This window comes from Grammomys surdaster, unplaced genomic scaffold, assembly GCF_004785775.1.
Source record: "Grammomys surdaster isolate TR1022 unplaced genomic scaffold, NIH_TR_1.0 64, whole genome shotgun sequence".
In the NCBI taxonomy this organism is placed as follows: Eukaryota; Metazoa; Chordata; class Mammalia; order Rodentia; family Muridae; genus Grammomys; species Grammomys surdaster.
In genome coordinates this window covers 6339739-6411827 of record NW_021604566.1, presented here as the reverse complement: position 1 = coordinate 6411827, position 72089 = coordinate 6339739, and the positions used below count along the sequence as shown (strand labels likewise).

Below are 72089 nucleotides of genomic sequence, written 5' to 3'. Positions count from 1 at the left end.
CAACAAGAAGCTGAAGTCTAGTGCTACTGCCCTGAGAGAGAGTCAGACTATAGTGCCTGCCTGAGAAATCTAAGTTCCACACTAGAAGCCCTGTCTCTGGTTAGTGCAAATCACATTTGCACCATCATGAACTTGAAGTAGCATAAGTAGAACAATCTCTTGAAGCCTTCTGCATATGACATTAAAACTAAAAGTCAATTAAAAACTACAACCTGGAAGATCTCTTAGGTCTAACCTAACGCATGTGCCATTGTTAGGAATGAAACATTGTGGGGGTTTTGGGAAACCCCAAAGGCACATAATTGTCTCAAGTCTTGCTTCTCAGAACAAGCTTTTTGGATAAGCAGCACACAGGTGGCCACTGGAAGCCCCTTGCAAATGTGATCTCTGGGTCCAAGCTCAGACCCACAAACCCAGACTCGGCAAGCAAGAAGATGCCTGCTGCAGTTCACACACGTCAATGTTGAAGAAACACTGAGTAGGAAATTGAGACACCCAAGAAAGGATGTGATCCCAGAAAACCAGCAGGGTTGAAATGTGAGTTCAAAAGAGACAGAGACAGGCAGGTGATGCTTACACAGCTAACCTCCCAGGCACAATGTGTAACATTCATACACATTGTAGAAGCAGGGACTTGGGATGACTGAGTCATGTGTCTAGTCCTAGATTAGTCAGCACGGTAGAATTTGTCACAGGAATAATAACAAGGAGCACAGTAGAGACACTAGTCATCTAGTAGTCACTTACACTATGGGGCTCTATGCTTAGAGTTTCATGTGCATTACTTAAGGAGACTTTGGGAACCACATCAAGGTAATAAAACAAGAATGTAGTGATATTAATACTGTGGCTCCAAAGGCATTCATTGGAACATTTATTTACATGTTTCTTTATGCATTTATTTCACATTTTTTGTTTTTGTGGTACTGGAGATTGAACCCAGGGCCTCCAGAATGGCTTTGGACTCACTGTGTAGCTCAGACTGACCTTCAAATTGCCTCACCCTCCTGAGTTGCTGTAATTATGGGAACCTATCCCTGTGCCTGACAAGAATACAGAATTTGAAACCAGAAATTGCAGAAATTGGTCTAAATGGCTAAAGCAAACTTGTACCAGACATTTATTAAATCAACAAAGCAATTCTCAGACATCAGAGTACGTGCAACATATACTGAAGGCTTTGTTAAAATGCAGAATCTCACACCTGTCACCAATACTAAACTTTCTAAAGGGAGTCTTTAATGATGGTCCATGAATAATTTAAGATGTGTGCGGCGCGCATGTAGTGTCTCGCCGGCAAGAACACACACACACACACACCAGAATCCTTCCGTATGAACACGTTTATTCCCAAAAACCAAAATGGTGGAAGAAGACCCCCAGCCCTGGGAAAGCACTCCTATATACCCTAGAGCGGTGTATTCACCTCTGATTGGCTGCTTACTCGTTGCGCGCCAAACGCCGTGGGATGGGCTTTAACTTTGGCGGGCTTTTAACATGGCACATGCGCAATTTACTTGTTTACTAGGAAGAATTATGGCTGATAGCGCCACCTAGCGATGGCGGACTTTGCCAGCACCCGCCGCGGCTCCCAACATCTGCCCCTTTTTTGTTTTAAAAACAGAGGGTGGTAGAGGTCCCTGGGAAGGTTACGTAACTCCCATATTTGGGGGCCTCACGGCGGGTCTGAGTCTCTTTAGAGGGTGGTGCTCAAATGTTTGAGGCTTTACAGGGTGTCTTTACCAGAAGCCTTTGGGTACAGCGGCTCAGGAATCTGTCTATTGGCTATCTATTTTGTTTTGTTAAACAGGCACTGGTCAATGTCCCAGTCAATGTCCCCAGGCTAGCTGACGTTTCTCTACGCCCAGCACCAATAGGGCTAACACCAAGGAAAGGCAAGCCACCCTGTCTTAGGCTACGAGGGATATACCCGCGCCCGGGTCATTGCCACTCGCTAATCCCGTCATGGGGTTGGCTTGTCATCAATTCCTCAGTTGTCTTCATGGTGTAAATCTGGCATGTGGCGTCAGCCTAATTCTCATCATTGGGACCAATGGCAGCTGTCCTGGAGACAAAAAGATGGAGCTGTCTATCTGGCTGTTCGTGGTACCAGTACGACTCAAACTCAAGGCCGATCAAGCAAATTCCATCTTGGGGGAATAAGCGATCAAGAACTGATAGTTTAAGACGGTCTCCCTTACCCTACCAGGTGCAATGGAAACAAGTCCTCTGGGTGCAAGGGCTAAGGGGAACAGAAAGAGACGCAAACACCCATCCCTGTGCAATGGAGTCATCTCCTAGGGGTGCAAGGGCTGTTTGTCTCAAAATTCAGGTACCACAGCTACACAGACAAGGATCAGCCAGGCCAAGACTCCTCACTGACCCAGTGTAATGGGCAAATCCTCTGGGGTGCAACGCTGATGGCCTAACATTTAGCACCACCACTCGTGAGGGGGAGACTGCTTATAATTGAGGCAGTGATAACCACACTGCAGGGGAAGCCCCTAGTACTTTGGTCACAAGCGCCTGGCCAATAATAGCCTTGTCAAGATTTTGTTGAGCTCTGAGTTTGCAAACCAACCAAAAGATGAATACTAATCTGCAACATAGGGCATACCAAACAGGCCTACTCCCACCCACTTAAAAAGAAAGGAAAGAAGAAAAAGAAAAGAAAAAGAAAGCTGGAGAATTCCAGGAGGACAGTCCCTCAGTCAGGGACAGATCCACGCGTGTCGAGTTGATGTTCACCACAGCTGCTCTCAATTTTCTGAGTGTCTCACTGAAGTTTTCTGACCAATTTCCTGTAAGATACTGAAACAATTTTCTGGACAGATTAGTTACACGAGTAAAGTTTTTATACTGTACACTGGTGATGTAAAGTGTACCCAGTTTTTTCTCACATCTCAATTGGGCTAATTGAAAGAGGATATCTAATCTCTCTCTCACTAAATCAAGGCGTTGATTAAGGATAATTAGCCCGCCTTTTAGTTGGGCGCTGGTGGAGGTTTGAAGGTTAACAGCCTCTACCACCATGGCTGACAATAGGTTGACGGTAGTGCCCATCTGAACAGAAGTTGACATAGCAATCCCAGTGGCAGTGGCGGTAATGGCACTAACTGATATTGCCGCCACTATGGCTGCAGTTATACCAAATCTCTTTTTTGTCTAAATAATGACAAAGTGGAAGGAGTCTCCACGGGGATGGGAACCCATTGTGACTCTGGCAACCATAGCTCGAGTGAATCTTTCAGAATTTTAACGCTGGGACATCTAGCAGGTTTTATTGGTACAATTCTTAAAGGTGAAATTTGATAAAATAAACAAAAATACTAGGAACCTGTATCCCTTGGATCAGCACAAGGGCTATCATCAGAGCCTGGAGGGTCTGCCTGGGTATCACCTTCCAGTATCGCGAGTCGCCGCGTCAGCCGCTCTGGTAGCCAAAACGGATTGTCTTCTTTCTGTGGAAAGACAAAGTGCTCCCCTGGCTTTTATTAAAATAGAATCTGGACCTTTTCATTGTCCGGTCAAGATGTCTTTTTATTTGACCATTTCTTTTGGCCTGTCAGGCTCTAAAATATTGAGGATAAAAGTGTTTATCTACTCCTCATCAGTTAATTGTCAAGGGGAATTAGGACTTGTATCTCCCTTGAGAATATCCAACAGAGGTTTACGTTCTTCTATGGTAAGCTGAAAATGAGGTTTTAGCCAATTAATATCTGTTAACAACTTTTGAGAATCACTTTTCTGGAGCAACAAGTACTCTAAAATCTTAAAGCTCATTGTACTAGAGCAAGGGCTTGTAGAAAAACTCCTTTAGAGAGATCAGCCAATAAAATATACAACGAATAATATATACTGAGAGATTCAAACGCTTTAACCTTTTGTATTAAAGCAACAACAAATTTTTTAAGGCCATTAATCATTCTTTGAGGCAAGCTTTTTTAATGAATGGCTTCATGGGCTCTCAAAAATCACAAGCAATTTCACTTAATGTAAACCTCTCATCTTTACCAGGAGGTAAAGGAACTGTATAGAACAATCTTTTAAATCTATAATAATTTTATATGCATTTACTTGAATGGCAGCTGGAGTAGGCAAGTCAGGCTGTAGTGCCCCATTAGTTTTATAAATCTTAAATTTGAACTTTCTCTGTGTAGCCCTGGCTGTCTTGGAACTCACTCTGTAGATCAGGCTGGCCTCGAACTCAGAAATCTGCCTGCCTCTGTCTCCCAAGAGCTAGGATTAAAGGCGTGTGCCACCACCGCCCGGCTGGTGTTTTTTGATTAAATGAATAACCAACTCTTTTTAGCTGAGTGAAGTATCAGATAAAGCCAAGCTGAAGGCAATCTTGTCCTCTAATAATTGTTAAATAGTCCCAGTATCTATCAATCTTTTAAAATCCTTTTTCTTTTAATTATTAATTTAAGATTAGGTTTTTTGTTACTGATAAGACCTAATACACATCAGAGGAACCAAAGCCGTTTTGTCTTCTGTCACACTCAACAATTTTGGCCTGGCCCAAAAGCTGTTTTGAATTTCTTTTGAGTCTGAGGCTGACACCTCCCTAAGGAACAAGCAAGGCAATAAACAAATTCTAGAGAACACCCTTTTTGAGGCGGGACAGGACAAAAGGAATGTCTGAAATCCAAGCTCCTGCCTCATCTGCTCTGTTATAGTCTTAATTTAAATGTAAATGTTTTTAATCTGTAGCAGGCCAGCATTGTATCACAACCCGTTTTAAATATTTTTATTTAACTCTACCTGCTGTCCCCCCCCTTTCTATCACATGGGCGAATCAAAAAATTTTAAACTCAAGATTACAACTGCCAACTGTAGCCAATGGAATACTGGCAGTTTAACTAAACTTTTAAATTTCTTTTGTAACATTAGAGTATAACCATTAATTTTGAGAAGCAAAAGCAAAACCAATTTAAACAATCTACCTTTTCTAAAATCAACACCAAGTAGACTACCCCTATGTTACAAAGTTTTGCTGTCAATTTTTACATATAAATGTATGAAGCAGCTTTTAATCTCATTGAAGAGATATTGGTTTAAAATTTTACTCTTTATACACCTGGTTTCTGAATGACTCTAACACTGAGTTAGTTTTACGCCACCTTTCGTTACCAAAGTTGTAAATTTCTAATCACACCCAATAATTTAAGCCAATAGTCTATAACCAAGACATGTAGAACATTTTTATATTTTTAAAACCAATTAGAAACAACAATGAAATGGCTATATATCTTATTTTTAGATCAAACAAAATTTTTTGTCTTTCTAGCTGTAATTTCAAGAGAAAAGCACCTTGTCACAGAGGTTTTTCTAGGACAAAACAACTCTTAGCTTCTTTATAAAACCCAAAATGCTGCTGGTCTCTTTTAAAAGCAGCTTATGCCAACCTCAATTCCTGAAAAGACTTTTTTAGCTCCCAAAGGTTGGATCAAGCAGTTTTAACGATCTTTCTTTTTGAACACGTAACAAACACAGAACATTTAGACAATGAAACAAAAGGCAAACACAAACACGTGGACATTGGCGCGCCAAGGACAAACAACAAGGAAGGACCTCTAAGAACTACAGAGGAGTTCTGGACGTCTCCCGAATTCTCTGTTTCTAGATGAACTTTGAAATAGCCTTTTCATTCTTTTTGTTGACACAGCTCAGAGAGAGGGCACCCGTATTTTTAAAACTCTTTCTCTCTCTCTCATATTTAAGATGTAACTTTTCATCTCGTTCATTGGAGATGTAGCGGGCAGCTAATTTAACACTTCAATACCCTGCTTTCTAATTCTTTTTAACCCTGCTCTTCCCGCCTGAAGCGGCTTTTAGGCTGCAGGCAATGTCTGTTTAGAATTCTCTTGACCTATGTTTCACTATCACCTCTTAGGCAAGATCGGCACTGGGTCAATATCTCATTCACCTAGACTGTCTCCCCCAAACCACTCTTCTTGCAAACACAGCCTCCAATTAACCATCACTAACGCAAGCACTCGATCTCGTGGCGGCGGCTGTCCATCCGGCTGGCATCCCCTCTCCTCATCTATCTCTTCATCTGAGTCCTCTGACTCGGAGGAAGTTAGCCCCTCCGACTCAGAGCTATCACGTCGTAAAAACCCCAGCTCCTTTACCAGATAAAGAGGTTTCTTTCTGAGGCTTCCTGTTCTCCCGTCTCTCCCAAGAGTGTTCTTCCTCTCATCTCTCATCCCCGTGAATTGGTTCTTGGGGAGGCTTGATTTCCTTAATATATCTCTTTTCTCTTTTCCTTTCTGAATTTCTAAGCGCTTCCATTCCTTCTCTGTTTCTGACATGCTGACTTGTAATCCATCTACCACTCCCCGAGCCGCTACGAGAACCAGAAGGGAGAAAACTAACGCTACTAACACCATAGCGAGAGCCTCTAAGGTTCCTGCCAATTGGGGAGGGAGACGAAATAAATCAAGTCGAAACTTGTCTCTCAGAGAACATTACCTCGTTCTACGGTTCTGGATTCACTCCACGCGTGGAGGGCCTTCTTAAACAGTGCCGGCAATGGTAAATTCTCCCGGGTTTCTCAGCACCAAATGTGACGCGCGCGTGTAGTGTCTCGCCGGCAAGAACACACACGCACACACACACACACACCAGAATCCTTCCGTATGAACACGTTTATTCCCAAAAACCAAAATGGTGGAAGAAGACCCCCAGCCCTGGGAAAGCACTCCTATATACCCTAGAGCGGTGTATTCACCTCTGATTGGCTGCTTACTCGTTGCGTGCCAAACGCCGTGGGATGGGCTTTAACTTTGGCGGGCTTTTAACATGGCACATGCGCAATTTACTTGTTTACTAGGAAGAATTATGGCTGATAGCACCACCTAGCGATGGCGGACTTTGCCAGCACCCGCCGCGGCTCCCAACAAAGATGTACATCTTAAACAATTATATCCAGACTGTTTTGAGACAATGGGCCCAAGGATAGAAAGACTGCCTTGGTTTCAGTGGGTAGAAACTTTTCCCTCACAGTGCTCAGAAAGAGCATTCTGTCCACACCTTGAGGCTTCTGGCCTCCATAATCATGATGGAACACTTGCACTATTATTTGAGCCTCCTAGACTGTCGTATTTTGTGAGGGAAGTAATTCAAGTGAATTTAATCCAGAAAAGCCTGGGTTAAGCCAAACCAACTAGGCCATCAGGTACTGATGAATAATTGATAACTGAGACCATGGAACTGAAAGAAACATTCACTTCTAAGAAACAGAGGATAAACAGTACTTGCCTGGGTGTTTGAACTATAATTATGAAACTGATTTTGACTGGATTTGGGAAGCATAGAGCCTTAAAAAGTACTGATGGAGAAGGTAAGCAAACTTGCATCTATATTTAAATGGCTTTATTTGCTCTTTAGAGGATTCTTAGATAGTTTTTTTTAAACCAATTTGTTTAAATGACAAATTTACCAATTTGTAAGCACCAACAACTCTTTATAAGTCTTTACTCGTTAATAATTTCAAGGAGTGTATAATTTGTCCCTTTTACTTTGTGGGTGGCTTCTCTCAAGAGCATTATTTTGACATTCGCAAAAAAAGCTTTACATGGATTCTAGCCCTGTGAGGAGGAGCTGAATAAACTCCTGTTATTTTGGTTTTTGTTTGTTTGTTTTTCTTTGTTTGCTTATCAAATTCTTACCAAGTTCTTTCATTGTTAAAGTTTTTCTATAAATTAAAAATCCCCAAATTTGTCTGACAAATTAACAAATTTTATTATAATTCCAATTTTCTAAATTAGTTCCACTTATTTTGAAAGCTGTACATTCCTTCCAGAGCCAAACACAGGCCATAGATTTATTCCTTGAGAGGCCAAGTCAGGGTCAGCACAACCCACATCTTTGGCTTATTGACATTATTGAAATAAATTCATTTCTTCTCATCCTAGATCAAGACCCTAATACTGACCAGCATGAAAAAGAACTAGTGGTCCCTCATTCTATTCTTCTCAGGGTAGAGCTAACACTAAGGATAAGTAACAAAAACCTTGAACCTAGACACCCTGGGACCAGCACTCATCACACAGAAACCTGTGTGCTCTTGTTAAATTCAGACAGATTGGCAGACACCACTCAGCACCCAGCAGTATTAGCTATTGCTGTGGAGAACAGAGTTCCACAGAAGAATCCAGAATCTGATAGGGATAAAAGTTTTGTAGCCTTTAGTCCACTATTGGAGGAAAGATTTTTATACCTACCCAAGCCCAAAGGGTCACAGACTGTGAGATACATGTAAGAAGCCTGTATGATCAAGGCAAAGGAGGAGAAAATCTGTGGTAGCTTGGGAGTGTGGTTGAGTCCCAGTGTAAAGGTCCGGGAGACGGTAGTAGTCAGAAGTTCCTCGTAGGTTATCCCTGACCGGACAGAGGTGATTGGGGTGGGGGTGGGGAGTCTCTTATTTCATCATCATGGATGGTCATGAATTATTCAGCTTTCTATCTCTATGAGAAAATACCAAGATAATGAACTTTAAAAGAGAAAACTTCTATTTTGGCTCAAAGTTTCAGTCCATGGTAAACCGCCCAGGCTTTTGGGCCTGTAGTGGGGTTCTGCATCATGGCAAGAGACATGTGGTTCCTAAGAGCATGCCAGACCAGAAATAAAGGGACAGAAAATGCTGCCATCTCATACTGCCTTTTGAACTATGCCCTCAAAGATCAAAATTTATCCCACTACACTCCACACCCTGAAGGTTCCACAACAGCCTGGAGACCAAGCCTTTAGCCTAAGGTTTGGGTGATATTTCAGCCCCAGCTATAAACTGTAGCAGTCCCTAACTAATAATGGAAAGGGACCTTACCTTATGCTCAGGGAAATCAAAGTATTGACAGCCTCTAGTCTCTCCACTCACTTCCTTTTTTCTTTAACAGACCTTGCCTGCCCCCCTTTGGCAGCTTTGAGCAACTGATCTAATCAAACTGGAATACTTTCCAGGACTTTCCTATGAAGTCCTGTAGAAGACTGTTTTATACATGGGAAGTCCACTGAAAGAATGTGGACCTGGATTCACTAATAGGTTATGTTTGCCACAGAGTGAAGAAAAATTCTGTAGAAAGTGTGAGAGAGACAGGTCAGTTGGTAGAGAGCTTATCAAATAAGCAAGACACCTGAGCTTGGATTCCCAGCATGAATATAAAAAGCCAATCACGGTGGAACAAGCCTGTTACTCTAACACAGAGAGGCAGAGACAGATGGATTCCTGCAGCGTGCTGGCCAGCCACTTCAGCCAATAGATCGGGTTCAGTGAGAGATCTTGTTTCAAAAAATAATGTGGAGAGGCTTGTATACATCTGTACACACACACATGCAGAAGATATATGTACACTTTAAAAATTCTAAAGGAGCGAATAAAACCAGGGCAGTGTTGAAAGGACAGAGTCAAATGCAGGAGACACTGGAGGAAAGACCAACAAGTTCAATCATTTTTTCCTTAAGTGTTCACCTACGCTCACTTCTACTGTTCCATAGCAGGGTGGAGAGGGAGACCACTTGCTAGATGAAAACTGTTGGCTTCACTAAGCATAAACAAAGGCTCAGGAGGAGGCAAACATGTAACTTTTATACCTATGTGACTTTAAAAATGGCTGAACATTTCATACTTTATCCTCACCATAACTAATTCAAGGGCCCATACTACTGTAGCATGTTTACAGCAGAGGAGCTTGCCAACCAAGAGCCACTCATATGAGGCAGACCAGTGGGCCTTGCTCTGATCCAGCTGGAGGCACCTGCATGTAACTTTTATACTCATTTCTGGAAGCTTCTAACTCCTAATGCTGGCAAAACATGCTAATGAGCCTTTCTTTGAAGGACCAAACCAGACCCTTCGAAGGCTATAGCTTCCACAGTTCCTCCCATCCCCTGTAGGGTCTAGGGCTGACCGAGTCCATCACCACTTCCTGTCAGCTGCAGTATCATTCTGTTGTCTGACAGAATTCACTGCTTTAAATACTTTCTTTCTTGAGATACATAATCTTCTGAGGTTTCCAGGATGTATTTGGCTCAAGGTCCCAAACAACTGTTTGACACATTGCAGAATGTTTGATTGCTCCTCAAGAGAATAAAAAGTGTATTCAGTAAAGACTATTTCCCTCCTGCTCCATGCCACCCCAATGGCTGCTTTAGGCAGAATGTCAGCCCTCTTTAAAAATATTTTTCATGACAACATTCTCTTTAAAAAATTACATCTGGTCCTTGGCCAGTTGGAGATTTGATATAACCAAAGATCTTAATCCAAGTAGATATCTAACTTCACCGAAAACAGAGGGCAAAGCAGGGGCAAGGATGCTGTTTGTATTCCTACTGTGACATAAAGTCGCACTGTATACATGTGGACTGGCTTCCACAAGAGCTGTGGAACTAGTGTAGCACAATAGAAAACCTGGTTTGAAGAAGAAACAGCTAAACTTTTGGCCTTACAAGATGGAATCCTTCATTTCTGGTATTCTCATGTTTAGCCCCAAAGCAGGATTGGCTGACAAATAATGAGGCAGGAGGAAGGGGAGCAAGCTCTGAGAGGAAATGGAGGCTGTGTCTGGCCTCCGACAGTGAGTTCACTGTGAGTCATGTTTTGTCTCCATTTGCTCCAAGCTCCAAACTGCTCCAACAAAACAAATTAAACTTGGGGAAATTACAAACTATAGAAAAATCAGATACTGTCTCCAAAATACCAGGCTGTATTTGGAATTCTTTTAGTAAAACTTGAATCTGTGTGGAAGCTGTTTGGACATTTCAGAATGGTACTCCTGATAAAGGCTACAAAATAGAGTCAAAATGGGGAACAAAATAATCCTTGAAAATATGACAGAGCCAACCCACAAATATGCTTGTGCTTTCAAAGAACTAAACTTTGGGAAGTAACATTAAAAGTAATAGTCTGTATATTAATGCTTTATTAAAATGTAAATTTTCTTATTTGTTTGAAAAATGTAGAACGATTTTTTTTAATTTAGTATTGAATTTGTTTAATATCCTTGACTTCTGCATTTGCGATTCCTATGTACATGTGAGTCGTGTAGCTGTCCAAACACATGAGCACCCAGAGTAGACCCTACTGGTCACAATGAAGAGTTCCAGATTAAATACTACATGTTCCATGCATTTACTTTGGTGTTGGTACTAATAACATTCAAAAGGACCTAAAATTCTAATTTTTTCCAAGGACAAAAGTCATCAAATTAGAAACTTCATGCTTTTCCTTTTGGTCTTGGAAAACAATTCAGGGAACAAATAATTGCCTAATCACTGGATATTTTACACAAAGAGAAGAATATGCTTGCTCTATAGACTTTAGCATAAAACCTAAATGAATAAATGAGTGTGTATCAGCTGATGTATGTTGTAGATCCACAGAAAGAAATCCTATGGGGCAGAAAGATTCACGTTAGAATATGGGTGGATCATGAAAACATCTTACTAAGTAGAAAAGTCTACTCACAAAGGTTCACATATAGATTGTAAATCATAAGAAATACTCAGAGTAGGTAAATACACAAAGAAAGTAAACAGATTAGTGACTATCCGGAGCTGAAGGGTGCAGTCTGGGAAGAAATTAGAGTTACTGTTACTGGGTATAGATTCTCTACAATAATGATCATGCTTTAGAGGCAGGTGTGAAAATAGTTACACAACTTTGGAATATTCTAGTAGTCTATGGATTTGTTCATTCTAATGTAGTAATTTCTCTGGCATGTGGTCATAGCTCAATATAGCTTCTATGTTCAAACAAAACACCTGGGAATAATACTTAACTTTGGCTATAAAGCCTATGGTCCTCAAAGAAGAGTGAGCCCCAGCACTACCTGGATGGGTGCAAATTCAGGCTGCTACATCTCACCATTTTCATCTCTTTATTTCCTAGTCAGACATTTGAGAGTGGCACTGAAGATTTGTATATTGAATGCAGCCACATTTTCCAACTATTGTTAAAAAGCCATCTCCTTCCCTCCCTCCCTCCCTCCCTCCCTCCCTCCCTCCCTCCCTCCCTCCTCTCTCTTTGTCTTTCTCTTATTCTTTTATTCCACCTGTTTGTGTGTATGTGTGTGTGTGTGTGTCTGTGTGTGTGTATAAGGATGGATGGGAGGCCAAAAACAATCTTGATTTCTCAGGACCTACTTTCCTTGTGTTTTAAGACAAAAATCTCTGTTGGATGGGGTTCACCTAAAGGGTGAGGCTGGCTGGTAAAGAATGTCCAGAGCTAAGTGTGAAGTGGAAACTTAAGGGTTCTTTGGAAAGTCGTTTGGATGGTGTTTTGCTGTGGCAAAGAAGTGAAGGAATGTTTTGCTGAAGCATACAGAGGAGAGAGGATGTTCTGTTAAAACAAACACGTGATGAAGGATTCTTTGCTAATGACACACATATATTGGTCTTCCTTGCATAGTTAACCTACATTTGTTGGGACACCATAAAGAAACACACCAAAACTTCTGGTGGTGTGCTGCAGTTTCCTGACATTCCATTCACTCAAGCTGATTGGATGCACATGCTGAGGTAATACCCATGCTGAGGCAAGACACATGGAGGACATGTAGTGTTTGGAGGGTATAAATAGGACTCCACAGAGTGACAGAGACAGAGCTTGGCTTGCTAGTACAGCTAGCTATGTAAAACTTGTGGTTGTCACATCTTCACTGATCTTTGCTTCCCTGAGAAAGGTACAGCTGAGAACTTTTCCTGGTGTCCCTGTTGGTCCCACCTGTTGACTTGAGCCAAGGCTGAGGTCTGGCTGTCTCTGCTAGGTCAATTATATCACTGCTGTTGCTAACCCTACTCTTCCGAACTGGACTGCTGGTGTATCCATGAAGTGTTTGTGAGTGGGTCAAATGGCTGCTCCTAACCTGTGAACTGAACTGCTAATTTCCAGACAACACAGATGGGAGTTGCTCCAAATAACCTTTCTAAACAGGTCCACTTCCCCATATCCTCCTTTCTTTTCCACTGCAAATGGGCTACAAGGAAGGCTAAAGCATTTAAGAACCACAATTAAAAATAGAATTTGAAAAATTAAAGTTATATAAGTGTGTCTGTACCATTCTACCACTGGAATTATAAGTATAGCCTTGGCTTCTCCTGTGTCTAACTTCAAGTGTCTTATCACTACAGTGAAAATATGTTTGTTGTCTTGAGCTTACAACAGCACAAGTCACATAGCAAGCACTCAGTGTTGTGGGTCCTGGGAATAGGTTTTCCAACAAGTCCCCAAGTTGGGGAGTCAGTCTACACCCACACCCTGAATGCTTGTCCAAATGTCCAGTATGTAGTTCTGAGTATCTGAGGAGGTCATACGTGCTCTCTAACTCTTTTCTGATTGTCAAACACCATTGTTGCTCTAGACCAAAAAAATGTGTTTTAGCCAGTTCCTAGTATCTCTTGCTTAAGGTACTCATCTCCATAGGGAGCTAGAGGATTGGTTCTCCATGACATGATCTACATACTAGAGTCATGGGGTCAGGATGTTTCAGGCATGGATGCAAGAACAAAGACTGTGGCATGAACTGCCTCAGCAGAAGTGGGCCAAGACTGGGAAGGACATCTGGCACTGTCTTAGTCAGTGCTCTATTGCTATGAAGAGATTCAGTGACAAGGCAACTATTATGAAATAGACCATTTAATTACAGTTTCAGAGGTTCAGTCCATTATCATCATGGTGGGAAGCATGGTGACATGTAGGCAGACATGGTTCTGGAAAAGGAGCTGAGAGTTCTACATCTGAATCTGCAGGCAGCAAAGAGAGAGAGGCACTAGTCCTAGCCTGAGCAATTGAAACCTAAAAGCTCACCCCCAGTGTTATATATCATCTATCAAGGGAACACCTACACATAGTGCCAATCCCTTGTAACCAAGCATTCAACTATAAGAGCCTATGGGGGTGGACCATTCTTATTGAAGCCATCACAGGCCTCAAACCAGACTTTTTTCTTCAATAGCAAGATGGTCACAGATGTCTCTGGGTATTTGAACCACCACCACTATAAAGAAAAATGCAGACAGCATGGGCTAGTTGAACATAAAAACCTGTAGGCCCCACCAAGCCTGGTCTTTGTCCTAAGTCAGAGTTTTATTACTTGGATTGACACATGTGGAAATAAATATTGAACAAATGAGAAGAGGAAAATCTGTTCATCCACGGCTGTCATAGGAAGGTGGTTAGTTACCATGCCCTCATATGTATCAAGATTCAAAGGTGAACAGAGAAACAGAAACAGTTTATAGAGGAGAAAAGAGGAAGGTTCCAGATGGAGACTCTTTGGCATGGGAAAACAACCAACCAACAAACAAACAAACATGGGCATCCTTTATGATGGACAGGCTTGCTCTGAATGGTATTAAGTTCAAAGGTAAAACAAAAATTGAGGAATTTGTCACTTATTGATCAAATTTTGGCCATTTGGGACTGATAGTTAACAGAACTTACTATGTAGCAACAGATATTTTCACAGGAGACAGGCCAGTCAACTTGACTTAGAAGACGCCACCTTTCAAAGTTATTTATTATAGATAAAGGCTCAGTTCCCTGGGCAAGGGACTACAAGGTTGAGATACAAGTTGTTTTCATATATGGCTTCACCATTGTCTATAATTCAGCCTCTCACAGGCTTAACTTCTCTTTCATTAATAGAAAATGATGTGCTAAATTGAGCTCAGTTATAAGTAAATCTTCATTCTTACATACTAGACTTACGGTTACAAATTCTACATCTACGGGTTGATATTATTGATACTCTCTGCCACTTCCTAGCATGTGAAATGTCTTTGAGGTCTTAAAAGTTTAGAGCTCCCTGCCCCTAAAGGCATTGCAGGTGTGACTGTTATTTCACATGTGTGTCAGTAGATGGCAGAGGAGAGAGTGGCTATGTCTATGCTCAGTATTCTGATCTATGAACTTCTAAATGTTTCTTAGCCTAACACTCTCAGAAAAAGAAGAAAAAGGAGGGGGGAGCCTGAAACAACCACCACTCCAAGTTCCTCCATGCTCTGACTGACTCCCAGGGCAAGGAATGAGTCACAAGTCAAAACCAAAACAAAACAAAACAAAAAGAAAAACAAAAGACAAACAAAAACACAAAACCCACCTTTGATCAAGGGCCCCAGGCAAGAGTGAGCCTAAAATCATCAGCCCACTGCCAGTCTAGCTCCATGGGTCCTGGACAGGGAAGAAGGCTGGGAGGACCACCAGCTGGGTGCCACACAGGCCTGCAGGCACAGACCATGCCTGAGATGATCCCTGCCTAGTGCCGTTGACAGATTCCCTTAAAAAAAAACAAACAAAAACAAAAAACAAAAAAACAAACAAACAAAAAAACCGAAAACCTTAAAATAAAAAAAAGTTTCAGTTTCCCAGAAAAGCAGAATGGGGTTCTCAGAGGAGTTGACAATTGGCTGTTAATCACTGATGGTTCTGTAAGTTTGGAGCTCAGTGAGTTCCTAAAATTTCCCCAAGGTCTCACCAAATATAGTAAAACTAACAAAGCAGCCAATCAGAAACCAAACCATGTAGCTTCCCCAGCGCCAAGCAATGAAGTTTCAGATTACCTAACTCTAGCTAAAATTCCCCTAGTTTTCTATAAAAGGTTTACCTGCCTTTGTCTGGGTCACCATTGGGTTTTCCTTCAGTGATTCTTGGACCCTAGCACCATAATGTACAGGTGGACTCCTGAGATGATCTCAGACACTCAGAGACACCAGGCTCCACTAAGAGAAGAAAGTAAATAGTAGAGAAATGGAAAAGAAAGAGAAAAAGAAGGATGTGGGCACAAGCAGGAGATGCAGAACTGAATAATTAAGAGTAGACAGGAACAGCCTGATATGAGTAACTGGTGATACCACTTGGGTCCATGATGGATTCCTGCACTGTGCTCTTACCAGGAGCCATGTCTAAGTTCCTGGCCCTGCAGCAACAGGGGTCTATCACCACCAAAGACCAGGCAAAAAAAGAAGAAGAAAATACCACCAAAGACCCTGAGCTGCTACCTGGGACATGATCTCTGAGGGTTGTATGGAACAAGCCCCACACATCACCTGAACATCATGGAAGAGCTTGGCCTGGGGGATTGACATCAGGAGAGCTGACTCCACCCCTAGCTGTTGTCTGAAGACCCTGGTTTGTCTGCCCCTAGCTGTAACAATCTTCTCTGTGTAACCTGCTTCCTGAGCACTGCTGGTAATTCCCACTACATACTTCTATCACTTCATTCTAGACACAATTCCTCAAAGAACCCAAGGGATAAAGTATATAATGAGAGATATGCAATTCATAAATAGAGTAATTTGTCCACTTATAATGACTTAATCTTGGGAAATGCATTAGAGGTTTGAACTTAAGATTGTAGCATCAGGGTGGAGGGAATACTAGGTTTAATTTGCTTGAAGTTCCTAACTTACTCCACAAAGCAGGAATGTCAAGGTTATTGTGTTAGTTTGAAGGTCTGGATTTGGCTCTACTAATTTGATTGGTCAACTGAAATATTAAGCCTCAAGGGACCTATATTAAATAGGGTGTTTGAAATATCAGAACTTCTTTAATATACCCTAAGAAAGTTGGCTGTTGGCTTAAAGATCTTAAAAGATAAGAGTGGATATCTCTCCTAGGAAGTATTGGTCCACTCCTTTGCTGTGTGGCAATGAGAGTGAACAGGAAATTCTTTTCTCTGCTATTTTGAGAAATAAATTTCTGGAGAAGTCCAAGCATCTTGGGTGGGTTAGTGGATCTTTTTTGTGGGTCTGGAATCATCAGACCTGTAAAGGATGAGTCAGCTGGAAGATGAAGTGGCCAAATCTTCATGGCCTTGGTCCTACTTTATCTTTTCTTTCTCAGCCCATAGCCATATCTTTATGAGAATTTCTTATGACTTTTTCAGGAAAGAAAAAAAAACTGGCTTCAACATATGCATGGTCCTATGTGACATGTAGGCACCACCCAAAGGCTTAGCTGTGTCACACAGTCCTATACTAGAGGTCTCTAAATAGAGGCAAGAGAAATCTCCACTTACGAACAGAGCTTTAAGAAGTGCATTTGCAGAAGCAGTGGTGCTAGCAATTAATGTAATTAAAGCTGTTATACTAGCAACAATCAAGCCCACTACCCTCTTGCTTCTGCTTAAAGCCTACCTCACTTCTGCCAGCACTTGCAAGCTTTTTTCAGAAAACCAATGTTCTGTAATACTCAGGGCAATAAAACAAAACCTGATTGGTAGACCCTCATAACAGCCATGCCAGGTTTCAACACAGTAACACAATTAGAAAGTCAATACAACTAACATTAAATTCCATAGAAGAAACAAAAGTAATTTTAACTTGACAATTAAAATAGCCTTAACACATGTACTAACACGTGTTTGAAATACAGATCCTGTCCCAATTTTATCTCTTGCTAACATAATATCATAGAGAACTGCAGCTAACTTCCAAATATGTCTCTGAAAATGTCCAGAACTAGCCTTCCAAATGAAGACTGTTCTTTTCAGTATTGGATTGATTTCTAGACCAGTCCATGTTTGAGTCTGAATAACTGGTCACATTTAAGAAAAAATACAAGAGTCATTATGATTTCTCTTTTTGATTCTCTTTTGCACAAGGTATTTGATACAAGAAGTTAAGACAGCTACTTTTGTTAATCATTTAGCAAAAATCTTACTAATGTGTTGAGTATATAAGAGGATTTAGATAGTTGTTTGAAACAATGGATTGATGCTCTTTATCCTATTCAAACTATTGGAAGGAGGTTCAGAGTTTAAGAGTCAGGAGTCATCTAGAGTGTCATGCCAAATACCAATGGAATTGTTTTACTTCTAAAATTTACAGTGATAGTCATTATAATTAGGATAAAGTTTAAAGACACTTGCAGGGTATTTGGCACAATTCTAATACCTCTCTGGATGTTTTAACTTTGCATAGTAAGCTTATGAATTTAAAGAATGCTGCTCTGCTGGGCGTCGATGTGGCAGATGCTGGTGATAAAATTACCCATGGCCTCAGGTCGGTATTTCCATTTTGGTCTAGCTTCAGAAATGGCACATATAGCTGGATCGTGCTAACCCTTTTTGTACTGGGAATACTTTTATCCCTGCACATCATGTTAAAGCTTGTCTTTAACAACATCAACATGTTGGCAGCCAAAGTACATGGCTTGAACCTGAAAATGAACCCCCAGACAGAATTATTAAATTAACAGGCTGGCAAGCCAAGAACGGATAAGATTCTGCATAGAGCCTTTTTAACCTAAGACATAAGTGCATTGCTTTTGATAATGCATGTTCCATGACAGATAAAGAAGGCATTTTTGTCAGAACAACCTAAGACAGGCTCAGTCTTGTTTATGAAATGAAAAAGGGGGAGAGGTGGAGAACCTTTGGGGCTGCTTGGTAAGAATCTGACACAGGTCAAGGACAAGGAAATGGTCTGCTTGGCAGGAATCTGCCATTGGCCAAGGACAAGGAAGTGGGCTTCAGGCAAGAAGCTGACATTAGGCTAGAACAAAGAAGTGACTTCAGGCAGGAATCTAAACATTGGGCTAGAACAAAGAAGTAGGCTTCAGACATGAAAATGACTTTGGGCTAGAACGAGGAAGTAGGTTCAGATATTTTGGTCATTCTGATAAGCCCTTAGAAATAGTGATCACTGAACTTTGTTTATTGCCTTGCTTGTTCTTTGACTATTTCTGTTTATTGTCTTGCTTGTTCCTTGACTATTTGCATCTCTTGTGCTGCTAGTTCCTCAACCTAGAACTGACCTTAAAACTTGCATGTAATTAAAATGGTATAAAAGAAAAAAGGAGGAGGGGGATGGGATAGGGGGTTTCTGTGGGGGGATGGGGAAAGGGGATGACATCTGAAATGTAAATACATACAATATCCAATAATAAAAAAATGGAATAAAATTTTATTGTATTTTTTTAAAAAAGAAGTTCATTTGACAGTTCATTCTGACTGAGAGAAAACATGACCACAGACATGGGTCTGTACTGGCTACCAGGCTTGGAATAATAGTGGAATCAGTGCCTTAGAAATAACCCAATTGGAAAATCTGGGGCAAGGAGCTGGGAAGGAGTATGAAAATGGAGCATATGTCCAAATGCATATGGTGTATGATGAAATTTGCATCTGCTGTGAATGCTTACTAATGGATTAGGTTTTACAAGTACAACGAGCTCCTTAAATTTTAGCCAAATTCCTTGTTTACTTGTCCTTCCTTGTCCCATATGACAAGAAAAAAATAGCCAGGTCAGCAGTGGTAGAAATTACAATATACTCAGAAATATAAGCCCTTGCTTGGTTATAGCTGCCACTGAGTGCACACTCTTACTGTAGGGGTCAGACATGGAACTGTTCCCTGAAGAAATCAGCACTATTCTAGTTTACAGAGGATGAATCTGGAAAATACAGGGTTTGGTTGTCATTAAAATGATCATATATTCTAAATGCATACATATCCTGCCTGTCCAGAATGACTTTACTGAAATTATCACCCATGAATTTGTAGAGTGTCTCGTGTACAGCCAGAAAGAAGCATTGATTTTGATAGAGGAACTTGTTTGATAGCAATGGAAGCACAGAGTGAGCCCAGATTCACAGAAGTCACTGATCTTACCCTGTTTCCTTCTCCATGTAGCATCTGCCTTAGAGGAGCATTTTAAAGACTGTTATGGCATTGGTTAGGTGTCAGTGCCTTGAGATCATGAGACTAGAATACTCTGCCAGGCAAAGTAGTTTCTTGAAATTAATATTTATTAATATGCATCATAAAACTTATACAGACTTTACCTGTCTGGGAGTCAGGCTGTAGAAATGAGAGGAGCATCACCCACTGCAGCCTGGTATTCACTAAAACAATTTTGCTTCTCATTTCCCATAGTTCTAATGCATAGCAGCTTTATTTCTTCTCAGTGCTTTTACCATGTAAGATAAGATATGGGACAATGACTCTGCTGACACCTTGGTCATGTACTGCTAAATTTCTAGAACTGGAGCATAAAGGTCTTTAATCTATAAATGACATGATCCAAGGGATAGTGAATAGAGATATTTCCCTTCTCCCATTTCTCTACTGCTAAATATAAAATGTATTAGTAAAAATATATTTTATATCACAAAACTTATTCTACAGAATCTCAAAGTCATATGAGATTGTGGATTTATATAAGCTGTGAAAAGAATAATGTGTATTACCTTAAAATATAGAAGGCATGGTTCATTTTTTGTGTGGATACACTGTCCACTTTAATTACATAGGGATTGATTATGTCTTTAGGCAAGACCATAACTTCATGATATTGCTGATAGGAAACTAGTCTACAGAGGTGTATGTGTTGCCAAGGTGTCAAGAATGCACTCTGATATCCTTGCTGTGTCAAAAGGACTAGAGAGAACTGTTTTCTCCTCTCTGTATTGTTTGGAAAGTGACAGTCATTTTTCTTATTACTTTCAGAAGGGCTCCAAAACATCATTGTCCTCGATCAACTATTGAATCTACAACTGCTATTCCCTCCCAGGGTCTCCTGTAGATTCTTTGGCTCTTATGTCCTTTGAAATCAGACAGAAAATTAAAAGCATCAAATACACATGACAAATAAACATGGCAGCACAATTTGGCAAATATAAGAGAAAGTCTTAAACGAAAGAGTGTTTTCATTTAAAAGAGATCCTAAAGATTTTATTTTTAATTCTATATATGAGTATATGTCTGGGTGGAGATGTGTATACATGAGTATGCTTTCCCACGGAGGCCAGAAGAGAATCTTGGATCCTCTAGAACTGGAATTACAGGCAGTTGGAAGTCACTCAATATGGATGCTATGAATTTGGTCCTCTTTAAGAGCAGCAAGAAATCCTAGCTGCTGATCCATATCTTTAACCTGGAAAAAAGTTCTCTACTAAGTAATTTATTTATTTACCACAAAGCTTATGAACAAAAAATTTAAATTGAAAAGTAGTAGATAGAAATAAGTAAACAAGATCAGAGAAGAAATTGGTAGTGACTAAAAGAACAATAAACAGGCTTTATGGAACAAAGAACTGTTTTTGTTAGAAAAAAAAATACACACCAAGAAAATCTGCAGTCAAACTAAAAACCCAAAGAGAGAAATGGATAAAATTAACAAAACAAAAAATGAAAAACAAGTTATTCTACCAGTTTTAACCAGTAAAATCCAGAGGGGCGTTAAACCCTACTTTGATAACATGCTCTTTGAACTGGAAACACTAGAAAAAAAGAAGTAAGTTTCTGAACAAATGTTACCACCTCCAAAATAGTATTTAGTATTTTCTAAGACTTACTTTCTTATTCTGAATATTATATTTTAAAAATAGTTCCATAGACCAATAAAAAGAATGTCTGTTGGATGGAATAATTCTGTAGATATTTGTTAAGTCCATTTGGTTTATAATATAGTTTAACTCTGAGGTGTCTTTGTTGAGTTTCTTAGTTTTGATATTCTACATAAAGATTAATGGAGTATTGAAACTACTCAATATACTATCTGAATCTATCTGACCAAGTCCAGTAGTGTTTCCTTTATAAAATTAACAGAGATTATTGTTTTGCTAAACTGTTTTTTTTATTAATATATGGTGGCATTTGCTATCTCTTAATATTTTGGTTTTGAAATCTACTTCATGTGACATCCACAGAGCTATGCTAGCTTGTTACTGGCTTCTGTTAGCTTAATAACTAAGTTTTCTTGAGCTGTATTGTTGCCAACGAGAGGTTTCTTGAAGAAAATATATAGTTGGGTCTTGTTTTTTAATCCAATAACCCAGTTTTTTTATTGGATATTTTATTTACATTTCAGATGTAATCCCCTTTCCCCATTCACCCCCAGGAACCCCTATACTATCCCCCCTCCTCCTGCTTCTATGAGGATATGCCCCGACCCACCTTCCCATTCCCACCTCCCCACCCACGATTTCCCCCACACTGGGGCATCCAGCCTTCACTGGACCAAGGACTTCCTCACTCACCTATGCCTGACACTGTCATCCTCCCCTACATATACAGCTGGAGTCATGGGTCCTTCCCTATGTGTTCCCAGGCTGGTGGTTTAGACCCTGGGAGCTCTGGTTGGTTGGTATTGCTGCTCTCCTCATAGGGCTGCAAACCCTTTCAGTTCCTTCAGTCTTCTCTCTCACTTCTCCATTGGAAAACCCATGATCAGTTCAATGGTTAGCTGTGAGCATCCGTCTCTGTATATTTCAGGCTCTGGCAGACCTCTAAGAGACAGCTATATCAGGCTCCCATCAGCATGTACTTCCTGGCATCCACATCAGCGTCTACCTTTGGTGACTGCACAAGGGATGGATACCCAGGTGGAATACTCTCCAGACAACCCCTCCTTCAGTTTCTGTCCCACTTTGTGTCCATATTTGCACCTATGAGTATTTTGTTACTCCTTCTACGAAGGGCCAAAGCACCCACACTTTGTTCTTCCTTGTTTATGAGATTCATGAGGTCTGTGAGTTGTATCTTGGGTATTGCGAGCTTTTGCGCTAATATCCAATTATCAGTGAGTGTATACCATGTGTGTTCTTTTATGATTGGATTACCTCACTCAGGATGACATTTTCTAGTTCCATCCATTTGTTCAAGAATTTCTCAAATTCATTGTTTTTAATAGCTGAGTAATATTCCATTGTGTAAATGTACCACATGTTCTGTATCCATTCCTCTGTTGAAGAACATCTGGGTTCTTTCCAGCTTCTGGCTATTATAAATAAGGCTGTTATGAACATAGTGGAGCATATGTTCTACTTATATGTTGGAGTATCTTCTTGGTATATGCCCAGGAGTGGTATAGCTGGGTCCTCAGCTAATGCTATGTCCAATTTTCTAAGGAACCGCCAGACTGGGTTTCAGAGTGATTGTATCACCTTGCAATCCCACCAACAGTGGAGGAGTGTTCTTTCTCCATATCCTTGCCAGCATCTGCTATCACCTGAGTTTTTGATCTTGGTCATTTTGACTGGTGTGAAGTGAAATCTCAGGGTTGTTTTGATTTGCATTTCCCTGATGACTAAGGATGCTGAACATTTCTTTAGGTGCTTCTCGGCCATTCGAGTTTCCTCAGTTGAGAATTCTTTGTTTAGCTCTATACTCTATTTTTAAATAGGGTTATTTGGTTGTCTGGAATCTAAGTTCTTGAGTTCTTTGTATAGTTTGCATATTAGCCCTTTATCAGATGTAGGATTGATAAAGATCTTTTCCCAGTCTGTTGGTTGCCATTTTGTCCTACTGACAGTGTCCTTTGCCTTACAGAAACTTTGCAATTTTATGAAGTCCCATTTGTCAATTCTTGATCTTAGAACATAAGCCATTGGTGTTCTGTTCAGAAACTTTTCCCCTGTGCCTAGTTATTTGAGGGTCTTCCAGACTTTCTCTTCTATTAGTTTCAGTGTATCTGGTTTTATGTGGAGGTCCTTTATCCACTTGGACTTCAGCTTTGTACAAGGAGATAAGAATGGATCGATTTGCATTCTTCTACATGCTTACCTCCAGTTGAGCCAGCACCATCTATTGAAAATGCTGTCTTTTTTCCACTGGATGGTTTTAGCTCCTTTGTCAAAGATCAAATGACCATAGGTGTGTGGGTCTGTTTCTGGATCTTCAGTTCTATTCCATTGATCTTCCTGCTTGTCTCTGTACCAATTCCATTCAGTTTTTATCACTATTGCTCTGTAGTAAAATTTGAGGTTGGGGATGGTGATTCCTTCAGAAGTTCATTTAATGTTGAGGATAGTTCTTGCTATCCTGGACTTTTGTTATTCCAAATGAATTTGCAAATTGCTCTTTCTATCTCTAAGAAGAATTGAGTTGGAATTATGATGGGGATTGCATTGAATCTGTAGATTGCTTTTGGCAAGATGGCCATTTTTACTATATTAATCCTGCCAATCCACAAGCATGGGAGATCTTTCCATGTTCTGAGATTTTCTTGGATTTCTTTCTTCAGGGACTTGAAGTTCTTGTCATACAGACCTTTTACTTGCTTGGTTAGATTTACACCAAGGTATTTTATATTATCTGTGACTTTTGTGAAGGCTGATGTCATTTCCCTAATTTCTTTCTCAGCCTGTTCATCCTTTGAGTAGAGGAAGGCTACTAATTTGTTTGAGATGATTTTACATCTAGCCACTTTGCTGAAGTTGTTTATCAGGTTTAGGAGTTCTCTGGTGGAAGTTTTAGGGTCACTTAAGTATACTATCACATCATCTGCAAATAGTGAAATTTTTATTTCTTCCTTTCCAATTTGTATCCGTTTGACTTCCTTTTGTTGTCTGATTGCTCTGGCTAGGACTTCCAGTACTATATTGAATAGGTAGGCTGAAAGTTAGCTTCCTTGTCTGTTCCCTGATTTTAGTGGGATTGCTTCAAGTTTCTCTCCATTTGGTTTGATGTTGGCTACTGGTTTGCTGTAAATTGCTTTTACTATGTTTAGGTATGGGCCTTGAATCTCTGATCTTTCCAATACTTTTACCATGAAGGGATGTTGAATTTTGTCACATGCTTTCTCAGCATCTAGTGAGATGATCATGTGGGGTTTTTTTCTTTGAGTTTGTTTATATAGTGGATTATGTTGATGGATTTCTGAATATTGAATAATCCTTGTATTCCTGGGATAAAGCCTACTTGATCATGATGGATAATTTTTTTTTTTTTGGATTCAGTGTGCGAGAATTTTATTGAGTATTTTTGCATCGATATTCATAAGGTAGATTGGTCTGAATTTTTCTTTGTTTGTTGTTTCTTTGTGTGGTTTAGGAATGAGTGCAACTGTGGCTTCATAGAACGAATTGGGTAGTGTTTCTTCTGTTTCTATCTTGTGGAATAGTTTGAAGAGAATTAGTGTTAGGTCTTCTTGGAAAGGTCTGATCGAATTCTGCACTAAAACCATCTGGTCCTGGGATTTTTTTGGCAGGGAGACTGTTAATGACTGCTGCTATTTTTTTTTTATGGCTTATGGGCCTGTTTAGATGGTTTATTTGCTCCTGATTTAACTTTGGTACATGATATCTGTCTAGAAAGTTGTCCATTTCATTCAGATCTTCCAGTTTTGTTGAGTATAGGCTTTTGTAGTAGGATCTGGTGATTTTTTTGAATTTCCTCAGTTTCTGTTGTTTTGTTTCCCTTTTCAGTTCTGATTTTTATTAATTTGGATACTGTCTCTGTGCCCTCTGCTTATTCTGTCTAATTTTTTATCTATCTTGTTGATTTTCTCAAATAACCAGCTCTTTCTTTTGTTGATTCTTTTATAGTTCTTTTTGTTTCTATTTGGTTGATTTCAGCCCCGAGTTTGATTATTTCCTGCTATCTATTCCTCTTGGGAGTATTTACTTCTTTTTGTTCTAGAGCTTTCCGTGTGCTGTCAAGTTGTTAATGTATGCTCTCTCCAGGTTTTTGTTATTCATTTTTTTTTTTTGTAGGCACTTAGAGCTATGAATTTTCCTCTTAGCACTGCTTTCATGGAGTCTCACAAGTTTTGGAATGATGTGTCCTCATTTTAATTAAATTCTAAAAAGTCTTTAATTTCTTTATTTCTTCTTTGACCAAGTCATCATTGTGTACAGTGTAGAGCATTGTTCAGTTTCCATGTATATGTGGGCTTGCCATTGCTTTTATCATTATTGAAGACCAGCCTTAGTCTGTGGTGATCTGATAGGATGCTAGGGATTATTTCAATCCTTTTGTATCTGTTGAGGCCTGTTTTGTGACCAATTATATGGCATATTTTGGAGAAGGTACCATAAAGTTTGAAGAAAAGATATATTCTTTTGTTTTAGGATGAAATGGTCTATAGATATCTGTTAAATCCACTTGGTTCATAACTTCTGTTAATTTCACTGTGTCTCTGTTTAGTTTCTCTTTCCATGATCTGTCCATTGCTGAGAGTGGGGTGTTGAAATCCCCCACTATTATAGCGCAAGGTGCAATGTGTGCTTTGAACTTTAGTAAAGTTACTTTTATGAACGTGGGTGCACTTGTGTTTGGAGCATAGATGTTCAGAATTGAGAGTTCATCTTGGTAGAATTTTCCTTTGATAAGTATAAAGTGTCATTCTTTATCTTTTCTGATAACTTTTTGTTGAAAGTGGATTTTATTCGATATTAGAATTGCTACTCCAGCTTTTTCCTTGAGACCATTGGCTTGAAAAATTGTTTCCAGCCTTTTACTCTGAGGTAGTGTCTGTCTTTGTCACTGATGTGCATTTCCTGTATGCAGTAAAATGCTAGGTCCTGTTTATGTATCCAGTCTGTTAGTCTATGTGTTTTTATTGGGGAATTGAGTCCATTGGCGTTAAGCGATATTAAGGAAAAATGATTGTTGTTTCCTGCTATTTTTGTTATTAGAGTTGGAATTATGTTTGTGTAGCTATCTTCTTTTGGGGTTGTTGGAAGATTACTTTCTTGCTTTTTCTAGGTTGTAGTTTCCCTTCTTGTACTGGAGTTTTCCATCAATTATCCTTTGAAGTGCTGGATTTTTGGGAAGATATTTGTAAATTTTGTTTTGTCATGGAATATCTTGGTTTCTCCATTTATGGTAATTGAGAGTTTTGCTGGGTATAGTAGTCTGGGCTGGCATTTGTGTTCTGTTAGGGTCTGTATGATGTCAGTCCAGGATCTTCTGGCTTTTATAGTCTCTGGTGAGAAGTCTGGTGTAATTTTTATAGGTCTGCCTTTATATGTTATTTTACCTTTTTATCTTACTGCTTTTAGTATTTTTTCTTTGATTTGTGCATTTGGTATTTTGATTATTATGTGATTGGAGAATTTTTTTCTGGTTTATTCTATTTGGAGTTCTGTAAGCTTCTTGTATGTTCATGGACATCTCTTTCTTTAGGTTAGGGAACTTTTCCTCTATAATTTCGCTGAAGATATTTAATGGCCCTTTAAGCTGGGAATCTTCACTCTCATCTATACCTATTATCCTTAGGTTTGGTCTTCTCATTGAATCCTGGATTTCCTGGATGTTTTGGGTTAGGAGCTTTTTGCACTTTGCATTTTCTTTGACAGTTGTGTCAATGTTTTCCATGGTATCTTCTGCACATGAGATTCTCTCTTCTATTTCTTGTAGTCTGTTGGTGATGCTTGCGTCTATGATTCTTGATCTCTTTCCTAGGTTTTCTATATTCAGAGTAGTTTCCCTTTGAAATTTCTTTATTGTTTCTATTTCCATTTTAAGATCCTGGATGGTTTTGTTTAATCCTTCACCTGTTTGGTTGTGTTTTCTTGCAGTTAAGGGATTTTTTGTGTTTCCTCTTTAAGGGTTTCTACCTGTTTACCTGAGTTCTCCTGTATTTCTTTAAGGGAGTTATTTATGTCCTTCTTAAAGTCCTCTATCATTATCATGAGACGTGACTTTAAGTCTGAGTCCTGCTTTTTCCCATGTGATTGGATGTCTAGGACTTGCTATGGTGGGAGAACTGGGTTCTGATGATGCCAAATAACTTTGGTTTCTGTTGCTTATGTTCTTGTGCTTGCCTTTTGCCATCTGGTTAACTCTAGTGCTACCTGTACTCACTGTCTCTGACTAGAGCCTGTCTTTAGTGTTATCTTGTTTGTTTCAGAACTCCTCAGAGTCTAGATGTCTCTGTGACCCTGTGACTGAGCTTCTGGGAGGAAAAACTGCCTGGATTCAGACAGCCTCTGTGATCCTGAAATCCTGCTGCTCTGAGTGCAGTGGTTCCTTCTCTGCTCTGAGTGTAGTGGTTCCTTTAGGATGGCTCAGGATATGGTGTCTTCACGGGAGCAGACCAGCTAGGTGTCTGCTCCAGCCAAAAGGACCAAGGGAGGTACAGAAGGGGAGTGGCATTCCAGAGGGGTGGGGTTTGAGTGGCTGATGGGTCCTGAGCACCCCAGGCTCCCAATTGTAGCTGTATGGTGTAGAGTATTGGGAGAGGGTTATTACCCACTGCTCTGAGTGCAGTGATTCATCCAGAATGGCTCAGGATATGGTGTCTTCATGGGAGCAGACCAGCTAGGTATCTGCCTCAGCCAAAAGGATCAAGGGAGGTAATCAGATAGTTTTTAATTGAAATGTTGAGGTCATTTCTGTTTAAGGGTATTACTGACATCTAAAGATAATTTTGTTAAATTCTGTAGTTTTATTGATTGCTTATTTAAATTTTTGGTCTTCTCCTTCTCTGTCCTTGGAAGTAAGGGTTTACTAGTCGTCTGTGTGTTGGCCCTGGTGGATTCTTTCTTACTTTTTTCTTGTTAATGTAGTTCTTTCAGAAGTTTTATTCTCTGTGTGCTCTGGGTTTTTGTTGTTTTGTTTTTTGTTTGTTTGTTTGTTTTTGTTTGTTTGTTTTTGTTTTGTTTTTTCAAGACATGGTTTCTCTGTGTAATTATCCTGGTTTCTTGAAACTTGCTTTGAAGACCAGGCTGGCTTTGAACTCAGCGATCTGCCTGTCTCTGCTTCCTGAGTGCTGGAATTAAAGGTATGCAACCACTAAGCTTGGTTTTGTGTGCTCTTATAAATAAGACTATCTTCTTTTCCTGTTTGAGTTGCCTGTATCTTCCATTGTGCTGGCTTAGTGGTCACAAAGGGTGTTAAATTATGTTTATTTTAAAGTCCTTCTTTCAATTGATTTGAAAAAATTTTATGCCAGATATATAACTTTTACTGGCAGCAGTAAACCAAATGTTTTGAAATTGATCATTCTTCTTTCTAGGTTTTCATTTCTAGTAAGAGGTAGGCAGTTATTCATATCTTTGTCCTTGTAGATGTATTGGCACTTTTCTCTTCTAGTTTTTAATATTGTTTTGTGTTGCTGACATGTTTACTACATCATAGAGGAGGATATTCTGTAGCTATATCTACTTGGAGTTTCAAGTGCTGGATGTCCATTTCTTTCTCTAAATGTGAGGGGAGTTTAGAAACATTAATTAATGTTAGAGATTAGAAACATTAATTAATGTTATTCCTCCACATGCATTCACACACATTTAGCCATGTACACCATACACATACAAAAAGAAAAATTCCAGGAGCTATCAAGGAGAAACTAAACACTAGCTGGTGATCTCCTTGAGATTGTTCTGCCATGGACTGTAAATCTATGACAGTTTCACTTCTTTAAGCAAGGCCAAGAAAATTATATTTTAGAAATGATTCCTGCTATTAATATGCTTTTCCTGTTATTATTAAATATGTGTAACAGTCATATATTTAATAGGTATTAGTTCACCCTTTTGATCAGATCTCTGTAGAACAATGAAAATTAAGTGTCCTGTAGTGATGCTATATAGACAAATAGATGATTCCTTAATTAATAATGATTATTCTATAAGAATTCTTAAAATTATATTAGCAATTAATTATTACCATCTTTTATAATAGGACTGCTTTTAAGTCTTTCTCATGTCGAAACTGCAATGAGAATTCTTCGAGTCTTCAAGTGTCACACGTTAATTTCTTCTGAGATAAAAAGAAGGCATCTACAGCTTAGAGTGCATTCCAAGAGGTTATAAATCATTTGACCAAAGGACATAAAAAGGTAATTAACTTACTATAGTTGCAAGGACAGAAGATACAATATTGACTGGGTTTATCTATACAAAACTTCAATGATAACTTAGTTTTGGTCTTTAACTCTCCATGAACCTGTTGAGCTTGTGACAGATAATGAATATTTAGCCAGATAATTATTTGTAATGGATATGCATTTAAGCATTCTCTGTTGTAAACCTCTTATTCAATTTATGATTTTAATTTATGTGTAAGCTTGTGGTGAACATTTTACCATGTGATCATGTATTCTGAAAAACATGTAAGTCCTGAGGACAAAGAGAGGAAACATAACTTAGAAAAAAAAATTTTAAAGAGAAGGACCTTTTAGACTTTCTTAGAGAACTTTCATGGAAAACCTTTTACAGAGAATTTATAAATAAAAGCTAAAATTATGGAACTGGAGAGATGGCTCAGCGGCTAAGAGCACTTACTGCTCTTCCAGAGATACTGAGTTCAATTCCCAACAACCACATTGTGGCTCAACAGCCACAATGGAATCGGGTGTCTTCTTCTGGTGTGTCTGAAGATATCAACAGTGTGCACGTATACATAAAATAAATAAATGAATTTTTTAAAAGTTAACATTACTTTTCAAAGTGACCCCTTTTCTTCCTGCTAGCAGGCTGGGAGTTAGAGCTACACAGTATCTTCAGAGATAAAATAAATGCTAATTTATTTAACCTCCAGCCCTTAGGCTACCTGTATTAATCACCAAATGCTGAGGATTTTAACCCTCAGAATGTCCGGAGACCATCAGTCTTTAAAGCTACACCTGTGTCTGACTCTGTGTTCCACTTCAAACCATTCCATGCCATGGAGGCTCATGACAGAAAAATAACTTACCTTAAGAGGATATGTACTGATTTTCTTAGCTGAGTAAATCACAGAGGTTGTGCAATGAAATTACTTTACTTTAGTGCAGTTACTTTAGGTCTAACCATGTTAGTTGAGAGACATTATAGCATAGTCAATATACTTGCTTTGAAATATGGGTCTAAGACAAAGGGAAAAAATATTTAAAGTGGGAGCAATGCAAACTTGGGATTTTAAACAAAGAGGTGACAGTTAAAAGTAGTCTTGAGAGAATACAGTAGAGATGATGAATAGAAGCCAGTAAATGAAGCTCTAGAAATAAATGGAAAGAACAATGTGTTAGTTTGAATAGAATAGTCTCCACAGTCTCGTATATTTGGATGGTTGATAAGCTGATAAAACTATTTTGGAAGTATAAAGAGGTGTGGTCTTATTAGAATAAATGTGTCACTGGTGAACTCTAACCTTAAACCTGGAAATTATAAGGCAAATTAAATGCCTTTTTGTTTATAAGTTGCCTTGATCACAGTGTTTTATCAACAGAAAGGTAACTGAGACACCGGGATAGTTTCAGAGTGCCCTCCAATGAAAGAAGGAAAACAAAAAGTCAGTACGAGGTCACTGAAATAAGAAGTGGAAAGATAATTACAAGTGTACTTGGCTAGTTTATGACACTCTGAAACAACTGAGAGGAAGAAGCCACAAATAAAAAAATGCCTCCAGAAGACTGGGCTGTAGGCAAGTTTGTACATCATTTTCTTAAATAGTGATTGACAGGGAGGGTGAATCCTATTGTAGGTGGCACAATTCCTAAATTGCAGTACTGAGTTCTATAAGAAATCAAGCTGAGAAAGCTATGAAAAGTAAATCAGCAAGCAGCACCGCTCCATGGCCTCTGCATCAGCTCCTGCCTCCAGGTTCTTGCTCCAGTTGTGTTCTTATCTTCACTTTGTTCAGTAGACTATCATTGAGGATATATAAGCCAAGTAATTATCATTGCAATAGTAATCATAACCAAGGAAAGCAGAAAGGAGTTATACACAGTGAAATTCAAGCAAAGCAAGCATTCAGACTCGGCGGTTTTAAAAGTTTCTGTTTGCTACCTATGAAAAAAGTATTTCTAAAATAGGTTTTTTGCCTCCTGATTTATAGGGTTTAAAAATATAAGCTTTTAGCTTGTAATTTAGGAAATTCAGGCAGGAAAATCATAAGTTTGAGGCTAGCCTGGATTATGAAACATTGCCTCAAAAACTAAACAATAAGGCAAAAACTATGGGAATGCAAACGGATACAGTTACTGAGAAAGTAAGTATGGCTCGTCCTTGGGAATCTGGGAATCAGTCTACCTCAAGACCCAGCTATACCATAATGCTCAGGTATACACCCACACTATCCTTTATTCTACTCTAGAGATAACTTGTTCATCCATGTTGAAACTGTAAATAACAGATGAGTGGATAAAAAAAAAGCACATCTATACAATGAAATATTATGTAGTTGTTAAGAAAAAGAAAATCATGAAGTTTGAAGGTAAATGGATGGAGATAGAAAAACAATTCCAAATGAGGTAACCCAGACTTGCAAAAGATAAATGCTACAAGTTTTTTCTAACTCATGGATGTTAACTTCTAAGATCTTGTTATATGTGTTACAATCTAAATAACCATATAGGTTAATAGTAAAAGATTAGGTGCCTAGTAAGGCACTAGGGAGAGATCTCCAAAGGAAAGAGTCAGAATAAGATATTTATAACTGACTGTTATTGGCAATGGAAAGCAAGTGTACACAAAAGCTTCTGCTAGTGTGGTCCCTCCCTAGCTTAAAGCTGAACCTGTCTGTGTTGTCAACCTGGTGTTGGTAAGATGCAAAAGTGAGCAGTCATTCAAGTTTGTCCCATGATTTCTGGGAGTCTCTGGGCCCAGGAAGCCTGTGGCAGGGCCGGATTCCTAAGAGTGGTCTTTGTGACCACTGCATGAAGCTCTGCAGGTAAAGCTTAGGCTGTAGCAGAGACTATCATGGAAATGCCATGACTGTGATACATCTACCAAGAAGAACTGAAAGAGAAATGTGTGCTGCAAGTAGCAAAACTGGGGTTGTGGAGTCCTTTAAAAGTAAAGCTCCAGATACCAGATATGGAGTTACAGGATGTGGTGTTTTCCCTACTGGGGTCTTGCTTTGGTCCAATCCTTCTTGTTTCCTATTTTTCCATTTTGGAATGGTAACAGATATTCTGTGCAATTGTAAATTTGTGGTAACTAATTTGTTCTGTAACAGGAGGTCATGGTTAAGAGACTGAATGGGAAGATGAAATGAAAGGAGGAGGACATGACTACTTAAAGTATAGAGAAGATTTTCATTGTAGATAGAAAGGAGAAAGCAGTCAGAGGAAAGAGACCAGGCTGATCATGGCCGGCAGACTAAACTGGACCGTGAGTGACCAGGCAGGGAGAGCACAAGAGGAGCCTCTGAGCAAGAGAGGTGGCCTAGCCAGGAGACTGGTACAGGCAAATGGCTGAATTACATAGGGATCAGGCTGAGGGGAGGGAAGCAGAAGTCCAGCCCCTGAAAGGGAGAGGTTTAGGGTAGGGGTGGAGTGAGAAGTACTAGGAAGGTAGTGCTGGCAGAGTTGGCCAGAGTCTGATTTGATATTAGTAAGGCACCTCTGACTTTTTGATCAGGGTCTGTGAGCAGAGACTGCCTTAAGTCTCAGAAATGACTTTGAACTTAAATGTGTTGAGACTTTTAAAGATTATGGGGACTTTTAAAATTGGACTAAATACATTTTACGCCGTGAGGTCATGTGGTAGATTCAATAGGAATGGCTCCCATAGATCCATGTATTTGAATGCTTGGCCATAGGGAGTAGAACTATTAGGAGGTGCGGCTTTGTTAAAGTGTGTCCCTGTTAAGGTGGGCTTTGATGTCTGAAATGCTGAAGCTATGCCCAGTGTGCCTCAGTCTTCTGATGCTGCCTGCATATCAAGATGTAGAAAACTCTCAGCTTCTCCAGCAGCATGTCTGTCTGCATATTGCTGTGTCTCCTGCCATGACTGTAGAAAATGGACTGAATCTCTGAAACTGTAAACCAGTCTCAATTAAATGTTTTCCTTTTTAAAAGCTGCTGTGGTCATGGAGTCTCTTCACAGTAATAAAAACCGTAAGACAGATAGCTATGATAACAGGAAGGCCAGGGCCTAGTAGAGCTATGAGGAGGATTTATGGTAACTTTAGGAGGTGCAGTCTTAATGGAGGAAGGATATCACTGGGCAGGGCAGTGGGGGGTAGGCTTTGCAGGTTTATAGCCTTCTCACTTCCTACGTGCTCTTTGTTATATGCAAGCTGAAGAAAGTGTTATCAGCTGGCTTCCTGTTCTTCTTGCGGTGTGTTCTCCACCATTATGGACTTTCCATCTGGAACTTTCTTCCTCAAGTTGGTTTTATTTTTTTTTCATGGGATTTTATCAGAGCAACAAAAAAGTAATGCAGTTACTTTCCTTAGGCACTGTCTCATCAAACTGCCCAGCTGGCCATGAACTTGTGCTTTTTTTCCCCCACATCTTTTAAGCAGGTGAAATATAGGCCAGTTAACAATGGACCAGGCTGATAACATCATAACATCACTTGCTCTACTTGGAGGTATTTGTCTCTGAAGTGTTTATGTAATTGAGACTTGGGTTTCAATATGGTTATGTGCCATGTGACATAGGCAAGAGGTAGGGCGTAGCAAATCCTGAGCAAACCCTCAGGATCAAGGGAGTTCTCCTGTAACCTTGTCAGTGTTCTAGAGAATGAGTTATAAAAACCTTCCTATTTTGTGATACAACTTCTTGGCCCTGACACATTCCCATCATAGTATCATCCACTATAAAGCCTTCACCTGAGCCAAGCCATCAGTGTTGTGCCCTTGGACCTCGAGAAAGCTAAACTAAATCAAGTCCCAAACTCATTTTATTACATGAATAAAAAGAAGATGCAGTATATATCTACAAGTTTTTTGTTGGTGGTGGTGGTGGTGCTTGGTCGGTTTTGGTGTGTATCTGTAGGGAGCCAAACTGATCCAGGACTTTCTCAGATGCTCAGATGGATTTTTGCTGTGTTCTTGTGTAGGAAGAGACTAAGCAAGGGCAGTATAATCCTGGAGCCAGTGCTTTCGAAGAATCAAAGTTCAGATTTCTGGGGACCCAACTCTTGCCCCTGGACTGGTTGGTTATCAGTGTCAAGGTAGCTATGTCTGAGCTAGCCTGTGCTCTCTGCCAACATCATCTTAGTTCTCTGCTGATCTTGCCCATTTTCCTCCTGCCAATAGTATATATATGATGCTGTACTTAATAATCTTGCTTTTGATAATCCTCCTGAACCCAGGTACTGCTTTTGTCTTCTTTCTCATCCCCAGTCCTCTTCCTCAACGACTTATTCCTGTTGCTTCAGGACATGCATTTACTTCCTCCCTCACATTTCAAAATGGGTCAAAATTCATCTAGAAGTTTGTTTTTTCTTTGTTACCCATTGCTTCTTGTGTATGTTGTAAGATCAGAAAATCCCAGATCCCAGGCAGATACATTCAGAGACAAAATTTGTCAGTGACTGGACAAAGGTGGAATGGAAGCCACTATCTAGTAATATTTCTGACTGGACCGGTGGGTCAGGTTCTGGAAATAGATGCTAAAGATTGCCCAATATTGTAGATACTCTTAATGCTATAGAATTATACATTTTAAAAAGATGGAAACTGGTAATAGAGAAACACCAACACAGCATACCAATCTTTTCAGACATGACTGATTTATTTGATGAATTCAATTTCACTTGTCAAAGTATAATTAGGGGGCAGGGTTTGGAGTAATTATTTCATTAGAAGCAATCACATTTTTTTTTAACAGTTAATTGACCATGGGGTAGTATCTAGAGGAAAGGCAAAACTTTAAAAACAACAACAAAAAAACAACGTAGTGTGTGTGGGTGATAATTACAAATATCAGCAAAGGAAACAACTAGCTTATATTACTGAGGCATGAAGCATGCTAACACTAGTAGTGACCCTTTAGTTCAACTCAATGCACAGTCTAGACTGAGTTTGTGCAAGACACTAGGTACTAGGGATACAGTGAAAACACCCGTGCGCGCGCGCGCGAGCGCACGCACACACACACACACACACACACACACACAGACATCTTCCATCTCATCTCCTTAGCAAGTACACTAATAGCATTTATGAAAGTGGTATGGGTGAGGCATAAAGCACTCTTCTAAGGTCATGGAAGGGGATATTTCTTCAGGTGACACCACTGAGCTACACTTCAACTTGGTGAAGTGGGTTGGCAGGTGAGCCTGCTAACAAAATGTGGCATCTCTGCCAAAGGAGAACGGCTTATTTCTTCCATGGCTTTATATATATGAAAAGAAAGAAGTATTCAAAGGTAAATATTCAAATTTCTCTCACCATTGACCCATTTTAAGAAATGGATTAACAGGGAGAGAGGATGAAAAATATAGTTTAAAAGATCAGGGAAAGGACACAATTCTGGTGACACAGGCATAGGCTGCTCAAGGGAGCACTGCCAATATGAACAAGTCCTATGAATAGGTAGTCCATTACTCTAGACACCCTGATAGACTGCAAAGGCTGATTCTGGCCACTGAAAGTACAGGACAAGAAGGGTCCCTCTCCAAATGACTCCACATAACAAAGTCTGAAGACCGTATATGGGATTGTTTTCAGATTACCTATTTCATGCTATCTTAGTGTGTTTCTTTCCTAGTTTTGTTTTTTTTTTAAATTGGAGGAACAAGTCTTTTGAGAATGACACTTGTTTTACACCTTAATATAATATTAATTAAATACACTAACAAAGAATTACAACCCCCGCTTTTGTACTTTATAAGATATATTATATAATACTTTAGGGAATGGCCACAAACACAATACATAGTCAGTTGTCTTAGTATTATTCATCATCCTTAACTTCAAAGTTTGTCCTGTATTATCTCAAAGGCAAACATCTCATTTCTTCCCTTAAATTAATTTACTGCCCAACTCAAAAACCAAACCAAACAAAAACCAAAAAAACAAAAAAACCCTGTCAATGCTAAGTCAGAATACATATACCTGCTAGGCTTTGATAGTATAAAAAAGAACAATTTACACATATATCAGCACCTCACAGAACCATGTCATTGTAAACTTCACTATTGTGAAGCAGTCCTGTTAATCGTGGCTGTCAAGATTAGAATCCTTCCGTCATTAGGAACTCTGTTATGTAACATCACACAGTATTATTTAACTATTAGACCACCAAAATCGTACCACTAACAGCTATTTTTTAACCATAGTTACTCCAGAGAATTAGAGAAATATGAAGTTGTCTGAAATAATTTATTTAAAAGTAAAATTTGTAAAATGTGATCTATCCTGGTCTTACATTTAATTAAAAACTAAATGATGAAACATCATTTCAGACTTATATACATCATGATCCAGTTCTTAGAAAAATGTACTTCAACTATAAATGCTACATTATGCAAAAATAATTTATCAGTTTTATTTAATTTTAATGACGTCCCCCAACTCTGATATAAAACACATTAAAAGAACTTAAAATTTAATGGGAAAAAACTACTTTCCCCATTTATTAAAAACAAGTTTTGATTTATTAACATACAATGCCCTGTTTAAGGCACGACTTTTTTTTTCTTAAGGAAAACTCCCAAAGATTAGTTTTTTTTGTTTTCTATACAGTTTTAAGACAGAGCCACTTTGCAGGTATATCATTAAAAAATCTTAATCAGACCTAAAATGAGAAACTACTACTGTTTCTACACAGCAACAATATACACAGCCACCATAGGTAGTTGCAGCTAGAATTAATCCCAGTAGTTCTTGCTTTAACCTCCCATGTTGTCCCAGGAAGACCATCAACTATGACCAAGAAGTTAAAATGGTTTGCACTAGACTGCACTTTGCACTTTTGCTTGAGTTACCAGAGCACTACCTTCATAGCTGGAGTACTATCCTATTTTTGAACTAAAAGCACGGTAGGGACAGGAGCCAGGGCAAGTGCTAGCCTCTCACCCTTAAGGTTCTCTCTGCCCTGGGCTTCCGAATCTTCCATCTCTGCCTAACCTTCACCCCACCTAATTTCTTCTGACATAATCTGAAGAACAGTCCAAAGGAAACAAAGAATCCCCATAACTCTCATATAACATAAATCTAGATGCTCTTGTCAATTCATTATTTATCACTAATACCTCATTTAGTATTTTAGTAAAGAATAAAAAAAAAAAAAAACTGGGGAAAAGAGAAAAACCACCAAGACGAATATGACTATTTTGTACAGCCTTGTAAATTCAACTCAAGTGGAGAGAAACCAGCAGGCTTACCTATCCAATTCACTAGCATACTCCAGGCTAATGTTCTTGAGATGGGTAGGAACATTTTGTAAAAATGTTAGTATTGAGTCATATAACAACATGAAACATGAACAACATGGCTTCCAAGGTAATTTTCTTTACATCTCATGAAGCCTCAAAAATAATGGTTAACTAGATCTCTTCCAGGATTGGTGACTTTCACTGTGAACTTTACCAAAGTCTCAATTCTACCTGCTGAGTGGCCAATATAAAGAGGAATGAGTTTATAAAAGGATTTTGGGGTAGGCATGGATCCAGGTGATATAATAGCTAAGAAAGAGTAACAATGGAAAAGTGGGCAGGGGTAGCGAAGGGACTGATGCGTGGCTGAGAGGGGACGGTGATGTCACCTGTGGATGTCTCTGCTTCTATTAAAGGGAAACAAGTAAGCTTCTAAATATAAACTTGTTTTGTTGTATTTTAGAAATAAAACAATTTAATATTAATTCTGAAAGATATTACATACTCCACAGCAGATACGTTCTGGCACAATAATATCTCATATAAATAAATACTACTTTCCTTGTAATGTATATTGTCTAAACAAAAATTTTTAAAAAACTGAACTGTCTATAAAAGTACGTAAAATCATTAGTAACTAGACAACATGAACAAATTATAAAAACTGCCTTCATCTCTCAGTCAGCATCTTTACTTTTGAGCACAACGCACAATATTCTTATTCTTAGTGACACCTATTCATGAAACTAAAAACAAAAGCAACTGTGTTTACAAATATGAACTAGTTTTACCTGTAATTAATGATAAAGTTTCTGCACATTAAAAAATACCCAATTAAATTCCATTTCCTGCTTTGACATGTTACAGTGAACACAGACACCCCTATCACAGGATTCTGGTGAGAGTACCTGTTTCTGGCATTTCTCCATAGAAAGCAGGATTTCCTTTCTCTTTTTGTATTATCTAGTGATTAGATTAGTTGTCTGAAACTGTTTTAAAAACTAACATGTCCTGTTAAATTGATACCAAGTTTTCAAATACCAAAAATTTTTCACCACACAAAGGCCATTCTAGTGGATTTGTTACCAGCTGCTAAGTATGGGAGAAAGCACTTGTACTGTATTAAGATTCATTCAACTGCTGAAGAGTGATAGGTTTTGGGCCCCATGACATGCAAACCTCAAGTATGCACAGTATACCAGGCTAGGATGTCCATCCTTTGCTCAATTTTAGCTCTAAAATAAGAAAATAAATAGAAATATTCTTTAGGCTTACATTTTTAAGAAAGAAAAAAATGAGAAAGTACTCATTTAAGTTGACAAGGGCATCAAAGCCACATGAAAAAACATGACTGATTATTTACATCAATTTTCTAGATCACAGTAAGAAAAACTGCTCACTCACATCAACAAATACAGCTCAGAAAACAAGTTCATAGTTATAGCAACATGACAAACGCTACCATATCTTTTTCTGCCACATTCTGCCAACTGAGTGGAAAAAAAATTTTTATCAATGAGAAACTAGAATTGTGTCAAAAGTAATTCCTTTGATAATTTGATTATTTTAAGTAAGTCTGCTAATAGCTAAGAAAAAAACAATCCCATTCTTGATAATAAGACAATGTCTAGAGAAAAACCTGGCAAGGTTTCAAAAATTAACTAAAACATAATTCCTGAAAAATAGCTAAAACTATTCAATCTGTATGTCAAGTAACTTTCAACTATCACAGAATCATTTATATTCTTAAGAGTATCTTACAGCATCTTTCATCACTGATGAGACACTACAGCAACTCATGGGACTAATACTAAAACTTAAAACCAACTTTTCTGTTAAAGACTAAATCTTGGTCAGTGGAGAAAGGATGAACAATGAATGGCCCCTTCTATGGGGAAATGAAAATCAACAGCAACACTCAGACAATTCCAATTATAACTCAGTCATTTGTCTGTATTTTCTACCAGCTGGTAAATTTGTTAGTAAAATTTCAAAGAAAATAACCTATTTAAGCCATTTCTATTAAATCCATAGAAAGGCAGATGAACAGAGCACTTGTTTGCATATTAATATGAGACTTCTTGTGCTTTCCATCTGAGAAGTAAAAATCACCAATGATTTTATTTTTAATAAGATACAACCTCAAGGTTAAACTAAATTCTACATAAAACGAAGCCTTCCTCAAACCCAATTCTATATGGAAGTATCAACAGTGCAGACTTCGTCATTTGTTGTGTGAAAATGGTGACTCCTAACAGTGTAGACTCAGCTCTAGAGTTTAATTCACAAATATATATATATACATACACACACACACACACATATATATGTATATATATATGAGCCTTGTGTATGACAACTGTATGAAAATAGTCTCAAAAATAAAGACAATACTTGAGAAATGAAGCAATCTAATTTCCCTGATTTTGTATCCTATTACAGGGAAAGTAAGTCTCTGATGCTTCATAAGTACTTCCAAAGTACTTGAGGACGGCCTTAACCATGCATAGTCTACACCAGTCCTTCAACACATCCAACAGTTCAGGCCGAACAATTCACATCTGGAAGAGTTGCACCCTGTGGTCAGGAATGCTTACTAATGTCCTGACTTTTCTAAATTTGGAAGTTTTCTGACTAGAGCTTGGTGGTTCATTTTGATGCTAGCAAGGAGTCCCCCTTCAATGCCGTCAGACCCAGTATAACTGATTTCTTCACCACTCAGAGTGGTCATATGCCCGCCGAGGGCTTTTAAGATGGCATTGCCGGCACATATATCCCACTTTTTGATATATGTCACATGAATATATAGATCTGCTTTTTCTTGAGTCATATCAGCCACATCCAAGAGTGCTAAAACTTTATAACCTAAAAGACAAAGAGAATTTAAATTTAGGTCATTACTCAAATGACTTAATAAAAAGTATAATGTTTTCAAGAACATAGTTAAATGGAACAGAATAACGTCTTCATGAGTGTTCTACACTCTCTTTGCCAAAATCTAAAATCATTTCCCAACATAATTATGTTAACAAATAACAAATCCAATATTATGCTCGATATAGCAATAATGTAATCAAACTAAGCTTACTAATTAAACTATTGTCAATTTCAACAAGCCTGTCTATGACACCTATTATAAGAGCAGCACTACCCCACTTTCTTTAGTAATGAGACAGCACTTGCATAGGAGAAGGAGGAAGAGGAAGAAGAGGAAAGGAGGAAGCAGAGGAACAAGAGGAGGAGGAGGAAAAGGAGGATGAGGAGGAAGAAGAGGAGGAGGAGGTGAAGCCAGCGATGGTGACAATAATGACGACACCACTATGACATCTAGAGTCTAGTTCATCTCATCCCCCTGGCTATTCTAGTCATTTACCTTTCCTAACTAACATGGTGGAAAGTGTCATTTCTCCCATTCAACTACTTCTACCTTAGCACTGCTGAAAAGCAATTAAAATACAAATGTTTTGATTTTAACCTATTTATCTGAATTAATATTTTGACATGATAAAGATTCATCAAGTGGCCTCTTCAAGCTAAATCCATGTTATATTCTTCTCTTATAGACATCTCATAGTAATTAAATTAAACATTTTAGAAGGTGGTTTAATCAGATGATAAGTCAAAAACTACATGTGGCTCACAATGTCTGTTTTTCGAACTGTGGGCTCTGATTCATAATGAAATAGTTTAAGAGCAGAGGATAAATGATAAATTTGGTGAATACAAGACTTGTTCATCCAAAATGTACAAATTGAAGAGTTCAGTGATCCAGGGATTAGCCATATTCTAACAATCCCTAGGATGATGCCTGACAGCTTTTTGCCACATGAAACATCTCAAGTCCTCCATCTTTCCTCCTGACAGGTCAATGATAAACACATAGAACAATTATTTTGAAGTCAAGTTATATAAAAAGCAATGCTGCTGGTATGTAGTGGTGGCAATTTGCTTTTATAGTGATTTAAGGACTTCTGTAGTGATTAAGTGATTTAAAACTGTCTCCTTATTTTGTGCCCATGCATGAAACAAATAATTTAGTCTCCTGAGAAATGATCACATATGCTGAGAACATACTATGGAACCACAAGATGGGAAAAAACAGGAGGAACATACCAGCACCACCAGCCGGGATGATTGAAGTCTGGTTTCCAAATGTCTGAAGAGCAACCTCTTTGACCATTCCTGCATGAGAGCGAGACACGATGATCTTTGGGGTCTTCTCATTGTAGGAAGAACGGGCTTTCACATTTGAACCACCATCTACCATTGCCCAAGCTGAAAAGCAAATAGGATACTCACTAACAACACTGAAGCTTTACAACTCCAAAGCAGTACATAAACTACAGTCTTCTGAACCAAGTGATTTAAAAATGAAAGTCACCTTCTACAGATTTAACCATTAAACTGTTTTTGTAAGTACAAAAGTAACTTTATTTTTTTATAACAGGCATGTATTGAAACAAAGCTTCTAAATGCCCTGTGTCCTTCCCAATTATAATGGTTATCAAATATTTGGCATAAGAATTCTGGTACTCTCCTCATTACCAGTTGAGCCTCTTGTAACCTCTTGCGACCACCCTGTAACTCAATTCCTAGCTATACTTCTCCAATTTTCTTCCCCTACTTCAAACATTTCACCTCAGTATAGCCCTTAGCAAATATCTTGCACACTGAGGTCAATATCAAAGGCAGACTCAGGGAGAATAATCTGTTACAAGAACACAATTGCTTAGATAATTCAAAGTTTAAAATTGATTTTCTCTTATTCCTACACTCACAGATTATTTGTAATAGCATTCTCACGAATGGCTTTAAAACACAAAACAGTTCAAGTGAATTAGAGTTACAGTCTGTCTTATCAAGGAGCATGTCCTGGTGAGCAGTCTTGACACACCTGTGAAGCGGGAACCTTAACTAAAGAACTGTTCCAGGCATGTCTATAGGGCATTTTCTTTACTGCTACTTAATGTAGGAGAATACAGCCTATGGACAGTACCATCACTAGGCAAGTGGGCCTGGGATGTAAGGTAGCCGAGCAGGTGGAGAGATGGTTCAGCCTCTAAGAGGACTTGCTGCTCTTCCAGAGGACCTGAGTTCTATTCCCAACATCTATGTCAAGTATTTCATAACTACCTATAACTCCATCCAAAAGGATCTGATCGTCTCTTCTAGCCTCTGTGGGTGCCCTTACACAAAATTTCATATGTATGTGAGTGGCATATAGCCACAAAGACACATTTAGAGACATAAATAAAATTTTAAAGAAGGTAACTGAATGTGGGAGCCTGGAAACAAGCCAGGAAACAGCACTGCTGTGTAGATTTTGATTCAAGCTCCTGCCTTGGCTATCCTTGATAATGGACTATAATTTCCAAGATGAAATCAACCTTTTCCTTTCTACATTAGTTCTGGTCATGATGTTTAGGACAACAGAAAGCAAAATAGGACAGAGTATAAAAATAAAAAGCCAACTGGATACTGCCTACAATCCCAGCATTTAAGAGGTTGAAACAGGAGGGTGTTATGAGTCCAAAGCCACTGTGGTCTGTATAGTGAATTCCAGCCACCCTGGTATACAGTGTGATACCCCATCTCACAAAGAATGGATCAAAAAAAGAAACTTAAGGGGGAAGGTGGGGTGGAGGTGGAAGTGATAACTTGGCATATACGTATGTTTTGGGTTTAAGGTTTCCTCACTATAGTCCAAACAATGTAAGAAAACAAATTTAGTCAGAAGTTAGAACAGCAAAATTGCTCTTCTAACATTCACTCACTGTGGAATACCACAGCTATCAATGAATGTAGTAGTTTATTCCTAGCTACATGGGGTAAAAAAGGAAAGTAAGGAGAGTCTAGGTTTCTGAGTCACCATGGATGATGGTGGCCTCCTTCTGAAGTCTATCCACAACTACAAAGAAAGTAAACATAAAGCCCTTTCATCTATCCCTACAGAGTAAGTAGGGCATGGAGGAGAGGGACAAATCCAAACTGCTGAGTAGGCATGGAATTAAACACAGAAGACCAGGACAATAGCTGCCAGATGCAACACCAATGTGGGTATGACATTGGGAACTTTGAATTGCTAAGAGGTCAGAAAATTCTCAGTGATGGGAAAACTCAGCTAACAGGGGCCAAGGTTCCTTTTTAAGCTTAAAACAAGTCAATAAAACACTTATAAGACAAGGCTTAGAAATGATATGGCACCTGGGGAGGAGAGAGGAAGAAGACATCTCTTGTCATTTGGAAAGGCAACTAGTGTTCTTCAAGGAACAAGACCAAACAAGACCAAAGAAATAAAACTAAAGCAGGTGCCTAATAAGAAGCCTCCCCACCACACATGAGAGAAAGTTCCTAAAGGAGGGTCAGCCAGTGGCATCCTGTCACTGCCCCCAGAAGACTTAGGTGGTTCTATGGAAGAAGTGGTCTGGTTTCCACAGCAAGAAACTGCACGGGGCTAAGAAGTAAAGAAGCTGTTGCCCATTAAAAGACCAGAGTGCAACAGTGTAGAGGCTAGAAGAGACCTACCTCACTTGATAAGATCTTATCTTAAGAAAGCAGCTGTCAATCTACTTCAGGAATAGAATGCAGAGAAATGAAAATACTGAAGACAAAAATATATTACTTGTAACTTAAAGGACACTGGAAGAAAGAGCTCATGAGTATTTCACATAATTTTATGTTTGTAATTATTTACAAGAAAGTTTCAAAAGATGAAGAAAATCGCCAAATTTTCTAATTAAGGTGTGTTAACTATTCTGTTTAACTAAGATATGAACTTACGATGCTCTAGCTGTAGGGGTCAGTATTGTATAGGATATAAGCAATTACTAATTCAGTATTTTAAAAGGCACTTCTTGTTAAATACATAATACACTAATTAATAGCACTTACTTGGTTAGACAACTTATTTTTAAAACATTATTTTAAATTATGTGTATGTCTGCACACGTGAGCACAGGTGCTAGGAGGCCAGAATAGGATGCAGATCCCCTGGAGCAGTTTTGAGTGGTTAAGTGACTGTTACCTAATATGGATGCTGGGAACTAAGTGGGCCCTCTGCAAGAAAAGTAAGTGCTCCTAACCATGGAGCCATCTTTCCAGCTCCAACACATATTTAAATTAGATTTAGGTGATAAGGTAAATGAGCAGCTACAGAATATGTTTATTTTATGAATGATAAAGAAAAACCCAGTGGAGTCCAGGGAGTGGCCCCTCCCTATAATCTCCTACTACCTGACACGTGAAGCCCAAGACAGGACACTGTCTCTTGCTCCTCAGCCTGTATTGCATTTAGCTACACTGAATGTAAATCTGATTACTTGGCTCAGCAAGTAAGACCAAAAAGTAGGTGTGGTTCAGTGATTCAAACACTAATGCCTGCTTTTGCATTTTTCACTTTATAAAGTACACACACACACACACACACTCACACAAACACACACTCTGAAAGGAACATAAAACGGGAATCACAGTGACTCATTAGGCTAAGGCTTTGAAACCTTCCTGTTCTTTAAAGGGTGCTTGCTGCTGCTGCTGCTATTTCTTTCAATGTTCAAGACAAGCTCTCTCCTCTACAGTAATTCTGTATCTACAGTAGGAAGGAGAAAGGAAAAAGAAATGAATAGGGTATCCCAGCTATTGTCTATGTTAGGCAAAAGTAACTAGAAGCCCTATTCATTGAATCTATGCTTCATCTCATTGCCTGAAACACAGGGTCCCCAGAGGCTCTTACTTTTATATTATTGGTTGTGAGCCTCGCCTTAAACTGCTGAGCCATCTCTCCGAGGCTCTTACTTTAAAACAAACAAACAAAAAAACAAACAAACAGTCAAGAGCCACAGTAGGTTAATGAGTGGAAGTTGATGCTGAACAGGAAAGCTTATTCCCATTCTAGGGCCTTGTTTTCTATATAGAGTAAAGAATTAGGAGCCTGAATTTAGGACCAGCCATAACTACATACGCCTGTTTAAAAAACAAACAAATAAATAAAACAAAACAAACAAATTGATTCAAAACATAAACACAGTAGAAAATAAATGCCACTGATAGTTTGACACATAGAATTCTGACATATTTCTAGTAGCTACAAATCGCCACTAGGAACATTTATGAATTCTTTCAATACAGTAATATAAAAAAAAAAACCTGTGTTTCTAAGAATTTCAAGCTTAATGGATTAATTATAAGCAGCAAGAATTCTGATCAGCTCTATTCCAATTGCCACAACAATAATTCCTATCAGGAGCTCCATTATATAGTCAACTATAGCTAACTTCTGATAACACTAATGCTCTGTTAATACTAATGTATAGCATGGAATCAAAAACTGCAAAGCAACAAAACTTCCTATCTAGGAAGAGACTGCTGTCTATACATAATTATGGAAGTTCTGTTTCTGACTGGCATGCACTTTTACTTTAATATGATGGATGTTACAATATAGCTTTACCCTCTAGGCATAATATGGGCATCCCATTTCCATGGTAAAGCCCAAGTACCTTTAGTCCTGAAGATATGGTAACAAAATATGAAATACAAGACAGTGATGGCTAGGTGTACTGTACCAAAGGAGTTCCATCTAGGATTCCAGCAATTACTTTTTCCACTCTCCCAGGAACATTTGTTCTTGGGTGGTATTAGCATATGTAGGACGACAGGTTAACGAATAGGACTCTATGACTCAGTCTCTGCAAATTTTGAGTCACCTGTAAATAATCTTTCAACTTTGTTTCTCGAATAAATTACCCCAGACCTAGTGTTCCCTAAGCTAAACTTAGCTGCAAGCCTTTCTTTGGTATTGTCAACTGCTGTTACAACCTGGAGTAAGTTATGTTTGTACTCCTTTCTCCAGGAAAAGTAACAGCAGAGTAAGCTAGCTGCTTACAATAGAAAAGGATACTTTATTAACTTACAAAGATACTTTGGCAAGCAACTTGTTCCTAAAGTAAGACTTCTGGTGACTGTACTACTTACTGTTTTTAAATTACTGTTGTAATTTAAACTTAACACAAGCTAGTGTCATCTTGGAAGAGGAAATTTCATAGAGAAAATAACTTCATCAGATTTGCCTGTAGGCAACTCTTCCAGACATGTTCTGTTCAATGTGGGTGGGCCCAACACTCTGTGTACAGTTCCCTCACAAAGCAGGTGGTTCTAGGAGGTATTGAAGCATGCTAAACTAAACAAACCATGAGGAGCAAACTAGTAAGCAACACTCCTCTAGTACTGCTTCAGTTCCTGGCTTCCCTTGATGAACTATAATTTGTAAGTGAAATAAACCCTTTCCTCTCCCAAGTTGCTTTTAGTCATGCCTTTTTATCATGGTAGTAGAACCTAATTATACAGCTATCTTATTTTAGGTAAACACACACCATGTCTTGCAATAAAAGCATGCCATCTTTCCACCATTCTGAAGTCAACAGTCAGAAGCAAAAGGACTAGCTGCTAGAGTCTCAAAGGGACACCCAACATCCTGCCTCCTGGAGGATCCTGACAAGTCTGAGTTGATTCAAGACTCTACTCCAAACTCTGCCTTCTTCACACCGTTTTAGGCTCTTTAGCTACATGTGTAGCTCCAGTTCCTAATAACAGCTACTCTACAATCTCATCTGAACACTTAGCTGCCTGGACAAGAATAGAATACGGGAAAATTATGTCTCCCCCCACCTCAAAACCACACAAGGTGGTAAGTAAGTCAGATTGTGGAACACTGTGAGCTACTGGAAAACTTCCAGAGACAGAGAAAACCACAGAATAGTCTCTTATATGGTTCAGAGACAGTGCATCTCTGCCAACATATTAGCTCTTGTCTTCCAACTTACAGACTAGTGTTTAAGACCATTTATAGTTTCTATTTAAAAACTTTTGCAACTAAACAGTATTTTAAACTCTTTAAAATACAATGAAACTAAGAAATCTTGAAGGACCATGTAACTGGAAAGTGAAAACTCTCACTCCTGCCCTTCTGCTTTTATCTCCTAGGAATCACTAGTTCAGAAAAAATTTATGTTTGTTTGAGGCACAGTTTCACAGAGCCCAGGCTGAGCTTCAAGTTCATACATAGATGAATATTTTTAATATATTTTCATTATCATTCAGTTCATTTCATTCATGCATATATTTTTATTTTTAATTATAACAGCCTTAAGAAACTAATACACAAATGTGAGGCTGACACTATATTATCCACAATACCTAGTCATTAGGACTGTTTTCAATACTGACATGGTGGACACTGTACAAATTAATAGCCTTGTCACCTTAGAGTATGGTGCTGTCAAGTACCATAATATTTGCCCTGTAAGTTGATGGAAATTAACTATTTAAAAGCATGACAAACCATTGCTGTTAGTTAGCAATAGTATTTATAATAACTATTCTTCCCCCATAACAGTTATAACTTGTGCTGTTATTGTAAATATGAAACTACTAGCTATACCACACCTTAGAAAATCAGAAGAGCAGGCAGCCTTGCTGAGTAAGTGGAGTATAATTATCTTCCCTGCATCCATTGACATTGGCAAGGCTACCAGCAAAGGCCATACCCAAAATAAATAAGAAGTTCCAGTTCCTTGACATGGTCATCCATGCCTTTTCACAACACAGCCATCAATGACCTGACCTGTACTTTGTAGGAAACTAACATGACTGTATGATGAATGGAAAAGCCAGGGCCCTAAGAAGATTCTACAGATATAAGACATGTGCTGTAGCTAAACATGGAACAGCTACTCTCCCACTTTTGATGTTTAAGTATCATTCTCCTTTATCACACTATTGAGCTCTGCATAAGATTTGGCTAGATAAATACCAGCTTTATTTCACAAGCCAGTGTAAGAATCCTAGGCCTCAACTCCAACAAGAACCACAAGACAGCCTGCTGTACAATGTCTCTACCTAGTAGTATTTCAATAGATTTTTTAGGAAGCTGTGTTCTGTCACATACTATCAATGTCAACCATAAAACCCTCACTGTCATCAGTGAAGTAGTGTACAAGGGTTGAGGACAGACTTTAATTTTTAAAATCCTAGAATAATAGTTGAGTAATATAGACAAATGGTTCAGTACCACTGCCTCTCAAAGGTGCTCACACACTTCATACCTGTATATTCAGAAAATGGCTTATGAATAACTCCTAGCACAGGTTTGCCATTCACAGCTACACATACCATGGTAGTGACATACTTTCGAAGATCCTCTAGAAGAAAACACAAAGGCATGGTTGTTAAAGTACTGTGTTTAATTTCAGCACAAAATAGGATACTTACCTCATTAGAATTTAGATTTGTGAAACATCAGTTAAAAGCAAAACTGTTCTAAGCAGAAAGACAAGAGCTACTAAGTACTTATGAGACCTAGTTACTTGGGCTATTCACCCAGCCCATCACTTCAGTAAATCCATTTCTTGGGCCAAATTAAAGTCAACTGAATTTAGTTTCCTAATTTGTCCATCTTTAGATAATTATCCATCTTTAGATATAAATTAACTTTTAATTTTATAATCAAATTTAAAAACCAAGTTAGAAGTTTATAATATTCCTGAACAAATGGATATGCTAATATTTATGTATTTGACCTAGTTTATTTCAGAAAATTTTTTTTGCAAAAAAGCTCAATATTCTATGTTTCTACTATTTATTCTATAATATAATTAGTTTTACAACTTTAGTTATTAAGTATATATCTTTATCTTCTCTTCATTCTCCATAGTAATAATCTATTGAGTAGATCTATTGGTTCAAGGTCAGTATATAGAATGCCAAGGTGAAAAAGTACAAACTCTCATTTTCTGGGGGTCTTGCCATTTAACATACATCAGGAAAAAGAGAGGCAGAAATTAAATACCTCTGTGAAAGAAACAGCCACAGAGATAATGCCACAGAGATGAAACTTAAGCTAGGTAAGAATAACATGAATGTGTATATTTAGGGGTTGGTTGTAATAATCTTGTTTTGTTACTTTTAACTTTATGGCTCTATACAATTTACAACTTTGAATTCTTATGTCAAATGTATATATAATAAAACTGGAATTCCCAACATCCAAACTAAATATTATATTATTTTCTAATATTTTCTTCTTAGTACTAGGTGTCTAATAGCATGCTGGTGCTACTCTTAAGGATCAAGTTGAGCTCCTGATCCTGAATAATCTAACGTTATTAAAGGAATACGATATGGTATGGGAAAGAAGAGCGAGAATCATCCATTCTGTCTAAATGGCTCATATAATGGCTTAATCATCTAGTCTGCATGTCTGGAAATCTAATTGGATTCTTAAAACTTAACTGGAAAAGTTATTAGGTTTAAAGAGATATATCTGCCACCATGTATATACTGTACCTGCCTCGGTCTGTGTTCTCTAACATAAAATGACAATCTAACAGTTGACACCCACCTGTGTATTCTTGTGTAGCATCAAGTGGGTCAATCCAGACAGTCACACTTTCTGCTGGTACTTCCTTAGGAGCAGCTATTTCCTTCAGTATGTCCTCAGGAATCTTACGGTTCCATACAATGACCTCCTTGTCAGATGCATCCACATGTTCCTCTGTATTTATCTACAGTGAAAACAGTTGTTAGACACAAAGGAGAAAATCATTATCATTTAATAAATGCATCTCAGAGAAATCACATGAATTCTTATTAATGAAAGCCTTAATACTTCAAGGAATTCAATAAAGCACTACATAAAAAATTCCAATTGACATCTTCAAATACTTTCTAATATTCAATTTTACTGTTTTGGTTAATAAAAACAGACACTCTAAATATAGACACTAAATACATGTACCACTGAAGGGAGTCAGCGAGAGTCCCGAGGGTCTGAAGCTCTGGCAGATGTCTACCATCCAGCGCTAGGGAGGAGTGTGTTTCAGGCCGCCTTAGGCTAATTTATAAGACTCATTTTTAAACTAAAACTAAAACAAAATAAAAACCCTAAAGTAGCCGGGTAGTGGTGGTGCACGCCTTTAATCCCAGCACTTGGGAGGCAGAGGCAGGAGGATTTCTGAGTTCGAGAGTTCGAGGCTAGCCTGGTCTACAGAGTGAGTTCCAGGACAGCGAGGGCTACACAGAGAAACCTTGTCTCGAAAAACCAAACCAAAAAAAAAAAAAAAAAAACAAAAAAACCCTAAAGTATGAAAATAGATATACTCTAGAATATTGCACATAAAAAACTACATATAGAGGCAAACTTCTAGAACATTAACAGTACATATACAAGAGATGTGTCTCAGGGTTAGAGAGATGGTTCAGCAGTTAAGAGCACTAACCACTCCTCCAGAGGTCCTGAGTTCAATTCCCAGCAAGCACATGTTGGCTCACAACCATCTGTAATGGGATCAGATACCCTCTTTTGGTGTGTGTCTGAAGACAGCTACAGTGTACTCATATAAATAAAAATAAATCTTTTGTTCTAAAGAGATGTGTCTTAAAAATAGAGAATTTGAGTCCTAAGGGATATAATAGCTGAGGAAACTGGTGATCTAAAATGTACCTTTAAGAAGTAAGGAAAAGGAATCCTGGAGATTATTAAGTAGATATACTAGCAACTTACAAAACCTACATAAAATTGAAATAAGCAATTGAAAAAGAAAAAAAATGCCTTGTTATCTTTTAACTATGTATCTAACATATATCGAAGGATAAGAAGGTAAAGATTTCTATCTTTTTATTTATACAAGCAAAAATTAAAATATAAAATAAATCTGATTTAGCATAAATACATAAAATTGTGGAGTAAGGAAAAGAATGCAGACAAAAGTATTTTAAATTCATGTATTTTGCCTGCATGTATGTCTGTTATCACATGTGGCTGGAATCCTGGAGGCCAGAAGGTGGTGTAGAACCCCCTTGAACTGGACTTACAGATACTTTATGAGTTGCCAAGTGGATCCACAGTGCCCATGCTGGGAAGGGACTGGGCTATCCCTGGAGCTTTGTGAAAGAAGGAAGAGTTAAGAACCATAATGGCCTAAGATTTCATTGAATTTTGGTCCACAAAGCTAAAGAGAAGTACAATGGTAGTTGCCTGAGGCAGGGAATAGAAATAAAAAGGCTATTATAAAGACAAAACATTCGGAAACCGAATGATGATGGTTTCACAACTTGGCAAACCTACCAAAATTACTGTATACCTGAAGTGGGCAGATAAATGAACTTTGCTGTAATAAAGTTATTTATAGTTAAACAAAAACCAAGTTAGCTAGAGAATCCTGACAGGTGGTATTTGACTTAAGACCTAAAAGAGAACACAGCAGGCTCTAGAAAGTGAGTTCTATTCCTTCAAATAACAATGTTGATGTTAAAATGAACAATGTTCCTAGTTTGTTTCCAAAGCAGTGGGCCAGATGGGAGGCAAGCATAGCTGGAGTAAAAGGCATTGGGCACTGGGTCAGAGGAACAGAAGCCACAGGTACTGGGTAGAACATGATGCCAACTGCTTTCTTTTATAATGTATACTAAGAACATACAGAGGAGGAGAGTGTGAGGGAGATAAAAATTTAGAATGCAAGAAACAAACAAAAGGCAGGCAGCTGATGATTAACCCATGACACAACACTAAAAATTCCAGATTGTCAGATGTAAAATATTTATTATCAAATGCATTTTGATACATTAGCAACAAATATTTAATTTTCATTGTTTCACAGTGACTCCTCCAGTGTTTGTGCAGTGTGAAGTCAAGGATCCCGGCTCCACCTGAGTAGAGCTCTCTGAAACCCCTCAGGCTCCCATAGGTTATACCCAGGCCTCTTCCCACTGTCAACTTCCCACAGGTGGGTCAGGGAGTCTTGAAGAGTCTACCTCCCAGTTTTAAGTCACTACGTACGTCTATCAAGATATTAAGTCACCCTCACTTGATTCTTGTAAATAGCCTTTATATTTTTCTCATGTTCTGTACTATACTCACTCACTTATTCAACAAATATTTAGCTTGTTGCATTCTAAGCAATTTTGGCTACCAAAATAATAAGACAGACTAAAGTCACATCCTCTACAGAGCTTCCCATCTTTTTTATTTATTTTTAAGTTTATTCTTCTCTCATATATCACATCCAACCACAGCTGCCCCTCTGTCCACTCCACCCAGTTCTCCCCAACCCCCTTCTTCCTCAGATCCACTGCTCCTCCATTTCCCTTCAGAAAAGAGCAGGACTCCCAGGGATATCAAGCAAGCATAGCATAACAAGATGCGAATGTAGCTTTTATTTGCCAGATCTAATTGGTGTCACAGAGGCTTACTGCTAAATAAATTCACCCTTTCTAGCTCTTTCTGAATTCTGACTAGTTCAACTCAGCTGTTCTTGCCCAAACTCTTCTCCAGGCTGACTAATTCAATCTAGCTTCTCTCAGCTTCTCACTGAATTAGTTTGCTTGGCCTCAAATTAACTCTGGCAATTGTTAATGCCTAGGTAACTGTTGCATGTCTAGCCATCCATTTTCTGCTGTTACTTAGAAACTTTCTCATGTGGGAGATGACTGCATATTGTCTTATGTTCTGGTTTTGGTGGTCTTGGAAACCAATCATAATAGAATTCACTTAAAACTGTTTTGTACAGTTAACCACAATAAGCTTATACCCATACCAATCATCTGGCAGTACTTCCAGCACCTGTATATGAGCTTTTATGGGTTTTGCATACATAAGCTGCCACTGGGCTCGACCCCAGTGTAAAAGAGACACCTGCTCCAATATAAGTTTCCAAGTTTCCAAGACATCCCTGGGAATTGACATCCTAAGTAGGAGAAAGAGTCATTTACATGGATAATTTACATCCTGATTGGCAAGGTAAGAGATGAATGTTAGGCAAGGCAAGTCCCCCACCACAGCTAAATACCTCAAGCAATGGAAACAGAATAAGTATACAACAAAGACATGTTCCTAAGGCAACACCCATCCCTAAATCCTGAGTGGTGGAATAAGTTGGCATAGATGTTTGTGGATTTCAGGCTTAAAAGCTCTATGGGATTCTAGCTAGGTGTCGAAGTTCAGCTCCAGAGTCTGGTCTGTGTGTCCCTATTGATCAGTCTTAGGGTTTATGTTCAATAAACCAGCCCTGTTTGACTGAGATAGGTGTCTGAGTGGTTTGTGTGGTGATTCCCAGACCTCAAAAACAATCTGTTCTCTCTTCTAGCTCCTTCTCATTCTCTGTTCTGTCTCCACCTGCAACCTGTCTCTGTAAAACTGTCCCAGTAAAACTACCTCTCTCTTCAGTGGTCTCTTAAGTTGCCTCTCTTTTCTATCTGTTCTCATGGTATCTGGGTGTATACTAATGGTGTGTCTTACTCTAGCCAGAGGGATTAGAGGTGTGTGGCCTGCTGCAATCTAGCCAGATAGAAGAAACCTGGAAGGTCTTAGGATGTGATCCCTTGCTAGACAAATATGTTGCTGGATTAAAATTCGCCTACAAGATGAAATAAGAGTAGGCATGAACTATCTTATCAAGGCTGAAAGAGGCAATGCAGTAGGAGGAAAAGGATCTCAAGAGCAGGCAAGTCAGAGACACTACTACACCCACTGTTAAGAGTCCTACAGGAGCATCAAGCTACACAACCATAATATATGCAGAGGACTTAGCTCAGACCTATACAGGCTTCCTGATGGTTGATTAATCTCTGTAAGCCCCCTATGTGCCCTGGTTAGTTGATTCTGTGGCCTGCATTCCTGTGGTGTTCTCAATACCTCTGGCTCCTACACTTCTTTTAACTCTCTTCTGGGGGTTCTCTAAGCCCCACCTAAGGTGTAGCTGTGGGTCTCTACATCTGCTCTCATGAGCTGCTGGATAAAGCCTCCCATTGATGATCTGTGTCCATGAGATTAAACCAGGAACTAAGTATAACAAAATCACAAAAAGCCTTTGACTTCCTACAAACAGTTCTCACCAAGCACTACCACTCCTTCTTACCTCAGTCTGGCTACTCTCAATTAAGTCATTTATGATAGGAACAGAAATCAAGATTTTCAGAGAAGCTATGATTTTAGTGGGTGATATAAAAAGTTTCTAAAAACCAGTAAATTACAAACTGACCATACAGGCTTAGCCTGTAAATGATGCCTAGCATTGCTATTTCTACACATTCTTGGTAACTACTTATCAGACATAGTTGTTATCTGACATTAGATGTCATAGCCAGTGAAATATGGACAAAAATGTGACATATCTAACTTCTTGACTAATAAAAAGTTTAGTTTTCCTCTTTTTCCTGCCATGTTTTCATGGCAGAACCACACGTGAACACCATCAACTGGTTCAGAGTCACAGTATAAAGGACAGCTACCTTGGACAGCACTGGCTACTTAAGTCTTTCCTAATGAATGTATTGTTCTCTTCATATCTAATACTCTAAGCAGTTTAAGAGGCAGGATAAATTCTTACATTATGATTCAATTTAGCTTTTCTTCCTCTAAACCTCAGTATAGAAGAACAATGGAAGGAAAAATTATAAGTGGACTGGGAGACAGGAGAAATAAAGATACATAGGAAATAACACAATAAAATGGTAGATCTGGATCTAAGAAATAAAAAAGCTTAAGGGAGAATAAATATGGTTTAAGATACATTTCATACACTATGATAGGGTGCCCAGATTTTTGTGATATATATGAAGCAGCTATAAAATAGAAGTGCTCTATAGCTTTTTAAATGAAAAAAATGCTAATTTGTGCAACCAAGTCAGGGATCAGCAATAATATATGTATTGGATATAAGGTGGTTGTTAAGTTAGTACATAATACATACTATCATGCACATATAACACACGTATACAATTTATACAAATATTCAGGTTTGCAACTTGGACTCCAGAATGGAGAAACAAACTACTCTTCACCAATATTATGAAAGTGCAAGGCCTTCAAACACAATTGGTGCAGTTATGATAGATCAGTTAATTTGGGTTGAAGGGCTTTTGACCTTTAGAAGAATCAACCATCTATCACATTTACCCATAACCTATTATATAATTAATATGTTATTAGATACAACATCTCACACATAATTTTGTATATGCACTCTAATCGATGATAGGGTACCCAGATTTTTTAACTAAATATTATTTCTGGGTGTAGCTTGAATGTTTTGTAATACATTTAACATTTGAAAAAGCAGATGCAATAAGGTTAATGGGTCTTACTCAATCCTGTGAAAACCTGAATAAACAAAAGGGAAAGGAAGAGGAAATGTGCCCCTTCTGCATGACTGCTGGAGCCGAGACAGGACTCTTCTGTTCTCCAACTAAGACGTATACAATGGCGTCCACGGGTTTTATGCCTTTGAGTTTTAGCTAAACCACACCAGCAATGTTCCTGGGCTTCCAGTGTGCAGGCTGAAGACTGTAATTTCTCAGCCTCTTAAAGAGCCAAATCCTTCTACTAAATATCCATCAGGTGTTTCTCTGAAGATTGATTATTTTCAAAATGTAAAAATAAATGGCTACCATATCTGTCCCATCTGCCTCTCAAGTACAACCTGTAACAATTATTACTACTGTCTCATACCTTAAAATTGAATACAAACAAAGAAAACTAGACTCTTAAGTTTCCCATTATGCACTGCCTGTATTCCCTCACCTTCTTATCAACTTTGCTTCCACATCATGCTACCAAAGATAACTAATGAAGTGTACAAAGGACTACCATAAAGACTTTGTTCAAGGCTAGGAATATAGCTGAGTGAGCAATTGCCAAGTTAGTGTAAGATTCTAAGTTCAATTCCCAGCACTGCAAAAATAAATAAGAAATTAATTAAATTTGTAAGAAGTCAGTTCTTAGTACCCAAGTCCAGCAGCTCACAAATGCTTTTAACTCCAGCTCCAAGGAGAAACAACACCTCTGGTTTCTGAGGGCACTTGTGCGCTCATGTGTACATACCAACACTCACACACAATCAAAACAGTTTTTTAAAAATGCTTTCTATAAAAGAAGAGATTTCTTTCAAGTCATTTCTCTGGCAGGACTGAGAAGTGAATCCAGCATTTCCCACAGGTGTAGATGCTCTACTAGAAGCTGCAGGTCCAGTTTTGTCATTTTTACGTATCCCTAAAGACTCATCCTTATCTATCTCTATCCCTTACAACCACAACCCACTTAAACAAACCTCTTGATTTCCTTATAACACTATGCTCCTTAGTTCTCTGAGCATCTACTCTATGGTATTCCATTTGTCCAATGCATTGTAGTTAAGACTAGAACTTGCTATATCACCTATATTGCTTTTACCCAGAACCAGGCAGGCAGTTGTAAGATGCCTCTCAATGATTACTGCTTTGAAGCAGTGAAATTAAGCAATGCCAAGCTGCCTAAGCAGCTGCCTCTAAGACTGTAGATCCATGGTCTGAAAACAACTGATGACAAAAGGAAACCTAGCAATGAAAGTGTGAACTTGTGTTTTGACTGGGCAACACACACTTCTTGTGTCACTGGCCTGTCTCTCTTGGGTAACAACCCCGCCAAGAGTGCTCTAGAGTGATTGCCTCTATATTGTATTAAAGTGAGAACATCAAACAGGCAATCTCATATAACAAACTCCAGACAGGTAAGTAGTGCGAAAAAAGAAAACATACCGCTTTCACTTTGAAAGGTGGTAAGATTTAAAAGGGAGGCGAGGAGACAGTTGTGCCTTGTCAATGGTTACTCTGCATTAGGAAATGAACTAACTGGAGAGCATGAAGTAAGTTTCTCAAAATAAATAAATATATACATAAATTGGGGTGAGGCTTAAAAACTAACCAGCATTGATGATATAGTGCTTAGACATTGGAAGAGAGGAGAAAAGGAAACAAACAAGCCAAAAGCCTAAGGCTGTATCTCTACTTTTTAAATGGCTCCATTATACCTCTAGTTTAATAAATTGGAGTAAAGGAGAGAGTTCAATATCACACATCCTAAGTCCACCGATGTTCATAAATCAATATAACATCCTGTTACAGCAATCAATACCTAACGTGAACACTGAAGGCAGATAAACAAAGATTCAGCCACAAGAAAAGTTATTTTCTATTAAGGCACTAAGTGAACATCTGAAATTCAAAAGCTGAGTGTTGTTTTAAGAAAATGTCATGTGCTACCCTTAGCAGCTATTCTTTTTGCTTGTTAATATGTGAAAACTTGACAGAGAGGTTTCAAAACTTATGATGTAGCTTACTTTACTTTAGATAAAGCAGCTGTGCTTGCTACATTTTACTATCACTACAATAATATTTGTATATTTTTCCTCTAAGAGGAGCTCACATAAGCCGTGGAGTGTCATGAGCCAGAACACCCATTTGGAAAATGGGCACAAATGATATACATTTTAAAATTGCTATTTAGTTCAAATAAAGTTCTATGTGACCAGTATCTGAGCTTGTAACTAGAATACATTAAGTGTATTCGCTGCAGTACCACAAAAATACCATATATCAACCCCCATTTCTTCCATTAACTTTTAGGGAAGTACATGTATTTTGAGAAGACCAAGTTATTTCACAAGTATACCTCACATTTAGAAGCAAAAGGCGGTGTTATTTGTCACAGTAATAAGAGGGTAAGGTACAAGGAAATGTGGAAATATTCAGTGTATGGTCTTGGAAGGCATTTGAAAAAAAATACACTCCAGTGTATTAACAGGTGACATCCAATGTCTCATGGAGGGAAAAAGGAGGAGGCGGTGACAACAAAAGCAAGACCAAAAGAAAAACGAGTAAGAAAGGAAGAAGCATTACCTAGATGTGAGATTCTTTAATGACAATACCAATTCTTTGAAGATCAGCAGGTCTGATGCCTTTCAAAGAAACCTGGGTTTAATTTTTATGTTTTTATCTAATCAATAAGACTATTGGAAGCAACTTTTGTTTCTAGAAGCCAAAATCTATCTACTGTTAGATGATACATTTAAAAGATTCTGTTACACTGTGTTGAGCCCTTCCTCCAGAAATAAGATAAACTGGAAAAGGCCCACTGTAAAGTCGGAGGTTGTTGCAGATACCTGTAATCCCAGCACTCAGCGCTAAAGAAGCTGAGGCAATGGATCTTGAATTCAAGTTGAAGCTTAGTTTCAGGTCTTCCTCACCTACTTAAAAGAAGCCACAAGAAAGCAAGAGTGTAAGAGCACACGCACACGCAAACACATGGATAAGAAAACGCAGCTGCAGTAAAAGGATTCCGAGAGGGAAACAATGCTTAGATTAAGACAATATCAACTCCCATTCAAGAAACCTACTAAAGAAAAGGTGGCTGTTACTTAATTCTCTCTGACATAAGTAAGAGTCTTGAGTGCGAGAATACACCGAAATGAAATTGTGAGAAAGCATACCTCCGAATGTTTCCTTGAAAGGTAGCCCAAACTACACAGCATTTATAAACTGGATCTTGCTACAACTACGGCTTCAGCAATTCATGAACCAATCCCCTTCCTCCCGTTGCTCTGGCACACTAAAGATTTCAGCAGGCCTTGCCCTTCTGAGTGGTCGGACTGCTTGCCAGATAACATGGACTCAATAGTCACGACCACCTCAAGGCATAAAATCCTAGGAGAACACAAAGGTCCAAGGGGTTCAATCCCCTTCCTTAGAAAGCAGCCCGTTAAAGACATGCAGTTCACTTAGCCAGCATCCCAGCATCAAAGCCCATCCAGCTCTCCCTAGCGCGGACAACACCCGCCCGCCTACAACGAGGGAGAGGAGAATGAGCGTCGCCCCAGTGGTAAAGCCACAAGCGCCACAAGGTCCCATGTGCATGACCTTGCACACATCATCGGTGTCTCCCAGCCCCGCACACCAGGTCCGACCCCGCTCCGGGCTCGCAGCTCGGCCCAGCACCTACCTGCACGCTGGGGAAGGCCGTCTTGAGCAGGTAAAACATCTTGCGGTTGGACAGCACGTCGCCACTGGTCATCTTATCGTCGGCGCCCTCGCGCGTCTTCCCCTTGGACTTCTCGTGGAGGACGTTGCTCTCGCGGACCCGCCTCACCTCGTCGCCGCCGCGCTCGGCCGCCAGCACGGCCACGGCCAGCATCTCGCGCAGGTCCACCGTGCCCCCGTCGGCCGCCACCTCGGCCGCCCCGCCCGCCGGCTCGCCGCCCAGGCCGAAGAGGCTGAAGCGACCGGCCAGGAAACCCGAGTACAGGTGGTAGAGCACCCCGAGCCCCAGCAGGAAAAATACGGCCACCCCCAGAGGGGACAGGCGGATGCCCATGGGGGCCATGGCGCGTGCGATCCGCGCTAAGGTCGCCTCAGGCCCGCCGCTGAACCCGCTACAACGGCGCCCGGTTCCTGGCGCCCTCCCTCGCCATCACCGCACGGGGAAAGCCGCGCCGCCGCCGCCCCCCGCGTTCCGTGTACCCTGTACCCAACACCCCTGCCTTGCAGCAGCCAGAAGCCCGCTGCTCGGCCTTCCGCGTAGGCCAACGGTCGGCCGTGAGGTGAAAGGGGAGCAAGAGTGTATATCCGGGTTAGGAGGGAGGAGAAAGGGGGCGGAGACTGTCCAAGCAGGCCCCTCCCTGGGGCGGTCCCATAATTGGAGGCGGGGCCTGGGTGATGTTGCTGGCTTGGGTTCTAGGAGGTGGCGAAGACCACGTGTCTGTCTGGGGCAAGTCTGCCTCTTGTGCCACTACGTGTGTTTGAAATAGAGCCAAAGTGACAGTGCCTGTCTATTACTCTGATTATTCAAAAGAGAACAAGGCATTTTTAAATGAACCAACTTGAGCCTCCCCCATGGCCCAGAGTACTGTGGTCTTGAAACTTTAAATCACTTTTCCTTCTGCTTCAAAGCTGGGAGGGACTGATGCTGAAGGAGGAATGTCACATGATTCTTCCCTTCACTGGCCTTGTGATGGGTGGTCTAATCCAGCATTTCTCATCCTGTGGGTTGAGACCTCTTTGGGGCTAGACAAATAGTAGATATCTGCATTAGTATTTATAATAGCAGCAAAATTACAGTTATGAAGTAGCAACAAAAAAAAATTTTATGGTTGTAGTCACCACATGAGGAACAGTATTAGATAAACACAGTATAAGGAAGGCTGAGAACCACTGGCCTTAAACGGTTATGTGTTGATGTGAGGATAATTCTTCGTCTAAACTTGCCAGGCACTACGAAGCTGTGAAGCTGAGCTAACTGATCCTGAGTTTCACTAGGGAAAACACTTCAAGGATTCTCTCCTTTTCATGGAGATTTTAGGCCTGCACTCAGTGCAGAGGTTAAGGGAAGAATAGGGTGACTAGGACCACTTGATTTAAAGTACGACTGGATTACATCATTGTGAGGTAATAAATGTCTGCCAAATGTGGCATATTACAGATGCATTGGACAGTAAAGAACTGCCATCTACAATACTACTCATCATTGATAACAAATCCTAAGTTTTAGAAAATGCTAAGAATTCAGAAGTTTCTCTTCATTTTTAAAAGAAGCATGTACTGTAATGTACTAACTAGCCAGACATAGTAACTCACACCTGTAAACCTAACATTCAGGAAACTGAGGCAGAAGGACTGTTACAAGTTTGAGGCTAGTCCTAGCCACAAAGAAGTTCTAGGCCAGCCTGGATTAAAGACTGAAATTCACTCTCATAAACAAACAAATACATGAAAAAGAATACAACTCGTAATGTTGAAATATTTACGTAAAATCAATAAAAGGCAACCTATCTTGCCACTCAGTTTAAAAGCGTCAGTTTAAAGTATACTTTAATATTAATCACTGTAAAAATTACAAGCATACAAAGTTGTAGGTATACATTGCTTGTTGATAAGTCCTGTGAAGCCTGACCTTTAGGTTGTGTATGGATCAGGCACCTCTAGAATTTACCTATAGTTAGACTGCACCATTTTCCCTGACTGCTAATGATAATTAGCATTAAAGTTAAGGCCATCTGAAAATCAACTGCCCAGGTGACCCAGTAAAAGTCCTTCAAGCCTTGACAGCAGCAGAGCCTAAGGAATCGGCATGATGCTATACAGTGTGACATCACAGTCAAGCCACCTAACTTTCAAAACAGATCTGGAAGTGAGGTCATAGAGTGATACCTGCTCCAGCATGAAAATGAAGCCTGAGCTCAGGTCTACAGACTGCCTTAAGCTGAGACCAAAACAAACAAACAAACAAACAAACAAACGCAACCAATGCATGGTAGTCAGGAAAAGCTCAAATGTGTGAAGCCTAGTAGTGTGTATCAGAATAAATTGAACTGTGCTTTGCAGGGATTTTAAAAAGAATTTAGGGGAGTATTCACTGGAACACTGTCTATTGTATTGCTGGGGGTAACTGGGAGAGGCAACAAGAGGTACTTGAGTATCTCTGACCCCAGGAAAGGTATTTATGACCCAAGGAAGAAAAAAAGACCAAGGTACAGAAAAGGAGTTTAAAAACATAGCTCAAAGAGGTACTTCAGAATGTAGCGATAACTGATAATACATAGATAGAATAATAAGGGAAAGTATGAGCAGGAAAAAAATCACCTATTTAACTGCATATGGATTGTTGGTGGTAGGGTGCTAGGGACAGAACACATGGTATCCAAGGCATGTGGTCCATCTTGGTGCTACGTCTCTCAACCAAGAATTTTAAAAGCGTTTGTAAAACTATGATTAAATAAAATGTTTCTCTTTAGTAACAGGTTATCAGAAGTTTCAAACATGATGTGAAGGGGAGTGTCAACTAGTGCGCATGTGATCCATGGCAAACAAGCCTTTACCCTGAGTGTTAAGGATGATGAAGATCACCAGCAAACTGTGTGTGGGTTCTGAGAGCAATGAAAACAGAAATGCAGAACCACTAGCTCACGGATGGCACTCACAATGAACTGCACACTCCTGCATTCCTCACTAACTTACAAAATGCCCCACAGCTGGATTTCATGGGGCATTCGTTCAACTGAGGTTCCCACTTTTCAGATGACACTAGCTTATATGAAGTTGACATAAAATGAGCCAGCACAATTGACCCCTTGTGAATTTGACATGCAAACACATCACTGTTAAGCCACACTATAATCTTTCCTTTTTGTTTTTCCAAGATCACACATTGCTATTAGCATCACAATATTAACATTCCAAATTTTAAAAGTCCCAGTCTTTGGAAGTTCAAACAACTAAAAGTCTGGTCTCTATAAAATAGCCTCATTTTAAAATTTAATGTACTCTTAAATTCAAAATCTCTCATTTTGAACTCTTATAAAATCAGAAATAAATTGTTTTTCACTTCAAGAGAGAAGAATTAGGGTACAACCACAATCAAAGCAAAATCAAACCCCAAATGTATAAATAACTCCATGTCTAAGGTCTGAGATTCACTCATGGTTTTCTGGATTCTGCTCAAGGACTTGGATCAGTTCTCTGGATCCCCACCTTGCAGCACACACACTCAGTGTCTTCTAGGCCAGGCTAGCTCCTCTCCTCCTTTGCTGCTACACTGGGTGGCCATTACCATAGTACCAGCATGTCCAAATTCTGGAGTCTTCTGCTGCAACTGGGATGTGTTTTCATGTCCAATAGCCTCTCCTAGGCTTACTTAAGGGATTCCAGCCCTGTCACACAATGCAAAACCTCAGATGTTCATAACCCCTTCATGTACTCAAAATCAGTACCACCTGGGTGACTCTTACACTATCACATTTGACTGCCAACAGGAAGTACAACATTGGCCACTTCTCAAACACAGTTTCTGTGTGCAGATCCCAAGGAAACACTTCCCAAAAGATTTCACCTTAATAATTCTAGTGTCTTTTTAATCACAGCTGATTCTTCAGGCCCAGGTAACCACCATCCTTTTCCCTAAAAAAGTAATGGGTTTATTTTAGTGGTTCTGGTATCTTTTTAATAACAGCCAGTTATTCAATCCCAGGTAACCAGGATCACAGATTCTTAACTCAAATGGCCGAGTAGAGTCTTTTCTTCCCTGTGAAACTTCACAATCCAGGCCTCCTTCATCAGCATTGCTATCAAAATTCTTATTTCTCAAGCTGCAGTAGGCCAGCTCAAGGAGCTCTTCAAACCCAATGGCTTTCCTAGCCCAAATTTCCAAAGTTCTTCCACAATCCTCCCCCAAATAACATGGTCAGTGCTGTCCAAGGAATATCCCACTCCTGATACCAATTTGTCTTAAAGTTACTATTGCTATGATGAAACACCATGACCAAGAAGCAACTTGTGGAAAAAAGAGTTTATTCAGCTTATATTTTCACAACATTGTTCATCATTGAAAGAAGTCAGGACAAGAACCCAAACAGGGCAGGAACCTAGAGGTGAGTGCTGATGCAGAGGCCATAGAGGGGTGTTTGTTGTATGCCACTTACTGGCTTGCTCATCATGTTTGTTTAGCTTCTTCTTATAGAAATCGTGACCAGCAGCCCAAGGTGGTCACATTGGGCTGAACCTTCGCTCATTAATGACTAATTTTAAAAAATGCCTTACAGTTGTATTTTATAGGGGCATTTTCTCAACTAAAGTTTCCTCCTTTCAGATAACTCCAGTTTGTATGTCAAGTTGACACAAAACTAAAGGGTGGTGGTAGCATATGCCATTAACCCCAGCACAGTTCAAGGCCAGCCAGCCTGGTATAAGAGCTAGTTCTAAAACAGCCAAGGCTACGCAGGAAAACATTGTTTCAAACAAACAAGCAAACAAACAAACACAAAAAATCTAGCCAGCACCCCAGGTGTCTTCCTCTTGAAACAAGGTCTGTCATGGAACCCGGGGCACTTCATTTCCGCTAGCATAGGGTTCTCTATTTCAGCTAGCCTTTGTGGCCCTCAGGTTTTCTGAATCTCCATGTCATCTCTCCTCTCCGTGCTCATAGTGCCGAGTGTACAGGCACAAGCACCATCTCTCTGGTTTTTCCTTCAGACTAAAACTCAGGTGTTAGTTGCATAGCAAGCTCTTTACCAGCTAACCATCTCTCGAGCCCGTGCCTTGATATTTTTCACATGTAGTTTTACATTTCACATTCTCCAGGAAGCTCCCCTGGCCTCCTCAGGATACAATTTTCATTCTTCTTCATGTCTTATGCTCTCACACCAAATCCTACTACTGCTGTCATTGTGTGGCCAACGTTACACTTCTATACGATCACTGTCATTGCGAGGCCCATGTTACACTTTTATATGATCACCAGACTTTCTCCCACCCTGCATGGTGAGCTGTGGAAAAGATCTACAGATTACTGTAGTTTAGTGTTGTAGGATCCAAATATGTGCTTGGCACATGCTGAGCCAGGGCTTCAATTCTTCTTCTTCATCCAGCATATTTATGCTACCATTCAGTTCTCTGGATCTGACCCTGCAGTCTCATTCAGCACTTCTTTTTCTTTACTATTTCTTCCAGTTAGTAGAATAATGGCAGCTATCTCCTGAACATAAAATGTTGTTAAAATCAAGCCAGAAAGAGACCAGAACATTCTCATATTCTCTCTTCTCTCTCTCTCTCTATCTCTCTCTTCTTCCTTCCCTCCCTCCTTAACTCCCTCCCTTACTCACTCCCTCTCTTCCTCTCCATTCCTCTCCCTCTCTCTTTCCCCTTCTATCTCTGTCTCCCTCCCCCTTCCCTCCCCTCCCCCTCCCCTCCTTCTTTCTTTCCTTTTTCCTTTCCCCATCTTGGCTTTGAATGTTCTGTGAGGAGATGTTTAGTATCAACACTTGTCTTTTGAAACATGGGGCAACCACATCTTTGATTAAATATCTATAAAAATGTCATGTCTACTCTGCGTAGTGACTTCTGATAACTGGGCAATTGATAAACAAATTTCAATGACTTGTGATTCATCAGCATGCCAATGGGACAAAGTTCAATTATTGTGGATTAAGAGCAAAAACTTAGAGAATATTGTGACCATTTTTTTTTTTAGATGTTAACATCCCTCTACATATTTAAGACTGTGCGAGATATGCTGACTGTATTTATGTCACTTTGACACATGCTAGAGTCATTTGAGAAGAAGGGACCCCAGTTGATAAATGCTGCCACAAGATTGGCCTGTGGACAAATCTGTAGGGCACTTTCCTAACTGATTATGGATTTGGAAATCCCAGCTCACTGTACGTGGTACCACCCCTGAGAAGGGTCCTGAGTTGTACAAGAAAGGTAGCTACGCAAACCACAGGATGCAAGCTAGTAAGCAGCCTTTCTCCATGTTCTCTGGCTTAGATATTGTCTCCATATTCATCCCCTGCGACAACTTGGCACAAGTTTGAATCATTTGGGGAAAGGGAACTTTGAGAAAATACTCCATGGATTGGCCTGTAGGCAATCCAGTGTTTTCTTTACTCGATCGATGGGGAAGGCCAACACACTGTGGGCAGTGCCACCCCTGGGCTGGTCCTGCTGCTATAAGAATGCATTTGAGAAGCGATGAGAAGAAAAACAGTGAGCATTGTTCCTCCATTGCCTCAGCATCAGTTTTTGCCTCCAGGTTCCTGCCCTATTTTAGTACCTTCCCTGACTTCTGACTTCTTTCAGTGATGTAATGTGGAATTGTAAAATAAAATAAATCATTTCCTCCCCAAGTTTCTTTGGTCATGGTGTTTAATCATCAAGAGAATCCCTAGCTGAGATATTGGAAAAAAGGGATGTACTGCACTGAGTCTGGGAGACATTTCGAGTTATGGAAATATGCTATTTTATAATTGTTGAGTAGTTATTTTACTTCACACATTTATCAAAAATTATCCAATTGAACACTTAAAATTGGTATTGTATAAATTATATCATTAAAACATTAAAAATATTTTTTATTTTATGTGTAGGTGCCTGAGTGATTGTATGTGTACTAGCTACATGTAGACACCCACAGAACCAAAAGATGTCAACCCATCCTCTAGAGAGGTATTTATCTGCATTTGTGAGCAGCCATATGAGTGCCAATGTAGATGGTGGGAACCAAATGTGGATCCAGTACAAGAATAGCCAAGTTCTCTAAACACTAAGCAGTTTCCAGTCCAGGCCTAGTACTTGACCCAGATAAAACACAAAGTTTGTATGGTGGCACACAGCTGTATTCACAACACTTGGGCTAAGGCACAAGTATCAAGACTTTCTGGCCTGTTGAGGGTACATAAGTGAGTTCCAGGCCAATCCAGCCTGCCTGAGACTCTATTCAGAAAAAAAAGAATATAAACAAATTTTATGTATAATTTTTAACTTACCACTGTTGTATACAAAGCAAGTTGGAGTGACATCTCCATTTTTGCCACAAACTATGAAATGTCCCTAACAAGACAGCCCTTGCGCAATGTTTTAAGAAGGTAAGACGCATCTATATCAGTATGGTGTGATCTGCAGTCTATTCTTTTCATTGACTCCTTAACAGAGGAAGACATGTTGAACAAAATGGAATGGGGGTAAGGAGGAAGTACATTAGTAGGAGATGGGTAGACCCTTAGTCTTATAGGTGAATACAGATTCTGAAGATGACTAATATCCTGGTCAATCTGTGATCTTTAGTGCTTCTAAATTGACCTGGGCAGAAAATCCTAGGAGAAAGTGTAAAAAGGAAGCCAGGTTGCAGTAAGGTTAGAGCCAAAAAAGAAATGGAAAATTCTCATGAAAGAATTGCAGAATTCTTTCTGCTGGCTTCTGGACTGAATCCCTTACTGACAACTGTAACCTAAATTGCTGTGTCTAGGTAAGAGCTCCTGAGGCTGAGCCTAAAGAGAAATCAAAGACATGAAAGTGAAATGCTGTTTTTCCTTAACTGGTCTTGATTCTTGACAGTGGATGTTGCTCATAGCTATGGGCGCAATTTTCTTCCCATCATACACTCTTCCCACTTTTAACTAGCCAAATCCACACAGGCTCTGAATGTCGTGAATCTGGCTTCCTTCCCACTCCAGCCTCCCCTTATCAGGCAACTCTGTTTCTATTGTGCTCATAATCTTTGCTGCTCTATTTAACACTTTATTATCTCCCTAGTTATTTATGCCTAATATCCTAACTCTAAAGATGATCCAGTTTCATGTAGCCAAACCAACAAGGTGTATTATCCAAAGGCTTGGACCATCCTCTCAACCATTTGCCTCTCTGTGTGCTCCTAAAATTGTGCTTTTCTCTTTTATCTGCATGCCTCAATTGTGTTAGCTTGCTGTGACTATCGACTAAGGAATTAACGTGTCTGAAAGTTTGAACATGAAGTAGCCTGTGGTGATATAGTGGCCACTGAACTGAGTGACATATAGCTGTTCAGGTGTCTAGTCCAGCTGGACAATCAAGTGGGACCCTTAAACCCTGTGGAGAGGACTGAGATGCACGAGAAAATAAAAAGGCACAGCACGTCAAGAAGTCTGATCAAGCAGGCAAAGATTTTATTGTTCATACAGGTTATATACTCTGAAAACAGGATATGGGGAGGGGTAGGAAAGGAAAGAGGGGTTTGCAGGTGGTGGAAGCTAGCTGCAGCTGTGGGGTCTAACTTGGTTATACCTGTTGTTCTCACAAAGCCTTGCCATTACCAGGGGTTCTAAAAACATCTATCTAGCAGGATGTTGGCTAAATCTAAAGATCAGGAAGAAGGGTTACTAAGGTGAGTTGCTATGAGGCCTTGTTTGAAGTTCTGAGAACTGAAAATACAGCAAGTGAATCATGGAAGGTAAGCAGAAAGAAGAACAGTAGACAGGAGAGCCAAGGATGAGTGTTTGCCAAGAGTAAGGCCTTGCCATGGCTTCCCACAGTCAGGTATACTGGGCAGGATGTCCTACTTTCCTTTCTTCATACCCTCTCATTTCCCAAAGCTCTTGCCACTAACCCTGGGACACAGTGTGGAATGCTGAGGATACTCTGTGACATCATCTTTCTGCCATTTAAGAACATTCGCATTTAGGAGACAGTAGCCATATCCTTGTTTTTCTGTGGCTGGCCTTCACTATCATTAGGCTGTGCCAGCTGGCATGTATGCTGTGGACTTAATGAGTTTAAACAAAAGCTAGTTATTTAGTTTATCACAATGCTTGGTTCTCAAGGGCTATCATCTAGTCTTCCTTTGCAACTTCCTTGCTATCTGTCTGGCACACGCCTCACCAGACAATCTTGTGCACGGAGTCCATGATGCAGTGATGCATGGTGATTGGAAAAGAAAGCAAGAACATCCACATGGACTACTACATGCAGCAACATTTTACATAGAGTTTTGTTTTTGCTGCCTTAAAATTGTAGCTGCTGTTCACCAGTTTAAAAGTGCCTACTGTTGGCTTTCCACGCCAAGTGGAAGGAGAAGGCTTCCCTGTTGTCGACTCCCTTTGTAAACTTTGTATACCTTTTAAACATTGTATACTTTTAAACTTTGTAAACCCTCAAGGCAGGAAGTATCCAGACCCTGCCTGAGAAGTTCCAAGAGTCAGCACCCTACCCTAGACTTCCCTAACAGTTATAATGACATTTCCAACCTCTGTAATTGTTACAAAGGTCATCTCCAGGCCCTCAGTAGGACCCTTCCCAGACTATGATAATCTTAAATGAAATCTGAGCAAGATCTCAACAATCCCTGAGCTTTCCACAGAAATTTACAAATCCCTGACCATGAAATCCCATCTATCCCAGAACAGTAAAATACACCAATCTCTGAGCACCACCCAGTTTAGGACTTGAAATCCTACCACTTGTCACCTTGGAACTCTCCACCTTGGAATTCTCTGTCTCCTGTGGAATCCTATATAAAGGCTGTATCTGCTCAATTCCCTACTGTCCTTTCCTCAGATGGAGTAGAAACAACTATCCTTGGGTTTATCCTTCCACACCCCAGACTTTCTCAATAAATCTCTTTTGTGAGATTGGCATGGCTGATGTGACCCTCTCACTGGAAGAAGCCAAGAAGCAATTAAGAGAAGAAGGGAAGAAGTGGAGTGGGGCTGAGGTTTCTGAGTTGCTTTAGCTCATCTGGGAATACCTCTCTCTGGGGACAGTCCCTGCTAAGAAATCCTCTCAGAGCTATGTGGTTCCTGGTCTTCTGAGTCCCAGGATACCTTTCTATTTGAGCATTCAGGAAAGTAGGTGATCAGAGATGGATGAGTATGAATGTCTTTAAACAGAGTTGCCAAGTAGTGTGCTTACTGCTACTAAAGCCTTTCTCTTGCATATGTCTTTACTTATTCCTGAATGAGAAGAGTTTCCCTGAGGCAGAGAAGCACAAATTTGAATTTGAACTTGAATTCAAATTTGAATTTGAAGCTAGCCTGGGCTACATAGTAAGCTCAAGAGTAGCTGGGAATACAAAGCAAAATCTTTTCAGAAGAAGAGGAAGAGGCAGGGGAGAAAGGATGAAGACAAGGAGGAAGAGGCGGAGGAGGAGGAGGAGGAGGAGGAGGAAGAGGAGGAAGAAGAGGAGGAGGAAGAGGAAAAAGAGGAGGAGGGGAGAAAAAAAGAAAGGAAAGGAAGGAAGGAATGAAAGAAGGAGAGGTCAGTTGGCTCTTGACAAAGCCAAGCCAAGAGAAAAGCCTCGTTAGAGCAGCATCAGTTCTTAGAGTCAGGAGTGAAGGGTGAATCAATTTGTGAAATCTTTGTACTGTCCAAAGTTTACAATGAACCTAAGTAGCACAAAGTAAAGCCGTATTGCCATAGTTGCTCCTGCCATCATCTGGGTCTAGCATCCCCTCCAGAGAGGAACCTCAGTTGAGGTATTTTCTCTATCAGGGTAACCTGTGGGCATGTCTGAGAGGCATTTTTAAAAATATTTAGTTGATATGGGAGAGGCCATCCCACCATGCCAGCTAGGTGGGGCTTGGGAGGATTTAAAGGCCAAGCAAGCAACCAGGGAACAACCTAGTAAGCAATGCTACTGTGTGATCTTGCTTCAGTACCTGACCCCAATATTTTGACTTTGATTTCCTTGACTAGCTTTCCTTGATGATAGATGGCAACCTACCTTAACCTTTGTGTCCTGGGTCTTGCAACCCTGACTAGGGATAGTAAGGGTGTGAAGAAAGGACAGCATAGAGTCACACCTACAGGAAAGCTTGGGTCAGGTAGTATGATGACCACTATTCTGAAAACACTTATTTCATTCTAAGAGATTGGAATTTTTGCTAGGCTTAAAATCCAGAGTAAATAATATACCTTGAGGTCATTGAAGTCTCAGGACTGCCATCCTACTGTGTACTTAGTCTGTTTGTTTAACCTGCCTTTAAGAGAACACTCTAACAATTAACCTCGCTTACCTTGGATTTCCCATGTAATCAACTTTGACAAGTTAAGTCAGTGCCTACCTGAAATCTTAAGTTATCTATGTGTGGTGGTTTGAATGAGAATGGCCTTTGTAGGCCCATATGTTTGAATATTTGGTCCCCAATTAATGGAACTGATTGGTTAGGATTAAGAAGTGTGGCCTTGTTGGAGGAGGTATGTTACTGGAGGTGGGCTTTGAGGTGTCAGAAGTCTCCTGTCTGTGGACCAGGATATAAGCTCTGAGCTACTGCTCCAGTACTATGCCTACATGCCTGCCACTATGCCTCTCACCACGATGATGATGATGATGATGGACTAACCCTCTGAAACTGTAAGCAAGCCCTCAATTTAATGCCTTCCTTTATAAGCTGCCTTGGTCATAGTGTTCTATCAGAGGAATAGAATAGTAACTAAGGCAGTACTCTGGTGTATCATTTGCTGAAAGCAGCAGATACAGAAGTTTCAACCATAAAGGTTGAAAGCAGCCATTTATTCACTGCATCAGTTGGAACCAGTGACATAATCCCTTGTAAAGCCCTGTTAAAGATTCCTATCTAGTATCCATTCTTACCCCCATGTGATGCTTTCTGTGCTGTTCGACAAAGATAGATCAAAGCCCATTGTTAAGGACAGATGCCAATGGCCACACTATTTGCAGATAGACAGATACCACTTTTACACACAACTCAGGAAACAGACACACAGGGATAAACACATGAAGACACAGAAACAAACAGATTCACAAGACAGTCTTCAGAGGGACACAGATTCAGATGCATCCAACCGAAAGGGTATGGAAGACATGGAGAGCATGAAGTAGAACATTTCAATCGGGACTTACTCTTGGTCAAATGACTTTAAGGGGAAGTGATTTTGATTCTTTCCTTTAAATGGCACAGATGCATTCTTGGTTACTTGGACTTAATCACTAATGTGTTATAGCCTCCATAATTCTGGTAGAAGTCACCTGCGGCCACTGGCAACCTGGAACCACAAGAATTTTATTAAGTATAGCACAGAGGGAGGGGCTAGCTAGTTTTTGTAGGAAGTCTCTGTAAGCGAATAACCTCAGGTTGTAAAAGTCCAGGAGGAGGGGGAGGAGGAAACTGTAGTTGCTAATTTTTATACACATTGATTGATCATCCATAAACACCTGTACTTGGACCAGAGGAAAACATGTGAACCATTGCCTTTCTAAGTCTGACCTGTATGTAGAACCAGTTTTGCCAGTTTCCTGTGGCTCCAAGGACT

General features: G+C 39.5%; 1 protein-coding gene and 1 non-coding gene across 2 annotated transcripts; one reads left to right on the top strand and one right to left on the bottom strand.

Annotated features, from left to right (window-relative positions):
• The first annotated feature begins 14809 nt into the window (after positions 1-14809).
• On the top strand, positions 14810-14941 carry LOC114623945. The gene has a single exon (XR_003711856.1). It is a non-coding gene; the product is annotated as a small nucleolar RNA SNORA17 (small nucleolar RNA).
• Positions 14942-35104: 20163 nt separating this feature from the next.
• On the bottom strand, positions 35105-59898 carry Impad1 (inositol monophosphatase domain containing 1). The gene is made up of 5 exons (XM_028770192.1): positions 59518-59898; positions 50110-50272; positions 48815-48910; positions 41826-41987; positions 35105-40577 (listed from the first exon to the last, which is right to left on the bottom strand). Exons 1-5 carry the CDS (start codon positions 59896-59898, stop codon positions 40309-40311), a joined length of 1071 nt encoding a protein of 356 aa, XP_028626025.1. The 3' UTR covers positions 35105-40308.
• Between the last annotated feature and the right edge of the window lie 12191 nt (positions 59899-72089).

Coding starts and splice junctions, on each gene's coding strand:
- Impad1 (XM_028770192.1), bottom strand. CDS start 59,898: ATGGCCCCCATGGGCATCCGCCTGTCCCCTCTGGGGGTGGCCGTATTT. Junction 50,273..59,517: donor CGGCCTTCCCCAGCGTGCAG/GTAGGTGCTGGG, acceptor TTTTCACTGTAG/ATAAATACAGAGGAACATGT. Junction 41,988..48,814: donor GCCATTTTCTGAATATACAG/GTATGAAGTGTG, acceptor TTTGCTTTTCAG/CTTGGGCAATGGTAGATGGT.